Source organism: Durio zibethinus, chromosome 18 (assembly GCF_047325235.1).
Source record: "Durio zibethinus cultivar Kanyao isolate XHJ-2024 chromosome 18, ASM4732523v1, whole genome shotgun sequence".
NCBI classification, from domain to species: Eukaryota; Viridiplantae; Streptophyta; class Magnoliopsida; order Malvales; family Malvaceae; genus Durio; species Durio zibethinus.
The window spans coordinates 17,732,487-17,804,575 of NC_143179.1; the positions used below are offsets into that span (position 1 = coordinate 17,732,487).

The 72,089-nt window shown below is 32.1% G+C and overlaps 5 protein-coding genes across 7 annotated transcripts in view; 4 read left to right on the forward strand and 1 right to left on the reverse strand.

Moving 5' to 3' along the window:
• LOC111299797 (autophagy-related protein 13b-like) overlaps positions 1 to 868 on the forward strand; it is an 11,752-nt gene extending 10,884 nt beyond the window's left edge. Inside the window, exon 4 of the transcript XR_016329939.1 lies at positions 256 to 868. The gene's annotated coding sequence lies outside the window, so the exon portion shown is untranslated. The remainder of the gene's footprint in view (positions 1 to 255) is intronic.
• Positions 869 to 3,667: 2,799 nt separating this feature from the next.
• On the forward strand, positions 3,668 to 8,504 carry LOC149513797 (autophagy-related protein 13b-like). 3 transcript variants are annotated; one of them, XM_089747766.1, is made up of 3 exons: positions 3,668 to 3,949; positions 4,074 to 4,480; positions 7,892 to 8,504. In XM_089747766.1, the coding sequence occupies exons 2-3, from the start codon at positions 4,132 to 4,134 to the stop codon at positions 7,951 to 7,953; spliced, it is 411 nt and encodes a 136-aa protein (XP_089603892.1). In that variant the 5' UTR covers positions 3,668 to 3,949; positions 4,074 to 4,131; the 3' UTR covers positions 7,954 to 8,504. The 3 variants fall into 3 exon arrangements, with proteins under 3 accessions (XP_089603892.1, XP_089603893.1, XP_089603891.1); XM_089747767.1 differs by having other exon boundaries at positions 3,668 to 3,921; XM_089747765.1 differs by having other exon boundaries at positions 3,670 to 4,480.
• A 5,572-nt stretch (positions 8,505 to 14,076) lies between these two features.
• On the forward strand, positions 14,077 to 17,290 carry LOC111299798 (myrcene synthase, chloroplastic-like). Its single transcript, XM_022895248.2, has 7 exons — positions 14,077 to 14,277; positions 14,368 to 14,611; positions 14,707 to 15,082; positions 15,685 to 15,903; positions 16,296 to 16,434; positions 16,547 to 16,792; positions 16,876 to 17,290. Exons 1-7 carry the CDS (start codon positions 14,143 to 14,145, stop codon positions 17,164 to 17,166), a joined length of 1,650 nt encoding a protein of 549 aa, XP_022750983.2. The 5' UTR covers positions 14,077 to 14,142; the 3' UTR covers positions 17,167 to 17,290.
• A 32,763-nt stretch (positions 17,291 to 50,053) lies between these two features.
• Positions 50,054 to 50,917, reverse strand: LOC111300989 (G-type lectin S-receptor-like serine/threonine-protein kinase LECRK2). Its single transcript, XM_022896525.2, has one exon. The coding sequence runs from the start codon at positions 50,915 to 50,917 to the stop codon at positions 50,054 to 50,056; it is 864 nt and encodes a 287-aa protein (XP_022752260.2).
• A 19,525-nt stretch (positions 50,918 to 70,442) lies between these two features.
• Positions 70,443 to 72,089, forward strand: part of LOC111299796 ((-)-alpha-terpineol synthase-like) — a 3,343-nt gene continuing 1,696 nt past the window's right edge. Inside the window, exons 1-3 of the mRNA XM_022895243.2 lie at positions 70,443 to 70,703; positions 70,788 to 71,031; positions 71,125 to 71,503. Of these exons, the coding sequence (XP_022750978.2) occupies positions 70,569 to 70,703; positions 70,788 to 71,031; positions 71,125 to 71,503 (758 nt within the window). The 5' untranslated portion in view covers positions 70,443 to 70,568. The remainder of the gene's footprint in view (positions 70,704 to 70,787; positions 71,032 to 71,124; positions 71,504 to 72,089) is intronic.

A 72,089-nucleotide genomic window follows, 5' to 3' on the forward strand; every position in this document is an offset into this window, starting at 1 on the left:
GGTCCTTGATCGAAAATGAGTCATGAATTTCATCTCCAGAGCCACTATCAGTCATTTTAATATTATCTGAAATCGGAGAGAACGCCATATATCCTGTATCATGGTCATTTTTCAATCGGTTATCTTAATTGGCAAGGATTGATTTTGCTGCAAATGGCTAGATCTTTTTATTTTACCTCTGAAATAAATTTGCTGCCTAAAATTTTCTGAATTATTTGGATAAACTGAATTGACTTTGTTTTGCATGCCATTTAGAATCCGGTCTGATGATAGTAGTGGACATCTGTCTGATCCGAATGAGGCAGGATTGTTTATGAATCGAAAATCCCAAGATGCTGCAGTTGGTGCTCTTTTACGTATGCTGAAGAAAGCCCCTCCTCTTCGCCAAGATATCTGCAGTTTAATTAATTTTTCGGAAGCCTCCAGTCCAGAAATGTCGAACAGCAGCATTTATGAGCAAAACCAAATTTCTGGGGTTGTGAATGTTGAGCATGCTGCTTCTTCAAGTATTGCATCTTCCAGGTTTGTTGCATCAAAGACAACTGCTGATGCATTAGAGGAGCTTCCGGGTTATAAAGAGATGAAAAGCTTATTGCTTAGTGAAGGTGGTAAGTCTTACACATCTGCCAATAATGCCTCAGGAGCTGAACATTCCAGTAAAGGTGCATGAGAATTTTTAACTTCCGCAGTATTGGTATATTGCATATATATGTACAGCGCTATGGTTTGAGAGATTACTACATGCTATACAACTGAAGCCATTTTTGCTCTTCGGTAGTCACGTACGTTTAATAAACGAATGTACAAATGTTGTTTAAAATTATTTATTAAACTTAATAAATGAACAGAAATTAAACATATTTACTAACGGTTTAAAATTATTTATTAAACTTAATAAATGAACAAAAATTAAACATGTTTACCGAAAGCTCTGTTCACTTACACCGCTAATGGAGGTACATGCGAATTTACAGGCTACATATGTACATGGTAGTACAACATATCTCTATCTTTCGCTCACCATCTCTCTGTTGCTGTCGTGTCTATTATTTTCCTCTTTTCCTTTGTTTTTTCTCCTCCATGTGGGTCTAGTCTGGAAATGCAATTGCCTGATGATCAGAATTGAAGAGAAACGGATGCCATTGCCTGACCAGCAGAATTGAAAAGAAATCCCAGTGGGATGTTTTGATTTATTTTCGTTAAAAGGTAAACATCAACCTTTTCAATAAAGTTTGAATCTGTAAGTAAGCGTAAATATTCGGATAATCTTCAACAAACCAAAAAAATCTTTTTACATTTTGTTTTTTCTTTGTTACCTTTGTGATTTAACTTCGTTTGATGATCTCGGCTGGGGTTAATTTGGAAAGATTGGTTTATTATTGCCATTGACAACTTGGTTTCTCTCTTTAAACAATTATTTGGAACTAACAATAAGTTTACATACGTCTTTGGTAAAGGCATAAAGCACATAAGCATTAAAGAAATTCATCATATATACATAAAAAAGATACGAAAAATATCTTTCATTTGTTATGTTATTCAGATTCGAATGTTAGATATGTTATATGTACAATACAATAATATATTTTTTTCGATTAATTCTTTTTTATATTTGGATTGTCTAATCTCCATATCTACATTCATTGTATATATATCAAACACAAGTACTTTAAAAGAAACGAAGAATCCAACAGTTAACATAGTTCATTGACGCCTAGACCTTAACCTTCATATTGAGCCCCTAGTGCTTTTTAGTTTATCCTCTTCTATTCTTCTATGGTGCTTTTTAACTCCTCTTTTGATTGTCTCTGCCTTGGGCCCCAAAGGCTTTCAAAATTTTTGGCGGGGCCTTGGCCCCCACACGCTTCCACAACGGTCCGCCATGTAGTTTCAATAAGGGACTTTTCCAGAGGCAAGGAAAGAAAGAAACAGAACTAATGGCAGACGTCATATTTTACATTTTTTTATTATAATTTTTTATTTAAATTTAAGTTTATATATATGGAGAAGCTAGCCATTGACGCTTGTGGGGTTATAAAAGAACAAAATGTTCAAGATTTTTAATTTTCCTCTTGCCTTAAATTCTGAACTTTTGTATTTTATTTTTTTTTCTACTTAAAGAAAATATAAAATATTTTTACTATGTTTACTCTGCGTGCAGTGGCTGATTTTTTTTTTTCTTTTGTTTTCTCTCTTTTCATGGTTTTGTTATGTATAAAAAGTAAAACTAGTATGGTACAAAAGGCTATAAACAAAAATTAATGATAATAATTTGTAGCAACATCGTTTTGGCTGGTCGTTGTGCAAACAAGTCATCCATCCGAGTCTTAATTTCTGTGCAACGCGCTCTTTACTTTGATGTGAATGATCATCGCTGGAACAGTTACTCTCCAACACTTATTGTCATATTGTACTAATTGAAAGCAACTTTTCTTGCTGATAAGGGCTGCAGTCATTGTTTTACCCAATCGACACTCTGATGTCTGAAGGTTTGAGTTTTGGATTTTTCTACTGCACCCAAACGAATCCCACAACTTTTAAGTGGAGCCCACGTTCGCAGCCCTTAGCATGGATTTTTTTGAGTGGATAAGTTTAAACGTTGAAGCTTTATCTTGCTTCACCGTACTGGTCTTGACTGTGAACGAACTTTGGTTTAAAACTCACTGGTTAGCACATTTTCTGAACATTCGTTAATTGAAAGCGACTTTGCTTACCTCCCATGGTTCGTCCCTTAAGCTGTAAGGCAAAGAAGGATCGACGGGCATCTATATATTGCTTTTTAATTTGTGGACTTGATAGAAACTTTAGGCAAAATCAAGTGTTCTTGAGCTAAGCTACGTGCCAAAACCAGCCCCACAACGTGTACGTCAAGAGACATTAAATTTGATCCTTTGAACTTTAAAGTTCGCCGATGGGAAGGCAGGTGGAGCACATCACAGCTATTTCTAAGAAAAATCTGGTCATTGGTCTTTGGACTTATTGGTTATTAGTTGAACGTATGCTTCGGTTTTAATCGGTTGTGGTTTTGTAAAGTATTTTTTTTGTGAAATAAAATTATAAAATTTTTGAATCAATAATATCTATTAATTTAAGTGCGATGAATCTGTACAATTGATATTAACTGACGGAAAAAATATAATATTTTAAAAAAAAATAATACTTTGGTTTTCTTCTAATAACTTTTAAAAATTTTATTTTTTACCAATTAATATATTTAAATTATTCTAGTATTTTTTTTCATTCTGTTAAAAATAATTTTTAGCTTTTATTTTTAATAGGATTTAATTTTATATTTAGTAAAATTTATAAATATTGGAAAAATAAATTTTAATAAAATAGAAAAATAAAATAAAATCAGATAATTGACTCAAAATTATTCTTTTTATTATCATCCTTAAATGTATTTACTAAAAAAAATTTTTTTTATAATATGACGAAGGAAACTAAAGTACCATTTTACCTTTAATTCTAAATTGAAATTTTAAAATTAAGGAAAAAAAATTATGTTTTCGTCTCCTTTTAAAAAATTTTATAAATTTTATTTTCTTTTTAATAAGTATGTTTTGGTATGATTGTGAAGCTTAATAATTTTGAATTCATTATCTTGATTTGTAATTTTCTCATATTTTTATGCAAAGGGACCATGTCGAACATCTTTTTAAAAAAATTTAGGACTATCGTGAAACAATTTGAAAATTAAAAATAAAAAAGAAACCCAAATGAAAAGTTTGAGTGCTTTTATCCTTAGTTTGAGTGTGGGACATTTTCTCTTCTGAATGTTCTCTAAGAAAATCCTATAAATCATTTAACTGAAGTAGGGTCCTTGATCGAAAATGAGTCATGAATTTCATCTCCAGAGCCACTATCAGTCATTTTAATATTATCTGAAATCGGAGAGAACGCCATATATCCTGTATCATGGTCATTTTTCAATCGGTTATCTTAATTGGCAAGGATTGATTTTGCTGCAAATGGCTAGATCTTTTTATTTTACCTCTGAAATAAATTTGCTGCCTAAAATTTTCTGAATTATTTGGATAAACTGAATTGACTTTGTTTTGCATGCCATTTAGAATCCGGTCTGATGATAGTAGTGGACATCTGTCTGATCCGAATGAGGCAGGATTGTTTATGAATCGAAAATCCCAAGATGCTGCAGTTGGTGCTCTTTTACGTATGCTGAAGAAAGCCCCTCCTCTTCGCCAAGATATCTGCAGTTTAATTAATTTTTCGGAAGCCTCCAGTCCAGAAATGTCGAACAGCAGCATTTATGAGCAAAACCAAATTTCTGGGGTTGTGAATGTTGAGCATGCTGCTTCTTCAAGTATTGCATCTTCCAGGTTTGTTGCATCAAAGACAACTGCTGATGCATTAGAGGAGCTTCCGGGTTATAAAGAGATGAAAAGCTTATTGCTTAGTGAAGGTGGTAAGTCTTACACATCTGCCAATAATGCCTCAGGAGCTGAACATTCCAGTAAAGGTGCATGAGAATTTTTAACTTCCGCAGTATTGGTATATTGCATATATATGTACAGCGCTATGGTTTGAGAGATTACTACATGCTATACAACTGAAGCCATTTTTGCTCTTCGGTAGTCACGTACGTTTAATAAACGAATGTACAAATGTTGTTTAAAATTATTTATTAAACTTAATAAATGAACAGAAATTAAACATATTTACTAACGGTTTAAAATTATTTATTAAACTTAATAAATGAACAAAAATTAAACATGTTTACCGAAAGCTCTGTTCACTTACACCGCTAATGGAGGTACATGCGAATTTACAGGCTACATATGTACATGGTAGTACAACATATCTCTATCTTTCGCTCACCATCTCTCTGTTGCTGTCGTGTCTATTATTTTCCTCTTTTCCTTTGTTTTTTCTCCTCCATGTGGGTCTAGTCTGGAAATGCAATTGCCTGATGATCAGAATTGAAGAGAAACGGATGCCATTGCCTGACCAGCAGAATTGAAAAGAAATCCCAGTGGGATGTTTTGATTTATTTTCGTTAAAAGGTAAACATCAACCTTTTCAATAAAGTTTGAATCTGTAAGTAAGCGTAAATATTCGGATAATCTTCAACAAACCAAAAAAATCTTTTTACATTTTGTTTTTTCTTTGTTACCTTTGTGATTTAACTTCGTTTGATGATCTCGGCTGGGGTTAATTTGGAAAGATTGGTTTATTATTGCCATTGACAACTTGGTTTCTCTCTTTAAACAATTATTTGGAACTAACAATAAGTTTACATACGTCTTTGGTAAAGGCATAAAGCACATAAGCATTAAAGAAATTCATCATATATACATAAAAAAGATACGAAAAATATCTTTCATTTGTTATGTTATTCAGATTCGAATGTTAGATATGTTATATGTACAATACAATAATATATTTTTTTCGATTAATTCTTTTTTATATTTGGATTGTCTAATCTCCATATCTACATTCATTGTATATATATCAAACACAAGTACTTTAAAAGAAACGAAGAATCCAACAGTTAACATAGTTCATTGACGCCTAGACCTTAACCTTCATATTGAGCCCCTAGTGCTTTTTAGTTTATCCTCTTCTATTCTTCTATGGTGCTTTTTAACTCCTCTTTTGATTGTCTCTGCCTTGGGCCCCAAAGGCTTTCAAAATTTTTGGCGGGGCCTTGGCCCCCACACGCTTCCACAACGGTCCGCCATGTAGTTTCAATAAGGGACTTTTCCAGAGGCAAGGAAAGAAAGAAACAGAACTAATGGCAGACGTCATATTTTACATTTTTTTATTATAATTTTTTATTTAAATTTAAGTTTATATATATGGAGAAGCTAGCCATTGACGCTTGTGGGGTTATAAAAGAACAAAATGTTCAAGATTTTTAATTTTCCTCTTGCCTTAAATTCTGAACTTTTGTATTTTATTTTTTTTTCTACTTAAAGAAAATATAAAATATTTTTACTATGTTTACTCTGCGTGCAGTGGCTGATTTTTTTTTTTCTTTTGTTTTCTCTCTTTTCATGGTTTTGTTATGTATAAAAAGTAAAACTAGTATGGTACAAAAGGCTATAAACAAAAATTAATGATAATAATTTGTAGCAACATCGTTTTGGCTGGTCGTTGTGCAAACAAGTCATCCATCCGAGTCTTAATTTCTGTGCAACGCGCTCTTTACTTTGATGTGAATGATCATCGCTGGAACAGTTACTCTCCAACACTTATTGTCATATTGTACTAATTGAAAGCAACTTTTCTTGCTGATAAGGGCTGCAGTCATTGTTTTACCCAATCGACACTCTGATGTCTGAAGGTTTGAGTTTTGGATTTTTCTACTGCACCCAAACGAATCCCACAACTTTTAAGTGGAGCCCACGTTCGCAGCCCTTAGCATGGATTTTTTTGAGTGGATAAGTTTAAACGTTGAAGCTTTATCTTGCTTCACCGTACTGGTCTTGACTGTGAACGAACTTTGGTTTAAAACTCACTGGTTAGCACATTTTCTGAACATTCGTTAATTGAAAGCGACTTTGCTTACCTCCCATGGTTCGTCCCTTAAGCTGTAAGGCAAAGAAGGATCGACGGGCATCTATATATTGCTTTTTAATTTGTGGACTTGATAGAAACTTTAGGCAAAATCAAGTGTTCTTGAGCTAAGCTACGTGCCAAAACCAGCCCCACAACGTGTACGTCAAGAGACATTAAATTTGATCCTTTGAACTTTAAAGTTCGCCGATGGGAAGGCAGGTGGAGCACATCACAGCTATTTCTAAGAAAAATCTGGTCATTGGTCTTTGGACTTATTGGTTATTAGTTGAACGTATGCTTCGGTTTTAATCGGTTGTGGTTTTGTAAAGTATTTTTTTTGTGAAATAAAATTATAAAATTTTTGAATCAATAATATCTATTAATTTAAGTGCGATGAATCTGTACAATTGATATTAACTGACGGAAAAAATATAATATTTTAAAAAAAAATAATACTTTGGTTTTCTTCTAATAACTTTTAAAAATTTTATTTTTTACCAATTAATATATTTAAATTATTCTAGTATTTTTTTTCATTCTGTTAAAAATAATTTTTAGCTTTTATTTTTAATAGGATTTAATTTTATATTTAGTAAAATTTATAAATATTGGAAAAATAAATTTTAATAAAATAGAAAAATAAAATAAAATCAGATAATTGACTCAAAATTATTCTTTTTATTATCATCCTTAAATGTATTTACTAAAAAAAATTTTTTTTATAATATGACGAAGGAAACTAAAGTACCATTTTACCTTTAATTCTAAATTGAAATTTTAAAATTAAGGAAAAAAAATTATGTTTTCGTCTCCTTTTAAAAAATTTTATAAATTTTATTTTCTTTTTAATAAGTATGTTTTGGTATGATTGTGAAGCTTAATAATTTTGAATTCATTATCTTGATTTGTAATTTTCTCATATTTTTATGCAAAGGGACCATGTCGAACATCTTTTTAAAAAAATTTAGGACTATCGTGAAACAATTTGAAAATTAAAAATAAAAAAGAAACCCAAATGAAAAGTTTGAGTGCTTTTATCCTTAGTTTGAGTGTGGGACATTTTCTCTTCTGAATGTTCTCTAAGAAAATCCTATAAATCATTTAACTGAAGTAGGGTCCTTGATCGAAAATGAGTCATGAATTTCATCTCCAGAGCCACTATCAGTCATTTTAATATTATCTGAAATCGGAGAGAACGCCATATATCCTGTATCATGGTCATTTTTCAATCGGTTATCTTAATTGGCAAGGATTGATTTTGCTGCAAATGGCTAGATCTTTTTATTTTACCTCTGAAATAAATTTGCTGCCTAAAATTTTCTGAATTATTTGGATAAACTGAATTGACTTTGTTTTGCATGCCATTTAGAATCCGGTCTGATGATAGTAGTGGACATCTGTCTGATCCGAATGAGGCAGGATTGTTTATGAATCGAAAATCCCAAGATGCTGCAGTTGGTGCTCTTTTACGTATGCTGAAGAAAGCCCCTCCTCTTTGCCAAGATATCTGCAGTTTAATTAATTTTTCGGAAGCCTCCAGTCCAGAAATGTCGAACAGCAGCATTTATGAGCAAAACCAAATTTCTGGGGTTGTGAATGTTGAGCATGCTGCTTCTTCAAGTATTGCATCTTCCAGGTTTGTTGCATCAAAGACAACTGCTGATGCATTAGAGGAGCTTCGGGGTTATAAAGAGATGAAAAGCTTATTGCTTAGTGAAGGTGGTAAGTCTTACACATCTGCCAATAATGCCTCAGGAGCTGAACATTCCAGTAAAGGTGCATGAGAATTTTTAACTTCCGCAGTATTGGTATATTGCATATATATGTACAGCGCTATGGTTTGAGAGATTACTACATGCTATACAACTGAAGCCATTTTTGCTCTTCGGTAGTCACGTACGTTTAATAAACGAATGTACAAATGTTGTTTAAAATTATTTATTAAACTTAATAAATGAACAGAAATTAAACATATTTACTAACGGTTTAAAATTATTTATTAAACTTAATAAATGAACAAAAATTAAACATGTTTACCGAAAGCTCTGTTCACTTACACCGCTAATGGAGGTACATGCGAATTTACAGGCTACATATGTACATGGTAGTACAACATATCTCTATCTTTCGCTCACCATCTCTCTGTTGCTGTCGTGTCTATTATTTTCCTCTTTTCCTTTGTTTTTTCTCCTCCATGTGGGTCTAGTCTGGAAATGCAATTGCCTGATGATCAGAATTGAAGAGAAACGGATGCCATTGCCTGACCAGCAGAATTGAAAAGAAATCCCAGTGGGATGTTTTGATTTATTTTCGTTAAAAGGTAAACATCAACCTTTTCAATAAAGTTTGAATCTGTAAGTAAGCGTAAATATTCGGATAATCTTCAACAAACCAAAAAAATCTTTTTACATTTTGTTTTTTCTTTGTTACCTTTGTGATTTAACTTCGTTTGATGATCTCGGCTGGGGTTAATTTGGAAAGATTGGTTTATTATTGCCATTGACAACTTGGTTTCTCTCTTTAAACAATTATTTGGAACTAACAATAAGTTTACATACGTCTTTGGTAAAGGCATAAAGCACATAAGCATTAAAGAAATTCATCATATATACATAAAAAAGATACGAAAAATATCTTTCATTTGTTATGTTATTCAGATTCGAATGTTAGATATGTTATATGTACAATACAATAATATATTTTTTTCGATTAATTCTTTTTTATATTTGGATTGTCTAATCTCCATATCTACATTCATTGTATATATATCAAACACAAGTACTTTAAAAGAAACGAAGAATCCAACAGTTAACATAGTTCATTGACGCCTAGACCTTAACCTTCATATTGAGCCCCTAGTGCTTTTTAGTTTATCCTCTTCTATTCTTCTATGGTGCTTTTTAACTCCTCTTTTGATTGTCTCTGCCTTGGGCCCCAAAGGCTTTCAAAATTTTTGGCGGGGCCTTGGCCCCCACACGCTTCCACAACGGTCCGCCATGTAGTTTCAATAAGGGACTTTTCCAGAGGCAAGGAAAGAAAGAAACAGAACTAATGGCAGACGTCATATTTTACATTTTTTTATTATAATTTTTTATTTAAATTTAAGTTTATATATATGGAGAAGCTAGCCATTGACGCTTGTGGGGTTATAAAAGAACAAAATGTTCAAGATTTTTAATTTTCCTCTTGCCTTAAATTCTGAACTTTTGTATTTTATTTTTTTTTCTACTTAAAGAAAATATAAAATATTTTTACTATGTTTACTCTGCGTGCAGTGGCTGATTTTTTTTTTTCTTTTGTTTTCTCTCTTTTCATGGTTTTGTTATGTATAAAAAGTAAAACTAGTATGGTACAAAAGGCTATAAACAAAAATTAATGATAATAATTTGTAGCAACATCGTTTTGGCTGGTCGTTGTGCAAACAAGTCATCCATCCGAGTCTTAATTTCTGTGCAACGCGCTCTTTACTTTGATGTGAATGATCATCGCTGGAACAGTTACTCTCCAACACTTATTGTCATATTGTACTAATTGAAAGCAACTTTTCTTGCTGATAAGGGCTGCAGTCATTGTTTTACCCAATCGACACTCTGATGTCTGAAGGTTTGAGTTTTGGATTTTTCTACTGCACCCAAACGAATCCCACAACTTTTAAGTGGAGCCCACGTTCGCAGCCCTTAGCATGGATTTTTTTGAGTGGATAAGTTTAAACGTTGAAGCTTTATCTTGCTTCACCGTACTGGTCTTGACTGTGAACGAACTTTGGTTTAAAACTCACTGGTTAGCACATTTTCTGAACATTCGTTAATTGAAAGCGACTTTGCTTACCTCCCATGGTTCGTCCCTTAAGCTGTAAGGCAAAGAAGGATCGACGGGCATCTATATATTGCTTTTTAATTTGTGGACTTGATAGAAACTTTAGGCAAAATCAAGTGTTCTTGAGCTAAGCTACGTGCCAAAACCAGCCCCACAACGTGTACGTCAAGAGACATTAAATTTGATCCTTTGAACTTTAAAGTTCGCCGATGGGAAGGCAGGTGGAGCACATCACAGCTATTTCTAAGAAAAATCTGGTCATTGGTCTTTGGACTTATTGGTTATTAGTTGAACGTATGCTTCGGTTTTGATAGTTGCGTTTAGCTTTGCATAAACGTAGTCCTTCGTAAACGACGGCAAAGGGACTGGGTAGTCATAAGGATTTTTCTTTAATGAAGCACCTTCAATTTGATGGTACTCTCTTAATTGAAACATTAGCCGGATGGGTTTTGGCTTTGTGCATGCAATTAAATTAACATATAAAGACTTTGTCTTTGAAGCAACTTAAGTAATACTAAATTTAATTTGTAGGGTTTCAATGTGAGACATTTTATAAATTGGTTGTGGTATATAAGAAAAAATTTAAATTTATATTTATAAAATATTTTTTGAAATAAAATTATAAAATTTTTGAGTCAATAATATTTATTAATTTAAGTGCGATGTACAATTAATATCAAGCAATTATAAACCGATAAAAAAATGTTATACAATAAAAATTACTTCTAAATCGTTGTAAATGAGACCCAATATTATACTATGTGAGTATCACTTTTAAAATTTTTATTTTTAGTATGACTTTAATTTTATGTTTAGTATAATCCTAATTTTTTATATACTATATTAAACTTGAAAAAAACATTAAACTTTAATAAGCAAATTTATAACACTCAATCTTATTCTAAAATATTTTAAAATTTTATTATGATATATATATAAATCTAAATTTTAAAAATTTTTAATCAAAATAAATAATATTTCGCATACATGTATAACGTAATAACTGTAAGAAACGAGATATCATTTTCCAATTGAAGGCTCTAAGTAATCTTGCTTTTTCCCGTTTGGACGTTAACTTTTTGAGGTTTAGGATGCTGATTAATATTTTTTAGAGAGAGAAAAAAAAGAAATTGTACTCCCTTTGTCTTAATTTATTTATACCTCAATTTGGTTCTTTTAACCGAAATTGATCGAACTTTTTACCTTCAATTATTAAATTATTAGATTGATTAATTAAAAATTTAAAAAGGTTTTAAATTCTTTTCTCAAGTACATAAGGATTTTGAATTGCATTAATATGAGAAAGTTTTCTCCAATATCCTATATTTTATCTTATTTATCATAAAATTCAACAACAAGAGATCAATTAAACTTCAAGTTTCAACAGTTGCTTGAATTTTATACTCGTGATTTTTTTATAGTCATTTTGCAAAATAGAGATATACAAAATTATGTTTATTTGACCAAACAAGTTAAACAAGGAGAACCCAAATGAGAGTAGGAGAAAAATGTGGGTAGAAAATACAGTTTTTAACCTTTAATTTGCATCATTTTATAAAACTTTGACGTGCATTATCACTCTCTTTTAGCAGTCGAAAGTGTATTCAACCGGACTTTGCTGCTCAATTACTTTTTATTGGATTCTTATCTTAAATTTTTAAAGGACTTGGAAGTTAAAATATTGAAAATCGAGTGAATGGTGCAAATTCTAAGGGCAGATTGGTTTTCTAGAAAATTAGATTTAGGGTCTATTTGGATATTGATAAGATTAATTTTTGTGAAATTAAAAATAATAATAAATAAAATATTAATTAATGTAACAATAAAATTAAAATCAATGTTGAAACATAACCTAACCTATGCCAGGCTGTAGTGGACCATCCCTAGATGGGTCCAATTGAACTCTGATTGAATTGGTCAAACTACAACTGAATCAGTCCAATATGTATCAGCGCCTAAATAGTTTGAGGAACTGCGAAATTGGACTGACCATTATTAAACTATTGACTAGTTTTGACCAATTTTTTGGGTAATATTTTTATTTTTTTTTTACTTTGTTAAGTTATTTATTTGTTTATCTATACACTTTTAAGTTTTTAAAAGTAAATATATAATTTAAAAAATGTTGAAAAATCTTTGAAACAAATCCTTCGACAATGAAATATTAAGGAAATGCAAGTATTTCTTAAAAATCTTTAAGTGAAGATATTTTTCTAAAATGCTACTAAAGTATTGAAATATTTAAAAAGCTATTCAATACAAAAAAATTTTGTTTACTTATTTTTTATATTGTTAAAATTGAAAACAAAAATAATGAATGAGTTTTTTAAGTAATAAAATTACATATAATAATGCATGAATATTATTGGCATTAATTAATTAAAAAATATGAGCCTCCAAAGATGGTTTTTTAAAAAAATTTGAGTTGTGATTCCTGAGAAATTCATAAGTGAAAAAAATTTCTCTTAATGTTATTAGTATATTAGAATGTTTCAAGATATTTTCAACAAGTTTCCAATTTATTTTTCAAATAAAAAATGAAATAGCATTTTTTATTTAAAGAAAAAGAATTAAAAAGAGAAAATTTTTTGAACGAAATTAAACAAATCAAAATTATGATAAAAAATGGTTAAAAAGTTATTTTTAAATATCAAAATTAAAATCTTTTTTTGTCAATATTAAAGGATAAAACATAATTATTCTGTAACATTTTAAAAAAGTCGTCGTGGGATGTTAATTTTTTTCACATATAATCGTATTTTCGAATCTAAATTATTTTGACAGATACAAAAATTATCTTTTTAATAAATTTTAATTAATTTTAAATTTTACTAAAAAGATAAGTTTTTTTAAAAGATTAATCACATTTAACCAAAAAAATTTAGTGATAACTCATTGTTTTTTTCAATTCATATAGCGGTTCTCAAAAATAAAATAACTAATTAAATATGTAAAGAAAAAATAGAAATAAAAATAAAAATAAATAAAAATGAAAGAAACTGACGCACGGTAGGTTTATATATAGTAAGTCAAACTTACCCTGATTAATATATAGGATATATATAGATAGATATAATCGCAATTAAAGACTTTGAAGCATCTGATAGTGAAGGGTTGCCTGAAGGCTTTTCATTTCTGTGCCTACGATCTGGACTTAAACTTTTAAAATATCTAACAAAATTGGATCATGAAGAGACATATTATAATTTGGGAAGACTGTGAAGAAGAAATGCTGCACTAAATCTCTTGGGCCATCTGCCTCATTTGTTCAATACATAATCTGTCTTCGTGGTGGATTTGTATTTGGTTAGATTCCTTGGCAGAATGGGCTCTTTGACAGTTGCAGATTTTAAGAAGAAAATCACGGCTCATTGTTATGTAATAAGTTGAATGAGCTACCAAACACCTTCGTCGCCATTTTTTACTCGACCAAGTCTTTTATTTTTACTCAAGTAAATTCTCCAAAATGCACGATTGTAAGAAGCTTAGCTAACTTGCTACATCGGCTCACCACAGACTTCTTTGAACTTGGTCGATTGTTTTGAACAATTCATTATTCTTGGAATTCAAACTAAACGTCACTTAATGTGATTTTTTTAGCACTTAATCATGTTCTGAACGTACTTTAAAATCATTGGATCTAAATATCGAACCAAATACAAGTTGATTAATAGTCCTTTCTCGGATAGGTAGTTGTTGGTCACGTCGATGATCTATATATTGGTATGTTGTGTCACGAATTATATCTCAAGTGATAACAAAAAATTAACCCAACTTCTATAGTTCCAAACTAAAGCTTTCTTCATGGCTCTTCAATCCTCCAAAATTTTGGTTGCTACCGCCAAAGTTTTAGATCAAAAAATTGTTAGGCGATCTGCTAATTACCATCCTACAATTTGGAAGGACGATTATATTCAGTCGCTCAAGAGTGATTACATGGTATGTAGAATGGTAATTACCAACATATATATATATATATATATATTTTGAGCATGACAGGTAGCTAACAGAGTTGCTTATCGTCGATAGGGAGAATCATATGGTGAACGAGCAGTGAAACTGGTGGGAGAAGTGAAAATGATGCTTGACAAAGTGATGGATCCTTTGGAGCAACTCGAGCTAGTCGATGCGTTGCAGAGACTCGGATTATCTCATCACTTTGAGAATGAAACCAAGAGGATTTTGGAGTATGTAACGGCTGACCATACCAATTTATATGCTACATCACTTGAATTTAGGCTCCTAAGGCAGCATGGGTATAAAGGAACTCCAGGTAAAAGTCCAAGTAGTAATTAATTTTGTGTAAATATAAAATAAAAAAATTGGAGAAATATTGATAATTACAGTTGAAAATTTTATTACATACAGAGGTTTTCTCCCATTTCATGGACGAGATAGGGAACTTGAAGGCAGGTTATTGTGAGGATTGGAAAGGGCTGCTGAGCTTGTATGAAGCTTCATACCTTTTGTTTGAGGGTGAAAGCATATTGGAGAAGGCAAGAGATTGTGCAGCAAAACAACTCAAAGAATTTCTGAAGCAGAACAAGGATGTATATAGTGTGTCGATGCTAGTGGATCATGCTTTGGAACTTCCATTGCATTGGAGAGTACCAAGGTTGGAAACCAGATGGTTCATAGACGTGTACCAAAAAAGAGACAGAAATCAGAGTCTTCTGGACCTTGCTAAATTGGACTTCAATATGTTGCAAGCTGTTCACCAGGATGATCTAAGACATGCTTCCAAGTAAGTTCGTTCAAATTTAAATTATATATATTTTTTATATTCGGCCAATAGGAAAAATCCTGAGCTACGCTAAAGATATTATAAATATATCAGCAGATTTCATGTCTTTTTTTAAGTACATGTAAGGCTAAACCCCCCCCCCCCCCCCCCAAAAAAAAAAAAAGAAATAATAAACTTAAATAAAGTGAATATTTAAACATTCTATCATGGCTATGTCCTAATTCCAATATAATACTTACAAGTTTTACTTTTTATATGTTTAAATAACTTTTTTACAGAAAAAACCATGGAACATCAAAATTATAACATTTTTGAAAATTTAATATAAAATTACTAAAATCATAGCATTTTTTAGTTTTGTTTCTTTTGTCTAGTAAAAAAAAAAAAAGAACATTCAATTTTAGACATAATTAAACAATAATGGAATACTGTTAAATGTCATTTACAACAGAAAAAAAAAGACATAAATAGGAGTTGATATATATCAAAAGCTATACAAAAACTCCCTTAATTAATTAATTATTTGATTGATTGATTAATCTATTCTATTTATAGTTTTGAATTAATTTTACAGAAAACGATTTTCTTAAACTTCTGTGAAGGTGGTGGAAAGATCTGTGTCTTGGGGAAAAGTTGACGTTTGCCAGAGACAGGTTGGTGGAGTGCTTTTTTTGGGCTATGGGCGTGGCAACTGATCTTCACTTTGGTAATTGTAGAAGAATTCTCGCTAAGGTTGGTGTACTAATAACAATTATAGATGATATTTATGATGTGTATGGTACCATGGATGAATTACTGCTCTTCACCGAGGCTGTTGAGAGGTTCGTATGGTTCTATAACTCTCTACTTTGTATAAAAGATGACCAGAGAATCAGTGATCTATTTTTTAATTTAAAAGCTAGGTTTCATAATATTTTTTAGTTACTTTATAACTCAAATCATTGAAAATTTAAGCTTAATTTAGTTCATCCCTTACATTTATATTTAGCATTAAAATTTCAAACAATTGTATTAATATTTTCAAAATATTTTTAATTAAAATTAAATTAAAAATTTTTTACCGAATCTAAAAGAATCCTATTTATAGGACCCAGATTTGATTAGATCAAACCCATAGCTCAACCAGTGAACACCTCTACCCTTATTCCCAACAAAGCAAAGCCTTATGTAATTTTTTTTTTTCTGTATGAAATTTTAATCTTTATGATTCCAGATGGGACACAAATACAATGGAGTTGTTTCCTGAATATATGAAGCTATGTTTCCTTGCTCTTTTCAACTTCGTAAACGAAACAGCCTTCGCCATTCTCAAGGAGCAAAGATTCGATACCTTACCTCTCATGAAGAAAATGGTACTGAAACCCTTCTATTATATATATAGTTTTGAATTACTTTTATTTCATGATCTTTTCCTTCTAGATTTCGATTTTGTTATTGATCATGATTTCTATCATAAATGTACAGTGGGCAGACCAATGCAAAGCTAACTTATTGGAGGCCAAGTGGTATTATAATGGATATACACCAACTTTAGAAGAGTATCTTGAAAATGGACTGATTTCCATTGCCTTTCCTGTAATACTTTTTCATGCTTATTTGGCTACAAATTCAATAAGAAAGGAGTGCATGGAATGCTTCGAAGAGTGTTCCAACCTAATCAAGTTTTCATCTGTGATAGCACGTCTTGCGGATGATCTTGGAACATCATCGGTATGAAATATACAAGCATCATTGCTTGCTGTGAATTGAAATATATTTATGTAATGCTTTACCCTTTGGATTTTTTTGATTAGGATGAGTTGAAAAGAGGCGATGTTCCTAAATCAATCCAATGTTACATGCACGAAACTGGAGCTTCGGATGAAGAAGCCCGTCAGCACATACGGGCGTTGATTGATGCATGGTGGAAAAGGCTAAACGAAGAGCGATTTGCTCATTCTCCTTTTTCTCAGACGTTTATTCAATTTGCATTGAATGTGCCAAGGACGACTCAATGCATGTACCAGCATGGTGATGGCTATGGGATTGGAGATCGTGAGACTAAGGATCGTGTATTAGCATTAATCGCTTTTCCTATTCCATAGAACAAAATAATTGGAGGCTAGGTGATATAGCAATCCTTTTGTAGTAACTGTCATAACGTCTAGATCCGAGGATCTATCGCTAGACATTGACTTAAGGGAGTCATCACCAATTTTTTTTTATCTAGGTGCGATTGGCCATCTAAAGAATCTGTCCCTTCAGGGAACACCTAAGTTTAAGGGTCCCTAAAAGAATAGGTTCGGGTCTACAAACCAGAACAGGGTTCGGGAGTTCGATTACGTGTGAGGAAGGTTATAGCACCCTCACAACGCCCATCAAAAGATGGTACCAGCTTAAATTTGTATTATCCAAAAAGCCTTAAAATGTTACCAAGTAATTAATTATTGAAAATTATTCTCAATTGACTCTAATACTTTTAGCAGAAAATTAAAAAAATTCTCTCACCTCAGGAGTATACAAGAAAAACTACTGTTTTACTTGCAGAGGCTCCGTCGTCGGATTAATTAAGAAAAAATCAAAATCAAAATCAAAATAGAAAGGAAGGAAAGGATGATTGTTCTTGTGTAGAAAAAATTGATACTTTCAACTTTTCTCCAAAAATTATTTTTTTGAAATTTATTTTTCAGGAAAATTGATACTTTAACTTTTTTCTAAAAATCTTTTTTTTGAAAATTTCGATTTTCAAGGAAAATTGATACTTTCAACTTTTTCCTAAAAATCTTTTTTTTGAAAATTTCGATTTTCAAGGAAAATTGATACTTTCGACTTTTTCCCAAAAATATTTTTTTTTGAAAATTTATTTCTAAGGAAAATTGATACTTTCAAATTTTTTGAAAATTTGCATTGAATGTGCCAAGGACGACTCAATGCATGTACCAGCATGGTGATGGCTATGGGATTGGAGATCGTGAGACTAAGGATCGTGTATTAGCATTAATCGTTTTTCCTATTCCATAGAACAAAATAATTGGAGGCTAGGTGATATAGCAATCCTTTTGTAGTAACTGTCATAACGTCTAGATCCGAGGATCTATCGCTAGACATTGACTTAAGGGAGTCGCCACCAATCTTTTTTTATCTAGGTGCGATTGGTCACCTAAAGAATCTGTCCCTTCAGGGAACACCTAAGTTTAAGGGTCCCTAAAAAAATAGGTTCGGGTCTATAAACCAGAACAGGGTTCGGGAGTTCGATTACGTGTGAGGAAGGTTATAGCACCCTCACAACGCCCATCAAAAGATGGTACCAGCTTAAATTTGTATTATCCAAAAAGCCTTAAAATGTTACCAAGTAATTAATTATTGAAAATTATTCTCAATTGACTCTAATACTTTTAGCAGAAAATTGAGAAAATTCTCTCACCTCAGGAGTATATAAGAAAAACTATTGTTTTACTTGCAGAGGCTCCATCGTCGGATTAATTAAGAAAAAATCAAAATCAAAATCAAAATCAAAATAGAAAGGAAGGAAAAGATGATTGTTCTTGTGTAGGGAAAATTGATACTTTCAACTTTTCTCCAAAAATTATTTTTTTGAAATTTATTTTTCAGAAAAATTGATACTTTAAACTTTTCCCTAAAAATCTTTTTTTTTTGAAAATTTCGATTTTCAAGGAAAATTGATACTTTCAACTTTTTCCCAAAAATATTTTTTTTTGAAAATTTATTTCTAAGGAAAATTGATACTTTCAACTTTTCCTCAAAAATATATTTTTTTGAAACTTTGATTCCCAAGGAAAATTGATACTTTCAACTTTTCCTCAAAAATCTTTTTTTTTGAAAATTTATTTTTAAGGAAAATTGATACTTTCAACTTTTTCCCAAAAATATTTTTTGGAAATTTATTTTTCTTTTAAGGAAAATTGATACTTTCAACTTTTCCCTAAAAATATTTTTTTTGGAATTTTTGATTTTTATTTAAAGAAAATAGAATAATAAAATAAAAATAAAAATAAAATAAAATAAAAAAGAAAGAAAAGTAATAAAATAAAATAAAATAAAGATAAAAAGAATATTAAATAAACATAATCTAATAAATTAATTAATTAATTTAAAAAAAAAAAACTTGGAGCGGCTCGGCTATCGGCTCGGTTCGGCTCCGCTCAAGGCAGGGAAACGGCTCGAGGGGAGCGGCTTGGCAGCTTGGCAGCTTGGCTCGGCTCGGAGGGAGCCTGGCACGCGCGGGTCAGGAAGCGGGTCGACGCTCGGGTCAGGTCGGGTTTCGGCAAAACGTGCGGATCCTCTGATTAACTTAAAGCCAAAACGACGTCGTTTTGGGAGGATATAAAATGCAGTTCCCTTCGTTTTTCGACAGAACCCTTCTCCTCTCTCTCTCTCTCTTCTTCTTTTTTCCTCTCCCTTCTCTCTAAAAACTGAAGAACACTGGTGAAATTTTCGTCGGATTCTGGAAAAAGTCATCGAAATCTGGAAATTTTATCGAAAGTTGGTCGGAATATCACCGGTTTCTGAGATTCTTCGTCGAAAACTGGGTTGGTCGTCGAAAACTTTAAGGTTGGCCTGAATTTTCATCGAAAAATTCAACCATCGCAGGAAAAGTCATCGGAATCTGAAAATTTCCCAAAAATTTTCAGAAAATTTTTTCGCCAAAAATTTTTAAAAATTTTTTCTCACTCCCAGAACCCTCCTAAACTTTTCTTAGCTTCCTATATGCCTCATTTTCTCTCAAACCAGTAGCTTTGCTTACTGTTTTCTCTCTGTTTTTCATCTGTTCCAGGAGGTGCTTTTTATAGGGGTTGATCAAGAGTTCCTGATCAATCCCAATTCCTCCTTGGACGGAGATTCAATCTTTGAATCCAATTGGACTCTTCTGATTGAATTCCCCTCTACAGTGGGATTCTTCAACTTTTAATCTTAGCCCTCCAAAATAAAATCAAAATAAAAAAAATACTAGATAATTAGAAAAGATAAATCAAAAGATATTATATATAAAAAAAATAAAAAATAATATCTGATAATCGAAAAAAAATCAGATAAAATTGACAGATAATTTAAAAAATACTAATAACAAATAAAATAAGATAAACCCAAAAATCTATTACAAAAAAAATAATAATATAATAATAAATATATAACTATATAAATAAAATACATATAAATCTAATCTAATAAATAAATAAATATATACATATATTAATACATAATAATAATAATAAATAATAAAATATGTAAAATACAAAAGAAAGAGAAAAAAAATAATACAGGATAAAATTGGATTGGGCCTTACCCATTTGGGCCAGGCCCAATTGATCTGAGCCTGGACCTAATTGAGTGTCTACAGCTGCCCCTCTTTGCACATTTTCTGTGAAACAGAAATTGCGCAAAGACGTAGACACCCAATTAAGACTCAACTTAACATTGTCATTTTTTTTTTGTTGTTTTTTTTTTTTTTTGCCAAAGCTCCTCTAAACAGAGGCTCAACGACTTTGAGAAACATAAATTGCTCCTCTAAACAGAGGCACCACGACTTTGAAAAGTAAATTACTCCTCTAAATAGAGGCACCACGACTTTGAAAGGTAAATTGCTCCTCTAAATAGAGGTACCACGACTTTGAAAAGTAAATTGCTCCTCTAAACAGAGACACCACGACTTTGGGAAAGTAAATTGTTCCTCTAAACAGAGGCACCATAACTTTGAAAAGTAAATTGCTCCTCTAAACAATTGCTCCTCTAAACAGAGGCACCACGACTTTGGGAAAGTAAATTGCTTCTCTAAACAGAGGCACCACGACTTTGAAAAGTAAATTGCTCCTTGACAATCATGTCCAAAGGAGTTTGAAGGTTGTGTTTGGAGGAATTTCAGGAGATTATGCCCAAAGGTCTTATAAATCAACCCTGATACCAAAAGACATCCTATTTCAAGGATTAGGAACTTACCTGACAAGTTTCTTCTCAAACTTGTAAAATATCTTCATATGTGTCTTCTTCATGTGAGATGTTGGAACACCCCTGCTTCTTGAATTTATACACTATATTTTCCTGAAAGTAGTGTATGCTATGTAAATGCATATGAATTTCAATGCATGCTATGCAAATGTTTGGTCAATTAATTCCTGTTCAATGTATGGTACTCAAGTTTCTCAAGCTTTTTTCTTAGGCATCAAGTCCTTCTATTCTTTAGAGATCCAATTACACTGTTCTTCTAAGATTGAACCAGTGTAGCTCTCAATTGTGTCTTTCACTCAAAAAATCTCTTCCCAGATTCAATGTCCTAATCAGGAGCTGAACATCTCGATTCTGCCTTTTTCACTTTTGACTTATTAAATGTAATGTAAAGATCTTTTTATGTTGTTATTCATTCATCAATCATTATTTCAAACTAAAAAAGTAAGAATGCATTTGCATATTTCTCTCATGGTGGGTTGCTAAGAAGAAAAGAATATGAATGGTTGGGAAACAAGCATCGAAAAAAGGCACAAAGAATGAGATAAAATATTTTTTATTAGTAAAATGTTGGCAAACTTTGGCCAAGAGAGAACTATAATGATAGGTATGGGAATAAAGCCCAAAATGATCAATCAGATAATCACGATAACACCTCTCAAAGTCTTTTTTGAAAACCCAACCCTCTGATGTATTTAACAACTTGGAACTCTTCCGAATTTGTTAGCTTCCATATCAGCGAACTTTTAAATTTGATGCTGTATTCTCCTTATCTAAGCCGCCTTTTCAGGTTTTCAACTTAGACAAATCCCCTATGACTCAAACCGTCCTTTTGGGATTTTCGTCTTGAGTCTTCCTTTTTCACTTTTTCTTTTTTCATTTTTTTTATTTTTTTCAAGCATAGTATTTCTTCACAGCATCAGAATTTATAGGATGGGGTAAATCATTTCCATCAATTTCAGTTAGTATCAGTGCTCCACCCGAAAAAGCCCGTTTCACCACATAAGGCCCTTCCCAATTCGGAGTCCATTTTCCTCTACTATCGTGTTGGATTGGAAGAATTCTTTTCAAGACCAACTCTCTTTCCCGAAAACAACGGGGTCAAATCTTCTTATCATGAGCCCTCATCATTCTCCTTTGATATAGCTGACCATGGCACAGTGCAGTCAATCTCTTCTCTTTTATGAAATTTAACTACTCATAACGTTCTCGAATCCATTCAGTTTCTTTCAACTCAACTTCTTTTAAGACTCTCAAAGAGGGGATCTCTACTTCTACTAGTAGTACAGCCTCCATCCCATAAACCAACAAAAATGGGGTTGCCCCAGTAGAGGTACGAACTGACGTTCGATATACATGCAATGTGAATGACAACTTCTTATGCCAATCTTTGTAAGTCTCGGTCGTTTTTTCCAAAATCCTTTTTATGTTCTTATTGGCTGCCTCAACTGCCCCATTCATTTTCGGACGGTATGGTATCGAGTTATGATGCTTGATCTTGTATTGAGCACATATTTCTTGCATCATCTTACTATTTAAATTCTTGACATTGTCTGACATGATTCTCTCTGAAAGTCTATATCTACAGATGATCTCTTTCTTTATGAACTTGCAAACCACGGAGCGTGTCACATTTGCATACGATGCTGCCTCTACCCATTTTGTGAAGTAATCTATCATCACAAAAATGAATCTGTGCCTGTTAGAAGCCTTTGGGCTGATTGGACCAATGACATCCATGCCCCACATTGAAAATGGCCATGGTGGTGCCATAACATGTAAAGCAGATGGCGGAGCACGAATCCTATCAGCATATATCTGGCATTTATAACATTTACAAGCATAATCAATGCAATCATTCTCTATAGTCAACCAGTAATATCCCGCTCTCATAATCTGTCTTGCCATCATATGTCCACTAGTATGTGCCCCACATATTCCATCATGCACCTCTTCAATGATTTTTTTCGCTTCAGTCTCATTTACACACCTTAATAGTACTTGATCCTTGCTTCTTTTGTAAAAGATATCCCCATCCAAAAAAAAGCTCATAGTCAATCTTCGGATGACCCTTTTATCATTTTCTGTTACGTGAACTGGATATTGTTGCTCTTTGACATACTGTAAGATGTCATAATACCATGGTTTTCCATCTTCTTCCCTCTTTACATTAGAACAATACGCTGGTATATCCTTAACATCTAACTTGATAGGTTTAATGTCGATATTATCATTAATTCAAATCATTACAGCCAGAGTAGCCAATGCATCAGCAATCACATTTTCTTCCTGGGGTAAGTGATCAAACTGGACATCTTCAAATTGTTTCGTCAACTCTAGAATATACTTATGATATGGAATGAGTTTTGAGTCGCTCGTCTCCCATTCTCCTTTCAATTGATATATGACTAGAGCTAAGTCTCCAAACACTTTCAGTACTTTCACTCTTCTATCTATAGCAGCTTGCAGGCCCATGACACATGCCTCATAGTCAGCGATATTATTTGTGCAATTAAAATTTAACCTCGTCGTTACAGTGTAGTATTGTTCTTCTGGAGAAATCAGAATTGCCCCAAGGCATTAGCAGCTCCATCAAAGTACATTATTCAACATTTATCTCCATGCTCCCTTTCTTTCAGTTGGGAAATAGTCATCAAGTCTTCATCAGGGAATTCTAACTTTATCGGCTCATACTCTTCAGCAGCATGATCTGTAAAAAATTCTGCTATAACACATCTTTTTATTGTTTTTTGGCTCACATATATAATATCATATTCTGAGAGCATTACTTGCCATCTAGCGATTCTTCCAAACAAAGAAGGCTTCTCGAAGATATACTTAATTGGATCCAATTTTGCTATAAGCCACGTAGTGTGATAGAGCATATACTGTCTGAGTCTTTTGGCAGTCCATGCTAATGCACAACACATTTTCTCCAATGAAGAATACTTGGATTCATACTCCGTGAACTTTTTACTCAGATAGTAAATAGCTCTCTCCTTTCGACTAGCCTCATCTTGCTACCCCAACACACATCCCATTGAATTTTCACATACAGTTAAGTATAAGATTAAAGGTTTCCCTGGAACAGGTGGTGCCAATACTGGAGGGTTTGATAAATATTGCTTAATTTTATCAAATACCTCTTGACATTCTTCATTCCATTTCTCAGGATTATTCTTACGGAGAAGCTTAAAGATGGGATCACATTTGTAAGTAAGCTGAGAGATGAACCGGGAAATGTAGTTCAATCTCCTCAGAAAACCTCGAACTTCTTTTGGTGTGCTGGGAGGTGACAAATTCTGGATGGCCCGTATCTTATCGGAATCGACTTCAATTCCTCTTTCACTGACCACAAAGCCTAGCAACTTTCCTGACTTTACCCCAAAGGTGCACTTGGCTGAGTTTAATTTGAGCTGAAACTTTTTTAACCTCTCAAATAACTTTCTAAGGCTGGTGACATGATCTTCGTCCCCATAAGACTTTGCAATCATATCATCTACATACACTTCAATCTCTTTGTACATCATATCATGGAAGAGTGTTACCATGGCCCTTTGATATGTTGCCCCAGCATTTTTTAACCCAAAAGGCATGACTTTGTAGCAGAAGGTTCCCCACATGGTCACAAAAGTAGTATTTTCCATATCATCTGTAGCCATCTTTATCTGATTATATCCTGAGAAATCATCCATAAAAGAGAAAATCGAATACTTAGCTGTGTTATCTACCAGTGTGTCAATATGAGGTAAAAAAAAGTTATCCTTTGGGCTAGCCTTATTCAAATCCCAATAGTCCACACACATTCGTACTTTTCTATCTTTTTTAGGAATCGAGACTATATTGGCTACCCATTCTGGATACTTAGCCACTTGTAGAAAACTTGCATCAAATTGTTTCTTCACCTTCTCTTTAATCTTTAGCAACATTTCAGGCTTCATTCGTCTCAGTTTTTGTTGAACTGGCTTACATTCTGGCTTTAGGGGTAATCTGTGCTCTACGATCTCTGTGCTCAGTTCTGGCATATCCTGGTAAGACCAAGCGAATATATCTACAAATTCTCGAAGTAGGTCTACCAATCGTTGCCTATCTCCCGACGAAAGTGAAGTACCTATTCTGACCTCTTTCTTATTTTTTTCATCTTCCAGATGCACTAAGTCCATTACCTCTTGATGAGGCTCAATTGGCTTATTTTCTTGCTCAATCATCCTCATTAGGTCTGGAGGCATAACATATTCTTCAGAATTCTCTTCATTATCAAGTTCATCAGTATTAATTGAATTCTCAAAGCTAACCTCTTGATTGTTATCATGATTATCTCCATATTCATTTAAAGACCTGAAATTGAATGAAATGGGATATGTTGGCAAGATGTGCTTGGAAAGATGGAAATAATGAAGGCATAAGAAGAAATGAATGAAAATGCATCATTTTTATTTTTTATTAAAAATAATAAATGATGAATGGCCCAAACAAAAAAAGATCACCCCATAGCCTTGGGCAAAAGCTATTGAGATGTTACAATTATATTGGGTCAAAATCAAAAGTCAAAGGCATTTTGATGGCACTCCAATTGTTCAACTCATAATCTGGTGGACAAAGGCGAACCCACTCCTCTTGATTAACCCTCACTTCATCTTCAACAGCATTAATGGCTAACTGGGCAAAATCATCTTCCACACTTTTCCTTGCATCTGGGTTCATGAATCCTCCAGGTCTGAAGGTTTCATATAAATGTGGGATAAACATCAGTCTTGGTGTCTTTCTTGATGGCCTCCTTTTGACTTCCCACTCTGCCATCTTATAGCCTAGGCCCACCCTGTCGCTATTGTCCGTTATTATCGGAGGTTCTTTAATTCCTTGTAAATTTTTGCCTAGCCCAAGTCCTGGATACCAGCTTTTGTTGATGATTTGGCTCACCACTATCTTTGAAAAAGGTTGACTTTGAAATCTTTCACCTACAGTATTGACCAATTCAAAAGATCGATAGGAGCATTCTAATGTTTCTTCAGTAGCCTCTACATATGGAGTGTTCAATGGTTGAGTCACCAGCATGTCTTCCTCTCCAACTACTACTACCAATTGACCTTCTACATTGAACTTGATCTTTTGATGTAAAGTAGAGGGCACAGCTCCTGCCATGTGAATCCATGGTCTTTCTAATAAACAGCTATAGGATGGAGAGATGTCCATCACTTGAAATTTTACATTGAAGGTGCATGGCCCAATTTGTAAGGGCATCTCAATATCTCTCAGAACTTCTTTTCTGGTCCCATCAAAGGCTCTCACAATCATTTGACTATCCCGCATATGAGAATAATCGATGGGTAGCCTTGCCAAAGTTGACATAGGCATGACATTGATGGCAGAACCATTATCGATAATGACTTTAGCTATGATATGGCTTTTGCACTTGACTGTGATATGCAGAGCCTTAGCATTTCTCTTTTCCTCTAAAAAAATCTCATCATCACTGAATGAAATATGATTTGGCATGACTAAGTTTTCAGCCAGGTGATTCACATATTCAACAGACACGTTATGTGCCACGTATGCCTGATTCAACACTTTCAGCAAGGCATTTCGGTGTGGCTCTGAGTTCAGCAACAGTGATAACAATGAGATTCGAGTTGGCATTTTATTCAACTGTTCCACAACTGAATATTCGCTATGTTTTACCAGCTTCAGGAATTCACAAACCTTCCTTTCTGATACTGGCTTTGGCTGATCTTTTTCAGGCTTTATCTCTGGATTATTTCATCTTTCTCCTTCTTTAACCTTCTTTCTTCTAGCCTTCTCTAGCATTTCTGGGGTGTAACATCTCCCACTTCGAGTAATGCCTCCTACACTAGTAATATTGGAAGCATCAATTTTGGAGACCTCTTCTTTTTGCCTCTACACTACAGTGTCACATCCATATCTTCAGGGCATAGCTTTATCATCTTTGTATGGAAAAGGAGTCAGGACTTTAAAAGTTACCTACCTAGGGAGGAGCTTGTCTATGACTGATTTTGGTTTGTTTTCACATCGAATTATCACTGGTTTGGGAAACAGCTTTTCAGGCCTATCAGTCATGTACACCTCAGCATTCTTCAAGCCTTCTTTTTCTTCGTAGACCTCCATCTGATGTGAATCCAAGAGTTTTTGCACCTCTCGGTGAAACTGCTTATAGGTCTCAATGGAGTGGCCTCTTACCCCACTATGATACTTACAACTAGTACCAGCTATATATGCTCCATGATAGCTATGTGGACTTACCAGTTGTATCATGTCTACTTTTCGTAAGACATCCAATAATTGATCGAGAGGTGTCTTAATATCTACCACTTTCTTCTTCACATGGCACTCCCATTCTTCACCTATAGTATTCGCATTATGATTTGGCAAAGGATTGCCACTAACATTTGGTGCAGTTATCCCTCCAGTGTCAAAGCAAATCATCCCATCCTTGATCAACCGTTGCACTTTGTATTTTAGGGTAGTGTAATTTTTGATAGAGTGACCAACAATCCCATAATGGTAGTCACAGTGGGCGGTGTGATCATACCACTTGGGGTAAGGTGGCTTGAGGGGTTTCAATTTACTTGGAGCAATCAAATGATTATTGTAGAGCTTCTTGTATAATTTCGTATAGGTCATGGGAATAAGGTCAAAAATAGGTCTTTCACGAGTGGTTCATTGCTCCCGTGAGCCACCAGCAGGGTTAGTTGGGCAAATTTATGGTCTTGGGGTAGGTTGAATGTTAGAACTGTACATGGTGTTTTGGGGTCTATGAGAGGTTTGATAGGTTTGGGGGTATGGTGGTTGTGTAAATGGTTGGTATGGGTGAAAAGAAGTGTTATTTACAGTGGGGTGATAGGACAGATATTCTGGTGGGGGGTAGGGCGAATAACCCCTAAGTTGCTGTCTATCAAAGCTCACAGCCTGAGCTTCAGTTTCTTTTTTCTTCGGGATTCTTTTGCTAGATGCTTCATTCCCTTCTAGCTTGCCATTCTTGATGGCGCTCTCAATGATTTCTCCCGAGATTACCATATCGACAAAATTCTTTGCTGCATTTCCTATCATCTTTTCATAATAGGGAGGTTTTAAAGTGCTAACAAATAGCACTATAGTTTCTTTTTTGATTAGGGGAGGTTATACCTGAGAAGCAACATCCCTCCACCTCTGGGCATACTCTTTAAAGGACTCGTTTGACTTTTTCTCTAAATTCTGTAAAGACAAACGATCTGGGGCCAAATCGATGATATGTTGATACTGACTGATAAAGTCATGTGCCATATCGCTCCAAGAGCGAATGTGAGTCTTGTCCAGCTGAACATACCATCTGGTCGTAGAGCCAGTAAGACTGTCCTGGAAAACATGCATCAAGAGTTTCTCATCATGAGCATGAGCTGCCATCTTCCTGCAATACATGGTGATGTGGGTTTTGGGGTATTTTGTACTGTCATATTTTTCAAATTTCGGTACTTTGAACTTATGGGGGATAACCACATCGGGAACTAGGCAGAGCCCAGCAACATCAACTGACCCATAGAAGCTAAATCCTTCCACAGCCCTTAGCCTTTGCTCTAGCATGCTAATCTTGAAACTTTCATCAGCTTCCACCCTTATCTTTTCCTTTTCCTTTTCTTTTAAATCATCTAGATCAGGAATTGATTCTGCTGTCTTTTTAGTGAAGACAGGATTTATATAGCTATTATACTGCCCTGGGTTGAAAGCTGATGGCATTCCAGGATATGTTGGATATGCGAAGTGTTGTGGTGGGACCTCTTGAGCAGACTGAGCTTGAGGTGGGCTAAAACCTGGAGGGTACAGAGGGTCAGCTATTTCTTGTAATGGGGGAATTTGCTGGCTTGTACTTTTTTCAACTCCTTTTCTTTTATTCATGTTATTAAGAGCCTCCAGAATCTTGCTCAGCTCACTTTCAATCTTCTCCTGAGCTTTTTCTATTTTTTCAAATCTATGGAAACTTTCTTCCTCCATTTGCCTTGCTTTGAATCTTGTGTTGTATGGATGAGCAGGGTTTTCGCTAGATGGAGCTATCCTAGAACCTTAAGTACCATATCTTAGAATTAGTAAATTTACATGATCATCACATGGTTATTTTGTTAAGTGTAATGAATAAGAATGCAAGGAATGAAAAATGCATGTATGCAAAGAACATTTGCCTTAAAACAGTATTCAACTAAAAAATTTCATTTATTCTAAAAAAACTTTGGTCTACATTGAGTTTATCATCCTAGCATTATAGCCATAAAATTGTTTGATCTGTTCATACTGGGCTTTGGCTTCTTTTATGAAGTTCAAGAGACGCTGTCCATGTTCTCCTACTGGGGCCACCACTTGTCTTAATGCCTCTGTCTCTTCCACCATCTCTCTTGCCTTACACACATCTTTATGAATTTGGCTTGTTAAGTGCTCAATGTATTTATGTCTTCCTAGGTTCTCTCTTTTACCACACCAGACTTGGTATGATAATTCTCTATGTTCTCTAACCAATGCAACGATGTGGTCTCCTTGTTCTTCCAACCTTTGACTTAGCCCGCTCAAATAACTATTTAGCATGTTAATCTCTGCCTGTGCTTCAGTACTTTCTTCTTCCAACTTGGCATACTCTTGTTTCAGTCTTGTATTTTCCTCAGTCATCTCGACAATGGTTATCTCTTTGGCTCTTTCTCTCACACATAGCCTCTTATGCTCCTGGTGTAACTTTGCTAGATCTTTAGTAGCTGTATCACGTTCTCTAGCAGTCTTGTGAACTTTAACTTCATAATTTTTGGCTCTACCTTTCCACTGGGCTTTTTCTTCTTGAAGTTCTTGAATCTCTTTCTTTAACTTGATCTTTTCAAACTCAAATTCTTTTGTTGCCAGCTTTAACTCTGATGGTATCTCTTCAAGCTTTTCTTCTGTCGGTGGTTGAGAGACTTTATAAGTGAATACCATTTTTTGTCTTCTTTTTGTTCTCCAAACCAAGTAACATGGAGTGACTTTTTCAGTGAATGGTCCAAGACTCACTCTTTGGGGATTTTTCCATGCTTTGATCATCCCATTCATCCTCTGAAATGCTTTAGGCTCACTGTAAGAGAAATCTAACTGATGAAGCCCATAAATCATAGGAATAAACTGTTCTCCCCCCAATTGTCTCCTCACTAGGAGCGGTGCATAATTCGTCACTCCCCATAAACCCAGAAGTGGAACCACTGTACTATCTCCACATTGGTATAACATAGGCTTTCGATTCATCCATGAGGCTAACCATCTTACCCTGGCACCTTCCAACTTTTACAAGAAAGTTATCCATTCTTGTTTAGACTTTTGCTTTGACCATCCACTTTCACAGAACTCTTTGATCGAAAAGCGATTACGGATATAAATCTTCGAGAAAGCACCATTTCCTTGTTTAAAATGGCTTTTCATCCACACGTACAATAGCTGTATGCATCCTATGAAGCGTTCTCCATTCCGACGACAATAACTCAAAGATCTGATAGTCTCTGCTAATATTATCGTTTAAAGATTACAGCCATTGATCACACTTTCAAAGAAATCAACCACCGCTATCTCAATATGTCCCAAAATTTTTGAGAAGATCACCAGTCCGTATATTGCCAAGGTAAATATGTCTAACCCCCATTCTTCATTGGCATGTTGCATCAAAAACTCATGAAAAAACTTCCAAGGTAGGCAAACCTGTTCCTATTTTTTCTTTGTATGAGAATCCACAACTTCCTTGTCTATCCCCATGAGTTGAGCCAGACTTTTACGAAATCCTGACTTATGCTTTTTGACATATATCTTGTCAGGAGTCTTGAGATGTAAACCTACCAAGATCGAATATTCTTCGATGGTGAGAGTCATATCAACTTCATTAAAGATGAAACACTTGTATGCAGGATCCCAGAATTGTGTTGCAGCTCTGATTAGTTGATAATCAACAGTCATTGCTAGAAGGTGTGCTATATGCCCATGCTTCTGACAAAACAGCTCTTGTTTTGACGGACTCATCTTCTTTCAGATGTCAACCAAATCTTTTAAATTGTTCTGTTTGAGGAGGATAGATGTTTCTTGAGACAGAGTAAACTTATACCCAATTGGCAAGCAATCTGCTATCTTCAGTTGGGTCTTTTCTGACAGGGCCCTTACTTCATTAGGTGTCCCACAGGGTGCTAATACTGATGAAAAACAAACAAGGCGTTCATTGGTGTCCATGAAAAAAATTTGTTGAAGATCATTTTTCAGGCAAATGTTCTTTATGTAACTTTATGATATGCACATGAACCAATGCAAAAGAAAAAAAAGGTTAGTATACCCAAAAAAAAAATAAATAATTAAATAAATTTAAACATCACACAAAGTAAAAAGGATGAATCCTATGCTTTTGGTCAATTCTAGCAGGGAAGAGTGATGGCTCTATCTATGGGTTAGGCACTCTTAAGGTTCACTATATGTGGTTTTAAGGGTCAAAGTCTAAAGGTCCTCAAATTGTTCCTTACATCCTTGTCCATCACAGACTAGTAAGGCACTCTAATCCTCACCCATTATAGGCTACAAGTGAAAAAGGTTCAATTTGAGTGGGAGTATTTCGCTAGCCACTACGGAGGCATTAGACCTCACGAAAGCAATAGGTACTTTACTCCCTCCTAGAGGGACAGAGCTCGGGTGTAGAGCTCATGTTATGCACATGTACATGAATGACATAATTAACAAAGTAAATAAACATGAATAAACAATAATACAAATATATACAAAAAGGTTCAATTTTATTAGGCTTTTGGATAACACAAATTATTTGCTGGCCTGACTCTCAAAGTCCCCAGTGGAGTCGCCAAGCTGTCATAACGTCTAGATCCGGGGATCTATCGCTAGACATTGACTTAAGGGAGTCGCCACCAATCTTTTTTTTATCTAGGTGCGATTGGCCACCTAAAGAATCTGCCCTTTCAGGGAACACCTAAGTTTAAGGGTCCCTAAAAGAATAAGTTCGGGTCTACAAACTAGAACAGGGTTCGGGAGTTCGGTTACGTGTGAGGAAGGTTATAGCACCCTCACAACGCCCATCAAAAGATGGTACCAGCTTAAATTTGTATTATCCAAAAAGCCTTAAAATGTTACCAAGTAATTAATTATTGAAAATTCTTCTCAATTGACTCTAATACTTTTAGCAAAAAATTAAAAAAATTCTCTCACCTCAAGAGTATACAAGAAAAACTACTATTTTACTTGTAGAGGCTCCGTCGTCGGATTAATTAAGGAAAAATGAAAATCAAAATCAAAATAGAAAGGAAGGAAATGATGATTGTTCTTGTGTAGGGAAAATTGATACTTTCAACTTTTCTCCAAAAATTATTTTTTTGAAATTTATTTTTCAGGAAAATTGATACTTTCAACTTTTTCCCAAAAATAATTTTTTTTGAAAATTTATTTCTAAGGGAAATTGATACTTTCAACTTTTCCTCAAAAATATTTTTTTTTGAAACTTTGATTCCCAAGAAAAATTGATACTTTCAACTTTTCCTCAAAAATCTTTTTTTTTGAAAATTTATTTTTAAGGAAAATTGATACTTTCAACTTTTCCCTAAAAATATATTTTTTGAAAATTTCGATTTTCAAGGAAAATTGATACTTTTAACTTTTCCCCAAAAATATTTTTTGGAAATTTATTTTTCTTTTAAGGAAAATTGATACTTTCAACTTTTCCTCAAAAATCCTTTTTGAAATTTATTTTTAAGGAAAATTGATACTTTCAACTTTTCCCTAAAAATATTTTTTTTGGAATTTTTTATTTTTATTTAAAGAAAATAAAATAATAAAAAAATAAATAAAAATAAAATAAAATAAAAAAGAAAGAAAAGTAATAAAATAAAATAAAATAAAGATAAAAAGAATATTAAATAAACCTAATCTAATAAATAATTAATTAAATTAGAAAAAAAAAAAACCTGGAGCGGTTCGGCTATCGGCTCGGTTCGGCTCCGCTTAAGGCAGGGAAACGGCTCGAGGGGAGCGGCTTGGCAGCTTGGCTCGGCTTGGCTCGGCTCGGAGGGGGGCTGGCACGCGCGGGTCAGGAAGCAGGTCGACGCTCGGGTCGGGTCGAGTTTCGGTAAAACGCGTGGATCCTCTGATTAACTTAAAGTCAAAACAACGTCGTTTTGGGAGGGTATAAAAGGCAGTTCCCTTCATTTTTTGGTAGAACCCTTCTCCTCTCTCTCTCTCTCTCTTCTTCCTTTTTCCTCTCCCTTCTCTCTAAAAACTGAAGAACACCGGTGGAATTTTCACCGAATTCTGGAAAAAGTAATCGGAATCTGGAAATTTTATCGAAAGTTGGTCGGAATATCATCGGTTTCTGGGATTCTTCGTCGAAAATTGGGTTGGTCGTCGAAAACTTCAAGGTTGGCCGGAATTTTCGTCGAAAAATTCAACCATCGCCGGAAAAGTCACCGGAATCTGGAAATTTCCCAAAAATTTCCAGAAAATTTTTTCGCCAAAAATTTCAAAAAAAATTTTCTCACTCCCAGAACCCTCCTAAACTTTTCTTAGCTTCCTATATGCCTCATTTTCTCTCAAACTAGTAGCTTTGCTTACTATTTTCTCTCTGTTTTTCATCTGTTCCAGGAGGTACTTTTTATAGGGGTTGATCAGGAGTTCCTGATCAATCCCAATTCCTCCTTGGACAGAGATTCAATCTTTGAATCCAATTGGACTCTTCTGATTGAATTCCCCTCCACAGTGGGATTCTTTAACTTTTAATCTTAGCCCTCCAAAATAAAATCAAAATAAAAAAAATACTAGATAATTAGAAAAGATAAATCAAAAGATATTATATATAAAAAAAATAAAAAATAATATCTGATAATCGGGAAAAAATCTGATAAAATTGACAGATAATTTAAAAAATACTAATAACAAATAAAATAAGATAAACCCAAAAATATATTACAAAATAATAATAATAATAATATAATAATAAATATATAACTATATAAATAAAATACATATAAATCTAATCTAATAAATAAATAAATATATATATATTAATGCATAATAATAATAAATAATAATAAAATATATAAAATACAAAAGAAAGAGAAAAAAATAATAATACAGGATAAAATTGGATTGGGGCTTACCCATTTGGGCCAGGCCCAATTGATCTGGGCCTGGACCTAATTGGGTGTCTACAGTAACTTTTGTCAGTGAAGTTCCAATTGTTGAGCCTCTATAAATATAAATTCAAATAATTGATAAGTTTCCTGCTCTTAGCAGGTTTATCGATAATAAAATTTCTATCTCTATCCATATCAATTAGCTTTGTGATAATTTTGTTACGCTAGTCACTTAATTCCTTAAACTCATTACATAAATGTGATTTGAGGTTTTTTCATTAGTTTATCTTTTTTAGATCAGATATAAACTTGTCTATGAATCAAGCTTAATATCTGGTCTGCGAGAATGGCACGACTTGAGGTTGGACTTTAAACAAAAACTTTTAAGTTTGTGTCTAGAGCAACTTGAAATATTATTTTATTTTATTAATAATAATTAGTCTACATAGATTTTAATAAACGACTTATATGAAATCTTGTATAAAATTTTAAAAGCATCAATCAAATATGTTTTTATCTGGTTTTATTCATAAACACTTTGAGTTAGATACTAAACGATTTTTTTTTTTATTATCTCCTACAACATATACAATTAAGTCACCCACTCCTAAGATCTCCGGATTACCTCGAGAAGCACCATGCGTGTTTAACTTAACCACCTCACCAAACTTCTCTCTTAAGTATCGTTCACTTTCTTACATAAGGCATCATGAATTTCTGAGGCTGTTTGAATTATAAGAAGCATATCGATTCAAATTTTTCAGTGCAACACTAATCAATCAAATTTTAATGTATGAGATTTATTAAAAAATTTTATAAAACTCACACTTTAAGATAGTGAATCTCCTAGTTAATTATATCACTTTAGTAGAAATAATTGTAAGTGAATTTCTCCCATTTGAATAATGTTGAAGATCGTCACAAATTACAATCTTATCAAATTGCTTGAAATAGGTCATATTTAATATGAATATAACTGGTCCAATCGTTTAAATCATATTAATCATGCATGTTGCTCCTTATAACTTTGATTCATCTAACTTGTTTAAATATTCTTTTAAATGTAAACATAAGAGTAATGATTAATTTATAGTAGTGTAAGTCTTGCACTTGTTTTTATTATTGGATCAAAATTAAATCTTTGACTAATTTAGATTAAAATAATATTTTTAATTTTAACCATTTTGATCCAATAAAAAAAAAAGGTGTAACACTCGCACTTGTATATATGCATCTCTCCTCTCTATATATATATAAGCCATTTCAACCTTATATAAAAATTATTTTTGAAAACTTAATTATAAGGAAAATTAGTAAAATTATCAGGTTAAAAAAGTTATTAGAGATCGGGCTCCCCCTCAATCCAAGCAGAGCTATGTAGGGTTCACTAGAGGCTTGAACCCCTATTAAGGTAAAACAAATATTGAAATCATGTGTATCTTAGATAAAATTTAAAGAATTCTTTATTAGAATTGAACCAAATTGTTGGTTGTGTCATAACGTCTAGATCCGGGGATCTATCGTTAGACATTGACTTTAGGGGAGTCGCCACCAATCTTTTTTTATCTAGGTGCGATTGGCCACCTAAAGAATCTGTTCTTTCAGGGGACACTTAAGCTTAAGGGTCCCTAAAAGAATAGGTTCAGGTCTGCTAACCAGAACAGGGTTCGGGAGTTCGATTATGTGTGAGAAAGGTTATAGCACCATCACAACGCCGATCAAAAGATGGTACCAACTTAAATTTGTGTTATCCAAAAGCCTTAAAATTTCACCAAGTAATTAATTATTGAAAATTTTTCTCAATTGACTCTAATACTTTTAGCAGAAAATTGAGAAAATTTTCTCACCTCAAGAGTATGCAAGAAAAACTACTGTTTCACTTGCAGAGGCTCCGTCGTCGGATTAGTTAAAGAAAAATCATAATAAAAAATCAAAATAGAAAGGAATGAAAGAATGATTTTTTTTTTGTGTGGGGAAAATTGATACTTTCAACTTTTCCCCAAAAATGATTTTTTTTGAAAATTTACTTTTAAGGAAAATTGATACTTTCAACTTTTCCCTAAAAATATTTTTTTTGAAATTTATTTTTAAGGAAAATTGATACTTTCAACTTTTCCCAAAAATATTTTTTTGGAAATTTATTTCTAAGGAAAATTGATACTTTCAACTTTTCCTCAAAAACCCTTTTTGAAATTTATTTTTAAGGAAAATTGATACTTTCAACTTTTCCCTAAAAATATTTTTTTTTGGAATTTCTGATTTTTATTAAAAGAAAATAGAATAATAAAAAAAATGAAAGTGAAAATAAATAAAAATAAAAAAACAAAATAAAAATAAAATAAAGATAAAAAAATATTAAATAAACCTAATCTAATAAATAAATAAAATAAAAAAACAAATAAACAATTAAATGAAAAAAAAAAAACCTGGAGCGGCTCGGATCAAGGCTCTGCTCGGCTCGGCTCAAGGAAGATAAACGGCTCGGGGGAGCGGCTTGGAAGCTCGACTCAGCTCGGCTCAGCTTGGAGGAGGGGCAGCACGCGCGGGTCAGGAAAGCGGGTCGACGCTCGGGTCGGGTCGGGTTCGGCAAAACGCGCGGATCCTCTAGTTAACTTAAAGCCAAAACGACGTCGTTTTGGGAGGGTATAAAAGGCAATCCCCTTCATTTTTTGACAGAATGCTCCTCCCCTCTCTCTCTCTTCTTCTCTTTTCCTCTCTCTTCTCTCTAAAAGCTGAAGAACACCGGTGTCGAATTCTGAAAAATATCGCCGGAATCTGAAAATTTCGTCGGAAGTTGGTCGGAATATCACCGGTTTCTGGGAATCTTCGTCGAAAACTGGGCAGGTTGCCGGAAACTTCAATGTTCGTCGGAATTATAGCCGAAAAATTCAAATTTTGCCAAAATTTTCGTCGAAATCTGGAAATTTCCCAAAAATTTCCAGAAAAATTTTTCGCAAAAAATTTCTAAAAATTTTTTCTCACTCCCAGAACACTCCTAAACTTTTCCTAGCTTCCTATACGCCTCTTTTTCTCTCAAATCAGTAGCTTTGCTTACTGTTTTCCGTGTGTTTCATTCTGTTTCAGGAGGTGCCTTTTATAGGGGTTGATCAGGAGTTCCTGATCAATCCCAATTCCTTCTTGGACGGGGATTCAATCTTTGAATCCAATTGGACTCTTCTGATTGAGTTCCCCTCCATAGTGGGATTCTTCATCTTTTAATCCCAACCATCCAAAAGAGAAAAGAAAGAAAAGAAAGAAAAAAAATAATAATAGTAAAAAAAATCAGATACGGATCAAGAAAAGAGAGAAAAAAAAAGATTATTAACAGATAATTAGGGACACAATAAGATAAACCAACCAAAAAAAAATATTACAAGAAAAAAAAAAGAAAATAATTATAATATAATAATATAAATATAATACATATAAATATTAACAGAGAAAAAAAAATAAATAAAGATATACATATATTAATATATAATAATAATAATGAATAATAAAATATGTAAAATACAAAAGAAGAAAAAAGAAAAAAAAATAATACAGGATAAAATTGAATTGGGCCTTGCCCATTTGGGTCAGGCCCAATTGATATGGGCCTGGACCCAATTGGGTGTCTACAGGTTGGATTGATCAAATTTATGATCCGACACCTAGATCAGTTTAGTTTTATTATTAGAAAAATTTTTTAACTAATCCAGTTCAAACCACATTGAATCAATAATATAATTAATAAATCACTACATGAAAATAGAGATTTAGTGGTTGTTTTTTAGAGGCATTTTTAAATAAATGGCATAAAGTTTTGTATTTTTATAAGGTTAGTAGCATTTTTTTTATAAAATCTCACTAAATTCTTATATAATGGGATTTAGATTTAAAAACGTCACTAAAAATATATTTTTAGTGGCATTGGTTGACCTAAACGCTACTATATACTTTCACTTTTATAAATTTGGCTACGTTTATATAAACGTCGCTAAAAACAAATCTATAAACTAAAAAAAAACTCAAAGAGCATTTGGTTTCGGGGAATCCAAATATTTTTCATCAGTATCTTACTGTTAGGTATTTGATTCCCACTTATGATTTAGGTTAATCTGATTTCAGAGAAAACTGACAGATTTTTAACATTACCCAAAGTCCTGAAATTAGAAACCCACCTCTTCTTATGGTAGTCTAGGATCCGAGGGGAGAAGTAGCGTTATTTTCAAATTTGACCTGACTAAAAAATTATGAAATAGTCGTTTCTATTTTGAAAAGCATATCTGGTAATGAATGCAAGTTAGTTGTTGGTTTCTAGTAGTAAAAAATTTGGTTTATATATGGCATTTCGCATAAAAAATGCCTTTAATAATCCCTTATAAAAAAATTTGAATGGGGTTATTAAAAGCATTTCTAGCTAAAAATACATTAAATAATCCCTTTCAATTTTTATGAGAGGATTATTCAAAATATTTTTTAGGGTTATTGAAGGCGTTTCTGGCCAAAACGCCTTGAATAATGCCCTTCAATTTTTATTAAAGGGGATTATTCAAGGTGTTTTTGATCAAAAACACATTTAATAGCCCCATTCAATTTTTTGTAAAAGATTATTCAAGGCATTTTTTGGCAAAAAATACCTTGAATAATTTCAAAAAAAAATGGAAGGGATTATTAAAAGCATTTTGGGCCAAAAATGCCTTGAATAATCCCTTCTAATTTTTTAATTGGAGGGGATTCTTCAAGGCATTTTTTACCATAAATGCCTTGAGTAATCCCAAAAAAAAATTGGAGGGGATTATTGAAAGTGTTTTTGGCAAAAAAATGCATTGAATAATCACAATTTCCCGCTGCTAAATTTCTCTTAAATTTCAAATTCGAGAGACCTACTTTCTACTTTCCTTTCCCCTATTCATTTCTTCCATTTATGCTCATTTTGGGTAGCTTTCTTCTCATTTTTGGCCTAAGTTTCAATCATTTTGTGGTCAATTTTTATCTTTTTCCTTTCATTTTTGCAAATTACAAGTTAGCTTTCTTGCGTTTTAGGTCCAATCCTTAAACTTTCTGTTTGATTTGTTCGGTCAAATCCTTAAACTTCATGTCTGATTTATTGCATTTTTGTCACCACTGAAGTTCCATTGGTAAGCTCTATTTCAATATTGGCAATTTTCAATGTTTGGCCATTTGATTTATTGCGTTCTTGCCACCGTTCAAGCTCCACTGGTAAGCTCCATTTTAATATTGGCAATTTTCAATATTTGGCTATTCTTTTTCTTTTTTACCAATTTATTTTGTTATTGCAGTTTTGAGTTTGATTTTATTTTGTTGGTGAGAAAAATTCAAGATAGAACATAAAGTGAAACAAATAGGGTTTTTCTCTAAAAAACTTAAAATTGAACATTGAATTTAGTTACAAACACGAATGAAATTTTAGGTTTAATTTTTTTTTTCAATAGAATATTTTTGAAATTATTAAAAAATTGTTACTTGTTAATATGAATTTGTTAATTCATTCAATATATCTGTAGACACTCATATATGTCTAGAGTCTATTGCATCAATTTTTATTATTTTTGCCATTACTATTACATTACTATACTCTTAGTATATTACTACAATACTATTATTATAATATTATAGTATTATATTATATTATTATTATTATAGTATGTTGATGTTATATTACTTTTATTATATTAGTATTATATTATATTATAATATATTATTATATTATAATAGGTTATCATATTATGGTTATTATTATTATTATTATTATTATATTCGATATTATTATTATTTTATTTTTTTATCAGATTTTCTTTCCTTTTTCCTGATCGGGGCTAAACAAATTATGGAAATCAAAATCAAATTAGTTAGTCAAAGGTTTTTAATGCAGAATCATGTTTGGATAACGGTTGAATTCAATGGTGATTAAATCCATGAACAAAATCATGCTTGTGTAGAATATAATTCCAGGATTCAAGCCTGAGATTGATTCTATTCGTTTCCTAAAATTTGTTATAAGGGGGCCTATAAATTAAACAAGAAATCAAAGGAATGATAGAGAAAAATAAGTGAAAAGCTGAGGTTATTATTTTGGAAATAATTTTTAGGCAATAGGGTTTTCTTGAAAAATTTGGTTTTCTAAGACTTGGATTCTTGGGAGTTCTGGGTTTCATCTAAAGTTTCTAGGTTTAGATTTGGGATTCTAAGATTAGGTTTAGATTTTTTGAGGGATTTTGGAGAATTTGGGAAAAATCAATTTTTGTCTAGAAACTTTTAGAATTTTAGAAAAATATATAAATTTTTCAATGAAGTTTTTAGTGGGAGTTTGAAGTTTTCGTTAAGATTCCGACAAGATTCCAAAAACCAACGAAGTTTCTAGATTTTGGTTAAATTTGTGTGTAGGTTTTTAGAGAGAAAATAGAGTTTTTAGGTTAGAGAGAGTATGGGTAGAAGGTTTATGAAGCTAAACGTAAAGGCTTGGCTTTTGCACTGGTCCAAAATGACAACATTCTGAACACTTTAGATCTGCGCGTCTACCTAGTAACCCGCATAAAGATCTGTGAACAAACCTGACTCATTTTGCAGTTTGTTTTTCATTTTCATTTTATTTTATTTATTTTCTTAAGTTTTTATTTTATTTTCAGTAATTTTTTTATTTAATTTTACTAGTTTTCAAAAAAAAAAAAAAAAACCTTTTTTGGAAAATTAAAGAAGCAAAGAATAAAAAAATCTTTTCGAAAAGGAAAAAAAAGCTAAATAAAAAAAAAATCTTTTCAAATAAGTTTAAAAAACAAAGAAATAAATCTAAAAATGAAATCTTTTTCAAATAAATTTAAGGAATCCACCAAACTATTGAAAATTTTCATAAATTAGTTTTTTTTCAAAAAAATAATAGAATAATTTTTTCCCTCTAAATTATTGAAGGATTATTTTTAAATTAAGTCCTACCACACTATTGGGAGACTTAAAGAAACTCACAAAATTTTTATAAATCTTTGTATGATAAAATCTCGCCATGCTATTGAAATATCTGTTTCAAAGTAAGTCCTACCAAACTATTGAAAGATTTTACTAATTTTTCTGAAACAAAATAAATTAAAAAATCTAATGATGAAGCCTCTTCAGAGTGGGACACTAGTCACTATGAATACTCTTGATATGAGAAAATTATCTTAAATTGCTATCAAACTATTGGGACAATTTTAAGGCTAATTCTTGATGTTAAATAATTTGGTAAATTACAAATATGATCAAAGCTTGGATAATCTGAAATGAAACTGGTACCATTGTTTGGATGAGCATTGTGGGGGTGCTATAACCTTTTCCACGCTTAACTGTACTCCCAAACCTAAAATTTGGTTTCGTAGATTCAATCAGGTGGCCAATCACACCTAAACAAAAAGGATTGGTAGTGACTTCTCTAATCCATGTCTAGTGGTAGGTCCACAGATTTATACGTTATGACAATTTGACGACTCCACTGGAGAACATCGAGAGTCAAGTCAGTCAATGATTGCTTATTATCAAAGCCTTACTTAATAAATTTGAGATTATTTTTTATCTTTCCTATTTATTTCTTTTCATTGCTTATACTTGCTTAATTATTTATTTATTTCTTTTCATTGCTTATGCTTGCTTAGTTAATTAATTACTTATTTATTTATTTATTATATTTGTCATTCATTTGCATGTGCATAATATAAGCTTGCCACCTAAGCTCTACCTTTAAAAGGGAGTGAAATACTTATACCATTGTGAGATTTTATCTTCGTATGGGCCTGTGAAACACTTTCACTCAAATTAAACCCTTTCTGCTAGTAGCCTATGCTTGTTGAGGATCAAGGTGCCTTACTAGTCTGTGATGGTAATGATGTAAGGAACAATTTGAAAACCTTTTAGAGTTAACCCAAATCGCATATAGTTAACCTTAAGAGCCCAATCATAGGTGAAGCTTTAACCTTTCACCCTTCATAGTCAATCCAAACTTCAAAGTAATGCTATTATCTTACTTGTTAAATGGTGCTTATTCTATGCTTTTTTTTTATTATTGAAGTGACTAACTAATTTACTTATCTTATTTTATTTCTTTTTTTCTTGTGCATATTCATAAACATACTTATAGCTTGCATAGTATTTTACCCTAAAAGCCATTTCAACAAAAGCTCTCATAGACTCCACAGAATGTCAGGTTTGTGCCTCATCTATACTTTTCAGATGTGACTCACCTATAAATGTGAAGTTAGAATCAAAGAAGAGGTAGCAAGAAGAAATAGATTGCTTACTACTTGGCTATATTTCCATACTATCAAAGGAAGTTCAGTTGCTCCTAAAATAAAATGATTAGAAAAGCCTATCAGACATATGGAACAGCATGACTCCTTCAAGGTAAGAAGCTTTTTGTCAAAAGTTTATGCATATTGCATATATCTTATCAATAGATGCTGATAACACACTTATTAAGGTGATGGTATAATTTTAAAATCCTTCCTACCTTTGCTTCATCTTTAATGAGGTTGATTTGGTGCTAATGATAGAGGAGTATTTAATTTTAGTGGGTATACATCTATTATATCTAGACAAAATATATGTGAAGAAACACAAATAAAAAAATCGTACTAAATTAGACCAGATTTTTGAGGGTCGAGGTAAAATTTTTTGGTAAACTACAAAATAAAAGTAAAGCTTAGACTTAGAAAGATAATAAAACCAACAATTTTAAAACAAAAATCGAGCTAAAATGATAATTACTACTTAGAGGGACTACAACCTTATAGAACCTTCTGGTCATATTAGCACTTTCTCGTTAAGAGTGTACTCTAAACTCATACAAATTTTTTTTAATAGGGTCTTAAAGCTTAGGCCTTAAGATTTTCTAAAGAAGAAAAGGCTTCGATCATTTGTTTATTGTTAGAAGGGGAGTTGTTATAGTGACCTCCTTATGCACTGTCATTTTTTGCTTATCTTGGGCATGGCATAAACCTAAGTTGATAAACTCGACTGCGTGTTGGGAGAGGAATTTATTAGCTTATACCTCCCTTAAAAGAGAACACTAAGCTAAAACAATTACTTTTTATTACCTTTTTTGGGTCTGGACTTGTGTGTATATAAATGAAAATTAAAATCCTTAGATGGTCAGGAAGTCATCTCTATAAAGATGAGCTAAGAGTTAGAAAAAATCAATAAAGTCAAAGACCTTATGAGGTTACGTTACATCTATCCTACTATTTAGACTTGTTTACCATTTTAAGAAAGGTCAGCTTGTACGCATCTATAACCAATTTTTTTGTTCGGGTATAGTCCATTATTTTATCTCGATTTATGAGGTCAAATGTAGAGAAAGTAATGGGCAAATCAAGAAAATTCTCAAACTTATTTATGATCTTTCATACTTTGAACTCACTTTCTTTATTAATTTTTTCATTCTGGATGCAGAGGTAGAGCAGCTTTCAGTTCTTTATTGAGCTTGGACAGTTTATAAAATTTTTTTTATTAAGGTGAGCTATTACATAAAACCACTTCTTATCGTTAGGTGCCTCTTAGTGAAGAAGAACTCCCTAAATAGAAGGAGGGTATGAAGAATATCTAAGTGTTGGCAAAAAATTATGATTGTTACTATGTACCGAAATGAATTAGGGGTGAGCTGGTTAAGTGGTAAATTATAAAAAAAAATTTCAATAAACAAAACATGAAAAGGGAACCTCAAATCGACCATTATCGAGTTTTAATATACCAAAAGCTGACGAGCTTCTAGCTTATTAGTATTCAATTTAAGGTGTTTAACATTAATAAACTATACCCTTTTTTAAAAAAGTGAAAGTCAACTCATAGAAAATGGATGTGATTAGTAGAACACATATTAAAGCAGCCATCGAGGTTAGCCTTGCCCTTTAAGTTCTTCATGACATCTTTATGGATAATGCCTAAAGATCAGAGAGTATATATGGGGACCTTAACTAGCTCATCTGGTTTCAAAAAAGACTCTCATTCACCTTCATCTTCTTCGGTTGGGTTATTTTCTCTTATCTGCTCTTTTTTCAAACCCTCTTGTCATTAAAGTCTTTATTGTTAGAAAACTTAAACCATTGAGTAAGAATAAGATTCTAAGTTGGAATAGTGGTAGAGATCACTACAATATTAGAAGAATACGAGGGATGAAAAGACTTCTAAAATAAAGAAAAGACATTAATGAGAGTTGATTGCGATGGAAAGAAAGAAAGAATATGAGCATTGATAATAGATTGAGGAGTAGAAGAGTTAGAAAGATGATGAGGCTAAACCTCAAAAGAAGAAATAGCCAAGGAAGAATGAATGTCATTTGAAAAAGTTGGTCCGATCTAAAAGATTAAAAAAAAAAGATTCTTTAATTCAAAATCATTTTAAGCACACAACTCGTCCACATTGAGGAGCTATTCTCTTTGAGCTTGAGCACTATCTCCAGCCCCTTTTTACTCTTTCTTAAACATTGGGTTCAGCCAGTAAGCCATTTTATTATAGTTTTAACTAGCAATGACTAATGGGACTAGGTCATCATCATCGTGCTTGAGCCTCCCTAGGCGCTACCCTATAACTACCTTTACCTTGGAACTAACGCTTGTAGACATGATGAAAGGATACGTACCGAAGTGAGAAGGGAGAGTAATTGGAAAGAAAGAAAAACTTTAAGATTGGAAGCAGCTTGAAAGCTTTTAGGTTAGAAGATTAAGGTCGGATCAAGAGTGAAAAAATAAAATAATGAAAAATAAAAGTCCCAATAACCCTTTATATAGTCGCATCTCATATCAGATTAATAGTCCAAATGATGCCACATGTTAGAATATCATTAGAGAATGTCTTTTCACCTTTACCACTTTGGATTTTACTACTTAAAAACCTTTTTCCTTATTAAATGTGATCTTACGCATTTGAATTGGCCAGATTGGTCAAAGAGTCTAGGTTGAACCTGTTGGGTGAACCAATTCCCATATCAGCCCCAGATAGACAATGATCAAATTCTAGAAAATACTAAGTTTCACCTCAAGGTGAACAAACCTGGCCGGCTCGTCTAAATGCTCTTTCATCTTCACCTCGGACAACCCAAATCAAAGTCACTTCAGTAATCCCTGAGTAGATCATATACCAACCTAAAGTACATGTATAAAATTAGACTAATGCCAGGTTAGCATAAGCCAAAACCCGTCTAGATCGAGTCAAACAACAAATGTAGACCTCTAACACTTATCCATCATGTTAGCCGCATAAATATTCGACCTTAGTGATAAAAGGTCAGATCCCAGGCAATTTTTCAAAGCCCATATTTTTAGAGTTTGAGTTCACAAACATATGTAAAAAAAAAGGCTAATCACACTCTAAACAATCTAATACTTGGACTATTTGGCGAGGGGACCGAATGTCAAGGGCATTTAGTGGTCAAAAGGGTATTGTAATTTTTTTCCCTTATTAGAGATTCTCAACAAACAACTAGGGGCATTTTGGACATTTGGGCCAACTTAACATATCAGACTGACTTGACATATTTAGTACCATATTAGTTTGGTCATGTCACTATTGCTCCCTATGGGCCCCTCGCCTTTTGCCTATAAATATGGACATCCAAAGTACTATCATTTCATTCTATATCTTGCTCCAATTTCCTATCTTTCTTGCTTTCTCTCTTTTTGACCTTCTTTATATCATTCTTTGGCTTACGTGTTAGAGTGCAAATGTAGAGAACATTCATTGCCTTTGCTTCTAACTTTTCTTTTCTTTTTTTTATCTTTTTAGAGATACCTTTAAGTTGAAGCTTGGCACAAACAATGGTATTGAAGGAAGTTTTAGGCTAGGAATTTTTAAAGGAGAGGGAGCCTAGGACAATGTGAGAGACAGTTGAAAATAGAGGTTTTTGAAATGATGGAATGTGGGGATTTTTTGGTTAGAGTGAAAACTTTCGTGCTAGGTTTAGGAAATCTACAAACTTTTGGAAAAATCTAATCTTGTTGGTTGAAAAAAAGGATCAAGGGGAGTTTCTTGTTGTTTTTTGGAAGCCAACCAACATCGATGAGTGGCAGTCGACAATGACTAAAGGTGGAAAAGGTGGCAGCCAGTGGCAGCAAATTATAGGAATCTGGGATTAGGTAGCTAATGTTCTTGGATTTTGAGAGTGTTGGAAGCTTTTTTTAAAGGAAATGTTTGCAATGAAATAAGAAAAAACATATCTTTTATAAAAAAAAATGAAACGATTAATGAGCTGGATTGGACCTAAGGTTTACGCACCCAACTTGTGCTAGGCTGCAACTGGCCATCCTTGGATTGGTCCAATCAAACTGTGACTAAATTGGTCAAATATGTCTCATCACCTAAATAGTCTGAGGAACCATTGAATTGGACCAAACCATTATTAAACTATTGACCAATTTTGATCAACTTTTTTGGATAATTTTTTTATTTGTATACTTTATTAAGTTATTTATTTGTTTATCTATGCACTTTTAAATTTTAAAAATAAATATATATTTTAAAAATCTTCAAAAAAAATCATTCGATGATGAAATATTAAGGAAATATGAGTAGTGATTCCTTAAAAATCTTTAAGTGATGATATTTTTCTAAAATGCTATTAAAGTACTGGAATATTTAGGAAGATATTCAATACAAAATATTTCATTTACTTATTTTTTATATTGTTAAAATTAAAAAAAAATAACGAATGAGTTTTTTTAGGAATAAAATTACATATAATAATGCATGAATATTATTGACATTAATTAATTAAAAAATACGATCATTCGAAAATGGTATTTTAAGGAAATCCTAGTGGTGATTTCTAAGAAATCTATAGGTGAAAAAATTTCTCCTAATGTTACCAATGTCTTTGAATGTTTCAAGAAATTTTCAATAACAAGTTTCCAATTTATTTTTCAAATAAAAAAGGAAATAATATTTTTTATTTAAAGTAAAAGAATTAAAAAGAGAAAATTTTTTGAAGGAAATTAAACAAATCAAAATTATGATAAAAAAGGTTAAAAATAATTTTTAAATATCAAAATTAAAACTTTTTTTTATCACTATTAAAGGATAACACATGATTACTCTATAATGTTTTAAAAAGGTCAATGTGGCATATTAATTTTTCTCCACATATAATCGTATTTTCAAATTTAAATTATTTTGACAAACATAAAAATTATATTTTTAATAAATTTTAATTAATTTTAAATTTTATTAAAAATATAAAAATTTTTAAGTGGTCAATCACATTTGACCAAAATAAATAATAACCACTTATATTTTTCAATTCGAATGGCGGTTCTCAAAAATAAAATAACTAATTAAATATGTAAAGAAAAAATAGAATTTAAATAAAAAATAAAAAATAAAATAAAAACGAAGGAAACTGACGCACGGCAGGTCTTATATCCATTAAGTAAAACTTACACTGATTAATATCTAGGATATATATAGATAGATATAATCGCAATTAAAGACTTTGAAGGCTTGAAATGCTGCCCTAAATTTCTTGGCCCATCTGCCTCATTTGTTTAATACATACTCTGTGTTCGTGGTGGATTTGGATTTGGTTAGATTCCTCGGCAGAATGGGCTCTTTGACGGTTGCAGATTTTAAGAAGAAAATCATGTCTCATTGTTATGTAATAAGTTGAATGAGCCACCAACCACCTTCGTCGCCATTTTTTACTGGACCAGGTCATTCTTTTTTACTCAAGTAGATTCTCGAAATTGCACGATTGTAGGAAGCTTAGCTACCTTGCTACACCAGCTCACCACAGACTTCTTTGAACTTGGTCGATTGTTTTGAACAATACATTATTCTTGGAATTCAAACAAAAATGGTTGGAATTCAAACTAAACTTCAATTAAAGTGATTTTTTAGCTCTTAATCATGTTCTGTACGTACTTTAAATTCACTGGATCTAAAATATCTAACCAAATACAAGTTGATTAATGGTCCTTTTTCGGATAGGTAGTTGTTGGTCATGTCAATGGTCTATATAGTAGTATATATTGGCATGTTGTGTCACGAATTATATCTCAAGTGATAACAAAAAATTAACCCAACTTCTATAGCTCCAAACTAAAGCTTTCTTCATGGCTCTTCAATCCTCCAAAATTTTGGTTACTACCTCCAAAGTTTTAGATCAAAAAATTGTTAGGCGATCTGCTAATTACCATCCTACAATTTGGAAGGACGATTATGTTCAGTCGCTCAAGAGTGATTATATGGTATGCAGAATGCTAATTACCAATGTGTGTGTGTGTATATATATATATATATATATATATATATATATATTTGAGCATGACAGGTAGCTAATAGAGTTGCTTATCGTCGATGTATAGGGCGAATCATATGGTGAACGAGCAGTGAAACTGGTGGGAGAAGTGAAAATGATGCTTGACAAGTGGTGGATCCTTTGGAGCAACTCTAGCTAGTCGATGCGGTAAAGAGACTCGGATTATCTCATTACTTTGAGAATGAAACCAAGAGGATTTTGGAGTGTGTAACGGCTGATCATACCAATTTATATGCTACATCACTTGAATTTAGACTCGTAAGGCTGAATGGGTATAAAGTAACTTCAGGTAAAGGTCCAAGTAGTCCAAATAGGCTCCTATAATACTTTTTCAAGCTTATTTGGCTACAAATTCAATAAGAAAGGAGTGCTTGGAATGCTTCGAAGAGTGTTCCAACCTAATCAAGTTTTCATCTGTGATTGGACGACTTGCGGATGATCTTGGAACATCATCGGTATGAAATATACATGCATCATTGCTGTTGTGAATTGAAATATATTTATGTAATGCTTTACCCTTTGTATTTTCTTGATTAGGATAAGTTAAAACGAGGCGATGTTCCTAAATCAATCCAGTGTTACGTACACGAACTGGATGAAGAAGCCCGTCAGCACATAGGGGCATCGATTGACGCATGGTGGAAAAGGCTAAACGAAGAGCGATTTGCTCATTCTCATTTTTCTCAGACGTTTATTCAAATCGCATTGAACGTGCCAAGGATGTTTCAATGCATGTACCAGCATGGTGATGGCCATGGGGCTGGAGATCGTGAGACCGAGGATCGTGTATTAGCATAAATCGTTTTTCCTATTCCATAAGAGTATTCAGACCAAAATAATTGGAGGTGAGGTGATATAGCAATCCTTTTGTAGTAACTTTTTTCAGTTAAATTTCCAAATCTTGAGCCTCTATAAATATAAATTCAAATAATTGATAAGTTTGCTGCTCTTAGCGGGTTTATAGGTAACAAAATTTCTCTCTCTATCCATCTCAATTAGCTTTGTAATAATTTTGCTACGCTAGTCTCTTAATTCCTTGAACATGTGATTTGGGTTTTTTTATTAGTTTATCTTTTCTAGATCAGATATAAACATGTCCATGAATCGGGCTTAATATTTGGTCCGCAAGTAAAGTTTTTATTTATTAATGTTAATTTGGTTTCTAGTCTAATTATATTTTCAGCCATAATTTTACATTATATTAAAGAGCAATATATTAAATTCCCGCAAATAAAAATATTTCTTAGCCAATTCCTTTATTATTATTTTTATTATATCCCTAATTAAGTGTAATAATTCAATTTATCAAATTACTTAAAAAATTGTTAGAATAAAAACATATAATAATTACCATACACATTGCTTCCTACCTTCAAGAATTTCGTGATACACATTGTAAACAATTTGTTCAACCCATACTCTTTTCAGTCTTCAATCAATTAATTAGGATACACACTAGCTACGGAATTTTTTTCAATGGACGAAAATCTTAAACTAACTCTTTTGATAAAAAAAATATATATGCGCTTATTATTTCGTACAAACACTATACCAAAAAGAAAAATGGCTACAGATTTTGTTTTTTAGCGACAAGAGAATTTTTAATTTTATCTAATATATTTTTTCTTGGAACTGATTTAAATGAATTTATTTTCAAGGCCGCATAGACCTAGGCGCACACCTGTCTGAAGAAGAATTATATATAACTGATCGGTTGCCATCCTGATTTAATTTATAAGAATAGATTCGGAAGATACCATCCGGATCAATTTTCATCAGATAGATTGTTTCCTTGGTATCATATTCTCCTATAAATGTATCCTTTATGTTGACTCCTGCCGAATTGAGTAAGTACAGACGGCCATCATTGTCGAGATTCAAGCTCACATTGTCTCCTTTACCAAATGTATTAGATGCCCAATACGCAGACCATTCTGTCCATGTATAATTTGCCACCGGGTATTGTATAAGGTTCCCATTGGTCTGCATATTAAGACAAAAGAATCCTTTCGACTGATCAGTATCTGAGACGCTAGAGTATAGCTCTGTCCCAGCTAAGAGCTTTTGTCCTTGAAGAACGGTAGTGGTAGGGTATTTAAAGCTCTCCCAGATTTTTTCTTGGTCTGAATTGTATAGAACAAAATTGCCAGAATCAAGCATCGAAGCTGTGGCAACTTTTTCGGTAGAATCAGTAATGGATATATCTCGTGTTGATCTCAGAATGAGCCTTCCATCAGTTGTAAGAATATTTTTAGCGCTGCTTGGAACAGGAGGATCATCTCGGCTGGCCGTCCAAACCACAGTCTTCTGTTGAACTCCAGCAAGAAAAATTCTAACAGCATACCCCTTATCTTGCTGATAAAATCCAAAGGCATATAGGCCAGAAGGGGATAGCCATACGGGTTGGCCTGTGGGTGTTAGAGACGAGCCTAGACTTATATTGGAATGCTTTGGTTGAGCTACGGCAGTTGAAATGATGGAGGTAGACAGAAGAAAAAGTAATAAAATGGCAGCCATAGCCAAAGAGTATAGATTCAATTCCTTTCTCCGGTTTTATGAACTTAAGAGTTATAAAATTGTTAGATTTATGCTTGAAAAGTTTCCGATAGCCAAGAGATGGGTCTGAAATGTCTTCCCATTATTTTGCCATTCAAAACGGTAAGGCCTTAATATTATTGTCTTCGTCAAGAGACTTATGCATGCACGATTTCTCGTCCTCCCGAGCACCAATTCAAAGTCTGGGGATATTTAGCGAAGTTTCTGCAAAGATTTTTCCATTGCAACTATTCAAAGGGTTTTCGTTTATTACAATTAACAAGGTGGCCCTAAAACGCGTTTTAATACATACATAGCAATTCTTCAAGAATCTTATTTCATTTCTCCCTTACCCCTACGACGTTATCTTATTCAAAAAAATTTAAACTTATGTATTCGTAAAGTCGAGATTTTATATTCATAGAGCAAGTCTAATAAGCAACTCATGATAATTTGATTTAAGGTAAATTATTTAAAAAAAAAAAAACCCTGTGGTCACAGGCCAAATAATTTTGATCCTTGAAAATATAAAAAGTGCCACGTTATTATTCCCTGAGATTTCTTTCATTAATTTCCAAATCAACACTATTACAAAAACGTATATGACATTATCATTGATATATATGACATTGATGGAGGTAAGTGTAACAAGAAATTCAAAGAATAAAGGATAATAAAGCAAGTTTATTAATATCATATCGTATAATATTTTAATTTTTTTTTAAAAGTATATGTTAATATCAATTGTTTCGATATATTATTTTAGATTTTTTCATTTAATACAAATATATTTATAAATAGACATTAATTTGTACATAATAATACTATTAATAATAGGCAAAATAAATATAAAACACTTTAAAAAACTAAATAAATAAGTTTAAAAGCACAACAAAAAATATCATTAATTTATCATGATATTTTTAAACATTTAATCTGATCATATGATATTTATATAAATAATTGTTCATGTAAAATTAAGATAAAAGTAAAGAGATGAAAAAGAAATTAATTTTAACTTTACGATTCTTAAACTTTAAGGAGAGAGCACAATTACTTTCTTGAAAAAAATTAAAATACTTATAATTATTTGTTTGAAAAAAATAAAGTGTAAAAGAAAACAAGTTATTGTAAAAAATAAAGAAATCCAAATTTTAAGGGTTCTTTTACTCATTAATTTTATTTTTATTATGTTATAAAAAGTCAAACAACAAAAAAAGTTAAAAATTATAAAACATATTTTACATTCAAATACTAGCTGAAACAAGTTATTCTATCAAAGTTCACCCCAATCAACTGAAACAAACAAAAATAACCTGTTTATCCAATATAAATTCGATAAAAAAACTCTACTCTTAATTATATTGTATTTTAATATAACTGAAGCATGTTAACCGAGATGACCAATACTAAAATGAAATTTACATCAATGTAACGAAAAAAAAAAAAAAGAAAGGGAAATTGATAAATGATTTTGACTTTAAAATAACGAAGAAAAAAAAGAACCTCAAAAGGGGTTAGTGTAACTTTTTATTTTTTAAGCCACGGAGCATATTTTATTATTTGTCTTTAACCGTACGGTGAAATTTTACATCCAAGTTATAATTTAAAAAGAAAAACAAAAGATGTTACAAATGTCAAGAGAAAATAAAATACACTTCTATTGTTTAATTAAGGGGTTTCTTTGGAACTCAGGGTTTTGCACGAGGAGTTTTCATAGTCTTGTCAGTATGCAGGTGTTCTTAGTTTCAGTATATTAGAGTAGTAATAAGCTATTTTAAGAACTCCGTGGTTAAGATCTCATGAAGTTATGATAATTGCAGACGAGTTAGAAAGCAAATGGTCAAAGCTAAAGCTAATTTAAGAAGAAAAAGAGGGCATTGAATTTGAGGGGCTAGAAGAGGAATTGAATCCATTGGAGGTCTTTCAGTTAGTGGGGAAGCTACTAACAACAAGATGTTCAATAGGGAAACAATGATCAATACATTCCAGATGATATGAAAGTTGGCCTGAGAGATGACAATGATGGTGTTGGAACCAGACTTATTCATCTTTAAGTTTGGGTCAAAGAGTGATAAGAAGAGAGTCCTCGAAGAGTCGTCAAGGTCGTTTGAAAAGAACCTTTTAGTTTTTAGAAAGTATAATGGTGATCTAAAGCCAACAGATTGCTCTTTTGATAGAGCAAAGTTCTGGATTATGGTGTATGTGTTGGCATTGAAAATGCTGACCAAAAATATGGCAAAAAGGGTAGGAATGAAATTGGGAGTATTGAAAGGTGTGGACCATTACTGTTTGTTTTCTATGGGTGGAATCTTCTTAAGAATATGAGTGGAAATAGATATCACAAAGCCTTTGAGAAGGTGTGTTTTTATTGTAGGGAAGAACAAAGAAGATGGCTTATAGAGGCAATTAAGGTATGAGCTTCTCCCAAATTTTTCCTATGTATGTAGGAAACTGTGCTATACTGAATTGGATTGTGGAATGGAAGCAGAGTTAGAAAGAGAAAGAGAGGACAAGCAGTATGTGTAATGGATGCGAGCTTCACCAATAAAAAGAGGATGCTTGGCTTATATGACCAGAAACCAATACCCAACACGTAAACAGTACAATGAAGAGAAAGAAAGGCCTAGCATGCCCACGAACAAATATGGAAGTGGGAGGAACAATTGTCACGCCCCAAATCTAAAGATTTAGGATGTAACAATGCCGTGTACTCATGAGACAAGTCCCACGAGCATGCAAGGTAATAGATATTATACTAATCAAACTCCAAAATATCATATTAATTTAAAATCAAACTCCAAAGGGTATTCAAAATTTATAGTTTACAAACCAAAGTCTCTGAAATTCATGTGTTACATTTGATCAAAAAATACAACAATATTTTAATTTTATTATATCAAGGTACTTATATTACGAGCTATATGATGACAAAAGATAGATGAAGTCTTGCAACATAATATTTTGTTAAAACTAAGCCTTGAAGATGCAAATATAGAAATATGAAAAGTAAAAAATAAATTAAAAGAATGAATATGATAACTCAGCAAGTAACCAATGTCTTTTCAATTGGATTAGGCATGTCACAAAATATTTAGGCCAAAATATAACTAAAAGATTAAAAAATATTTTGGCTAATCTTGACTTCGCAAACATATTTTCACAAAACATATTCTCAAAACCAGATTCTCAAATCATAAAATAGAATCAAATATCACAAAATTATAAATTTTATTAGTTTTCTGTAACATACTATGACCACACTTAACTCATGTGATATAGGATAGAATAAAAAATTTTCTTCTAGTGCAATAGGACAAACGTATGTTAGAAATAACTAGGTCGTTACACTAACAATCATAATTAATCCATTAGTACAATGAGACAGAACAAAAATCACAATAACCTTTTTAGTGTAATGGGACATAATTATGTCACTGATGGTACGATGACCAAAAATCACTATTTTCAATAGGTGGCACAGTTTGAAACCAATATCAATATCACAAAATACATGTTGACATAGCTAACAATTAATCCTCATTGGCAAGCTCAGAACATAGTCATATTAGGAGACAAAAAATCAAAATATATTTTCAGATTACCTAACATACACAAATTGAATATTTATAAATTTTCTCAAAACATAATCCATACAAAGTAAAATCTATAATCATTCCATAATGATTAGTTTGTCCTTAGCTAAATCCATGTCTCCTTACTAACTTTCCAAAGCCATCAAACCAAGCCTTCAATGATTGTTTTAAACCATGAAGAGACTTTTTCAATTTGCATACCTTCATGTCATTGTTTTCCTTTCAAAATCATGAGACAAATCCATATAAACTTCTTCATCTAGCTCCCCATTAAGAAAGGCATTCTTGACATCCGTTTGGTGTAATGGCCAATTAAGATTAGTAGTTAGTGAAAGTAGTACCCTTGTAGTATTCAATTTAGCAATTGGAGCAAAGGTTTCAGTGTAGTCTACTTTAAAAGTTTGAGTAAATCCCTTTGCAACTAAGTGGGTCTTGTGTCTATCTATTCCACCATCTGAACTATACTTAATAGTAAACATCCATTTACATCCAATTGGTGTTTTTCCTCTAGGTAACTCCATAACATCTCAAGTCTCATTCCTTTTCAATACTGTCATCTTTTTAAGTATAATAGCTTACCATTCTAAGATTTTTAGAACTTCATGAATATTTTGTAAAATTTTAGTTACCTTAATCTTTTTTTATCATAGCATGAAATGTAGTAGGCAAATGACTGTATGATAAATAATTGGACAAAAGGTGTTGAGTGTAGGATCTTACACCTTTTTTAAGTGCTATACGTTTATCTAGACCATTAGGTGGAGTATTCACTGGTAATGGTGTGGTAGGAACAATCTTTTCTGATTCAAAATTTACTTGTGAATCGGTATTCAGTGGTGATAATGTTATAGGCTTAGCATTTTCTAATTCAGAATTTACTTAAGGATCAAATTCTTGATAATATGGCCAGGACACAAAAATTTATATTTCTTGAAGCTATGGTTTACATCATGAATAAACGCAGATCTCTGTTGTTTATTAAGGATTAACCATAGATGAATCTATCCCTATTTCTAACTTAGCATATGTTGGTGACACAATAGGAATAGTAGATGTTATAAGAATTGGAATGGAATATTCTTAAAGCCTATCTTCACCTAGTATCTCCCCATGAAGAATTAGTTTTGGGTAAAAGGGTTGATTTTCAAAGAATGTGACATCTAATGAGACAAATATTTGTTTCATGGATGAACAATAGCACTTATACCTTTTTTTAATAGAAGAGTACCTAATAAAAATATATTTTATAGCTCTAAGTTCTAGTTTTCCACAAGATGGACTTTTGTTGTTAACAAAATATGTGCAACCAAAGACTTTTAGGGATAAAGAGGTAAAAATCATAATTCACAAATATGATTAAGGTAACATGTTCAATGGTGTGTTGAAATTGGGAACTCTAATAGAAAGTTTATTGATAAAGTTTGAGGCTATTCAAATAACATCTTTCAAAAAACACTTGGGAACTTATTGGTAAACATGATAGATGAACAACTTTAATAGATGGCTATTTTTACGTTTTATAATCCATTTTGTTGGAAGGTATTAACGTAAAAACTTGGGTGAAAATTTTCATTTTCTTTTAAATAATCACCGAGAATTGAATTAAAGTATTGTCTGTGTGAAAATTTTAGATTAAGCTTGAAATTGTGTTTGAATCATTTTTTGAAATTGTTGAAAAATTGCTTAGCAACTGACTTATTTTTTAATAAGTAAACTCAATAAGCTCTGTATGATCATCTGTAAATGTCATGAATCACCTAGTTCTAATTATGTTATTTTCCCATAAAGGTCCTCAAATATCATTATGAACTAAAGAAAAATATTTAGAAATCTATACGGATGACTAGGATAAGGAACATGAGTGTGTTTGGCAAGTTGATAAGTTTCACAACAAAAAGAATAGACATCTTTATTCTTAAAAAAAGAAGGAAAAAGAAATTTTAGATATAGAAAACTAAGATATCCTAATCTATTGTGCCATAACATAATTTCACTAAAAACAGAAATAGATTCACCACTTAGAGCCAAACCTTGTTTATTCACTTGTTAAGGATTTTCAAAGTCGTACAAGCCTTCATGCTCCTTAATACTGTCAATTATCCTCCTTGAAAGTAAATTCTTAAACAAATAATATAAAATATAGAACTTAGCCATACAATTCAAGTCATTTGTCAATTTACTAATGGATACTAAATTAGGAACATGCAAAACTGAAAATAGTGTCATATTAAAAACTTTAATGTTTCTTTCTCCAGTAATAGAGGATAGTGATCTATTAGCAATATGAATCTTAAGGCTTTTAGAATATGGATTATATGTTGAAAACAATTCATGGCGTCTAGTTATATGCTTAGATAACCGAAAATCTATAATCCAAGATTTTTAGAATATGATTTTGAACTCAAAGCAGAGAGATAATTATCTTTTTGTGTAATTGTGCATTTTGGAGTGAATGCAATAATTGGTTCAGAAGTCACTTTTGATCTACTCTTTTGAGGGGTATCAGTTATGGTTGTTTTGGCCATTAGAAAAGAATAAATAAAAGTAAACATTGCTGATACCATGAAAACAAAGAAAAAAATAATGTTCTCTGAGTGTTATTTTATTAAAAGGAATATGAAAATATATAAAAGAATTGATATGTATAAAGAAACCCATAGAATCAGGGCACAATCATCAATACATAAAAACAAATAAAAGACAAGAAATATAAATCCTAACAAATCAGGAAATTAATCTTGATTTAATACATAATCTATCAACAAAAATTTTATTAGAAGTAATTCATTTAAGATCACTTGATAAAATAAACATAATTCCTTTACTATTTAAGTTTAAAATTATAACTAGAATCTAAACACTATTAATTAAGTCCTTAAATATATAAAAAAAATTTATATTTTTTTTAGAAAATAAATGTCAAAGCACTCAAGATTCAAAACTATTTGGGTATGTTTCATTCCTCTCTTTTTTATTAAAAATAATTTCTAACTTTATTTTTAATAGGATTTAAAGTTTTATTTTTTTTATCAAAATTTGTAAATATTAGGGAAATAAAATTTAATAAAATAAAATAAAAAAAATTAGAATTAGAATTAGGTATCTAGAATTATTATTCCTTGCTATCATAACAAAATATATTTATTAAAAGAAACAAAATTTTATATTTATTACAAAGGAAAATAATGTATCATTTTTGTCTCTTTTTCAAGTTTAATTTTTAAAATCAAGGAAAAAATGATACTTTTATTTTCTTCTAATAACTTTTATAAATTTTATTTTTTACCAATTAATATATTTAAATTATTCTAATGTTTTGTTTCTTTCTTTTTTGTTAAAAATAATTTTTAGATTTATTTTTAATTGGATTTAATTTTATATACTAAAATTTATAAATATTGGAAAAATAAATTTTAATAAACTAAAAAAATAAATTAAAATATGATAATTGACTCAAAATTATTCTTTTTATTACATACTAAAATGTATTTACTAAAAAAATAAAAATTTTATAATCATTATGAAAGAAACTAAAGTATCATTCTACCTTTAATTTTAAGTTGAATTTTTAAAATTAAGGAAACCATTGTGTTCTCATTTCCTTTTTAAAAAATTTATAAATTTTATTTCCTTTTAAATAAATAGATTTTGGTAAGATTATAAAGAGTAAGAATTCTGAATTCATTATCTTAATTTTTAATTTCCTCTTATTTTTATGCAAAGGGACCATTTCGACATCTTTTTAAAAAGATTTAGGACTATCATGAAGTAATTTGAAAATTAAAAATCAAAATGAAACCCAAATGAAAAGTTTGAGGCTACAAATGTGCTTTATCCTTAGTTTGAGTGTGGGACATTTTCTCTTCTGAATGTTCTCTAAGAAAATCCTTTAAATCATTTAACTGAAGTAAGGTCCTTAATCGAAAATGATCCATGAATTTCATCTCCAGAGCCACTATTGGTCATTTTAATATTATCTGAAATTGAAGAGAACACCATATATCCTGTATCATGGTCATTTTTCAAAAGGTTATCTTAATTGTCACGGATGGATTTTGCTGCAATGGTTAGATCTTCTTGTTTTACCCCTGGAATTTGCTGCTTAAAATTTTCTGAATTATTTGGATAAACTGAATTGGCCTGTTTTGCATGCTATGTAGACACGGGTCTTATGATAGTAGAGGACATCTGTCTGATCCAAATGAGGCAGGATTGTTTATGAATCGAAAATCCCAAGATGCTGAAGTTGGTGCTCTTGTACGTATGCTGAAGAAAGCCCCTCCTCTTCGTCAAGATATCGCCAGTTTGTGGAGCAACAGCATTCATGAGCAAAGCCAAATCTCTGGGGTTGTGAATTTTGAACATGCTGCTCCTTCAAGTATTGCATCTTCTAGATTTGTTGCATCAAAGACAACTGCTGATGCATTAGAGGAGCTTCGGGGTTATAAAGAGATGAAAAACTTAGTGAAGGTGGCAAGTCTTACACATCTGCCAATAATGCCTCAGGAGCTGAACATTCCAGCTAAGGCACATGAGAATTTTGAACTTCTGCAATATTGGTATATTTGAACATTATGTGCAGCGCTATGGTTTGAGAGATTACTACATGCTGTACGACTGAAGCCATTTTTGCCCTTATGTATCCATATACGTATATACGATACATGTTTTTTTTATAAGATTTATGCGACAACAGTAGGGTTATCTGTTGGCCTGGAAAACTTTGTAAAAAGCACCCTTTTTTTTTTTATCTTTTTCTCTTATCCAACATAAATGTATATAATTTCTATATGTTGGCTTAGGGGTAAATGCAGATTTGCAGGCGACATATGTTCATGGTAGTACAACATATCTCTATCTTTCGCTCACCAGCTCTCCGTTGCTGTCGTCTCTATTATTTTCCTCTTTTCCTTTGGTTTTTCTCCTCCATGTAGAATTTCAGCGGTGGGTCTAGACTGGAAATGCAATTGCCTGATGATCAGAATTGAAAAGAAACCGATGTCATAGCCTGACCAGCCGAATTGAAAAGAAATCTCAGTGGGATGTTTTTATTTATTTTCGTTAAAAGGTAAAATATCATGTAAAGTTTGAATCTGCAAGTGAGCATAAATATTCGGATAATCTTCAACAGACAAAAAAAATCTTTCCACATTTTGTTTTTTCTTTGTTACCTTCGTGGTTTAACGCTGTTTGGTGATTTCGCTTGGGGTTAATTTGGAAAGGTTGGTTTATTGCCATTGCCAACTTGGTTTCTCTATTTAAACAATTATTTGAAGAACTAACAATAAGTTCACATACGTCTTTGGTAAAGGCATAAAGCACACAACAAGCATTAAAGAAATTCATGATACATACATAAAAAGGATAAGGAAAATAGACTTAGGCAGCTCTTACAATGGAAAATGTTTATTAAATGAGTTTTCATACATTCCCCGTCCAAGTTACCAAGTAGCTAAAAAAAATTCATAAAATTTTTGAAAAACCAGCATAAACAAATGTTTTAAGAAGTAAAAACAAAAAATTCTGGAAATTTTCTTTACATTTAAGGTTTTTGAAACCCAACACCAAAATTGTACCATCATTAACTTTTGCAAAGATTTTGTTTAATCTTTAGAAGGAAAGATGCAACAAATGATACTTAAATATAAATATATCGTAGACTATTGTCATACTTAAATACAAATATATCGTAGACTATTATCATACTTAAATATAAATATATCGTAGACTATTGTCATACTTAAATACAAATACACAATCAGCAATGCATTTAATAGTGGATCTTGATATTTTATTTTGAAAAGACCAATTAAAATTATATATTTTTTCATTTGTTATGTTACTCAAACTTGAAAATGAATGTTAGATATGCTGTGTCTAATGTAATAATGCATTTTTTTCAAAGTTTTATATATATATATATATATCTGAACTATCTAACCACCTTATCTACATTTATGGTATATATGTCAAACATAATTACTTTAAGAAAAATTAAGAATCCAACAATTAACATAGTTCATTTTAGATTTTATTAAAGTAAAGAAAAAAAAGAAAGATCATAGAGAAGTACAATTAGGTAAAAAGAAAAACAATATATTTACACTTTTGATACTAGAATGAAAGCTTTTTTTTTATTAATTTACACAAATGTGACTTAATATCTATTATTTTGAAGAATTTGTGAATAATAAATATGGATATAATAAATAGACAAACAATGATATGATTTAATTCTTATTAAATTGTAATATAAATTTAAAATAAAATAAAAAATAACAAATAACAAATTTAATGTGAGAGTCAATTAAATTAAAATTTAATTTGTATATATAAAATAATTATAATATATAATATATATTAAAAGGTTGGAAAATACTAAGAGCAATTGCTTATGCAATTGGTCTCAAATAGTTGCTCAGATAAAAAAACCACGCCAAAATTTAAGTCTCAAATGGCCAAATCAATTAGTCGATCAGTATGCATTTGGCCTCCACACGCTTCCACAACGGTCCGTCATTGAATGCATTTGCTATATTGTGCAACCATGTTGTTTCAACAAGAGACTTATCCAGAAAGAAAGAAAAAAAGAAAAAGAAACAGAACTGATGACAGACGTCAAAATTTACATTTTCTTTTTATTTCAAATTTTTATTTAAATTTAAGTTTACATGCATTGAGAACTAGCCATTGACGCTTGTCGTGTTATAGAAGAACAAATAGTTCAAGATTTTTAATTTTCCTCTTGCCTTAAATTGTGTACTGTTGTATTTCAATTTTTTTTTCTACTTAAAGAAAATATAAAATATTTTTTCTATGTTTGCTCTGCGTGCAGTAGCTGATTTTTTTTTTTCTTTTGTTTTCTCTCTTTTCATGGCTTTGTTATGTATAAAATGTAAAAACTAGTATCGTACATGAGGCTGCAAACAAAACTTAATGATAATAATTTGTAACTAACATCGTTTTGGTTGGTTCTTGTGCAAACAAGTCATCCTTCCGAGTCTTAATTTCTATTCAGCGTGCTCTTTACTTTGATTTGAATGATCATCGCTGGAACAGTTACTCTCCAACACTTATTGTCATATTGTACTAATTGAAAGCAACTTTTCTTGCCGATAAGGGCTGAAGTCATTGTTTTTACCCAATGGACACTCTGATGTCATGTCTGAAGGTTTGAGTTTTGGATTTTTCTAGTACACCCAAACCAATCCCACAACGTTGAAGTGGAGCCCACGCTGTCAGCCCTTAGCATGTGTTTTTTTTGAGTGGATACGTTTAAACGTTGAAGCTTTTTCTTGCTTCACTGTACTGGTATTGACTTTAAGCAAAACTCACTGGTTAGCACATTTTCTGCACATTCATTTATTGAAAGCGACTTTACTTACCTCCCATGGCTCGTCCCTTCAAGCTGTAAGGCAAAGAAGGATTGTAGGGCATCTAGATATTGCTTTTTAATTTGTGGACTCGACAGAAAACTTCAGGCAAAATCAAGTCGAGCTAAGCTACGTACCAAAACCAGCCCCACAACGTGTACGCGAAGGGACATTAAATTTGATCCTTTGAACTTTAATGTTCGCCGATGGGAAGGCAGGTGGGCACGTCACAGCTATTTCTAAGAAAAATGTGGTCATGGGTCTTTGGACTTGTTGGGTATTAGTTGAACGTATCCTTCGGTTTTGATAGTTGCGTTTAGCATTGCATAAACGTAGTCCTTGGTAAACGACGGGAAGGGACTAGGTAGTCATAAGGATTTTCCTTTAACGAAGCACCTGCAATTTGATGGTACTCTCTTATATTAATTGAAAGACTAATCGGATGGGCTTTGGTTTCGTGCATGTGTCACGAATTTAAGTGAAAATCTTGAATTTTAAATCATATATAATAAGAGAATTATTAGAGTATAAAAAAGTTTATATCATTTTTATTTTATGAGATGTTTTTTGTAAGATAAAATCATGAGGTTAAATGGATCAGAACGAATAATATCTCACAAAAGTATGAACCATGATGATAAACTGATCTGAGACATCGAAATGATGAATATTCGAATCTCGAAATCATACGAATTCAAAATTTAAATATCGATCCGTGACATATACACTTAAGTTGACATATAAAGACTGACTTTGAAGCAACTTAAGTAATATTAGATTTAATTTGTAGCGTTTCAATGTGAGATTTTTTATAAATCGGTTGTGTTATCTATATAAGTAAAATTTTGAATTTATATTTGTAAAGTATTTTTTTTATGAAATAAATTATAAAATTTTTTACTCAATAATATTTATTAATTTAAGTGCGATGAATATGTACAATTGATATTAATCGACAGAAAAAATGTAATATTGTAAAAAAAAAATGATACTTTTGTTTTCTTCTAATAACTTTTAAAAATTTTATTTTTTACCATTTAATATATTTAAATTATTCTAGTATTTTTTTTCATTTTGTTAAAAATAATTTTTAGCTTTTATTTTTAATAGGATTTAATTTTATATTTAGTAAAATTTATAAATATTGGAAAATAAATTTTAATAAAATAGAAAAAGAAAATAAAATCAGATAATTGACTCAAAATTATTCTTTTTCTTATCATCCTTAAATGTATTTACTAAAATTTTTTTTTTATAATTATGACGAAAGAAACTAAAGTACCACTTTACCTTTAATTCTAAATTGAATTTTTAAAATTAAAGAAAAAAATTATGTTTTCGTTTCCTTTTAAAAAATTTTTTAAATTTTATTTTCTTTTTAATAAATATGTTTTGGTATGATTGTAAAGCTTAATAATTTTGAATTCATTATCTTGATTTGTAATTTTCTCATATTTTTATGCAAAGGGACCATATCGAACATCTTTTTAAAAAAATTTAGGACTATCATGAAACAATTTGAAAATTAAAAATAAAAAAGAAACCCAAATGAAAAGTTTGAGTCTGCAAATGTGCTTTTATCCTTAGTTTGAGTGTGGGACATTTTCTCTTCTGAATGTTCTCTAAGAAAATCCTATAAATCATTTAACTGAAGTAGGGTCCTTGATCGAAAATGAGTCATGAATTTCATCTCCAGAGCCATTATCAGTCATTTTAATATTATCTGAAATTGGAGAGAACACCATATATCCTGTATCATGGTCATTTTTCAATCGGTTATCTTAATTGGCACGGATTGATTTTGCTGCAAATGGCTAGATCTTTTTATTTTACCTCTGAAATAAATTTGCTGCTTAAAATTTTCTGAATTATTTGGATAAACTGAATTGACTTTGTTTTGCATGCCATTTAGAATCCGGTCTGATGATAGTAGTGGACATCTGTCTGATCCGAATGAGGCAGGATTGTTTATGAATCGAAAATCCCAAGATGCTGCAGTTGGTTCTCTTTTACGTATGCTGAAGAAAGCCCCTCCTCGTCGCCAAGATATCTACAGTTTAATTAATTTTTCGGAAGCCTCCAGTCCAGAAATGTGGAACAGCAGCATTTATGAGCAAAAGCAAATTTCTGGGGTTGTGAATGTTGAGCATGCTGCTTCTTCAAGTATTGCATCTTCCAGGTTTGTTGCATCAAAGACAACTGCTGATGCATTAGAGGAGCTTCGGGGTTATAAAGAGATGAAAAACTTATTGCTTAGTGAAGGTGGTAAGTCTTACACATCTGCCAATAATGCCTCAGGAGCTGAACATTCCAGTAAAGGTACATGAGAATTTTTAACTTCTGCAGTATTGTTATATTGCACATTATGTACAGCGCTATGGTTTGAGAGATTACTACATGCTATACAACTGAAGCCATTTTTGCTCTTAGGTAGTCACGTACGTTTAATAAACGAATGTACAAATGTTGTTTAAAATTATTTATTAAACTTAATAAATGAACATAAATGAAGAAATTAAACATATTTACTAACGGTTTAAAATTATTTATTAAATTTAATAAATGAACAAAAATTAAACATGTTTACCGAAAGCTCTGTTCACTTACACCACTAATGGAGGCACATGCGAATTTACAGGCTACATATGTACATGGTAGTACAACATATCTCTATCTTTCGCTCACCATCTCTCTGTTGCTGTCGTGTCTATTATTTTCCTCCTTTCCTTTGTTTTTTCTCCTCCATGTGGGTCTAGTCTGGAAATGCAATTGCCTGATGATCAGAATTGAAGAGAAACGGATGCCATTGCCTGACCAGCAGAATTGAAAAGAAATCTCAGCGGGATGTTTTGATTTATTTTCGTTAAAAGGTAAATATCAACCTTTTCAATAAAGTTTGAATCTGTAAGTAAGCGTAAATATTCGGATAATCTTCAACAAACCAAAAAAATCTTTTTACATTTTGTTTTTTCTTTGTTTCCTTTGTGATTTAACGCCGTTTGATTATGTCGGTTGGGGTTAATTTGGAAAGATTGGTTTATTATTGCCATTGACAACTTGGTTTCTCTCTTTAAACAATTATTTGGAACTAACAATAAGTTTACATTCGTCTTTGATAAAGGCATAAAGCACATAAGCATTAAAGAAATTCATCATACATACATAAAAAGGATATGAAAAATGTCTTTCATTTGTTATGTTATTCAGATTCGAATGTTAGATATGTTATATGTACAATATAATAATGTATTTTTTTCAATTAATTTTTTTTTATATTTGGATTGTCTAACCTCCATATCTACATTCATTGTATATATGTCAAACACAAGTACTTTAAAAGAAATGAAGAATCCAACAATTAACATAGTTCATTGACGCCTAGACCTTAACCTTCATATTGAGCCCCTAGTGCTTTTTAGTTTATCCTCTTCTATTCTTCTATGGTGCTTTTTAACTCCTCTTTTGATTGTCTCTGCCTTGGGCCCCAAAGGCTTTCAAAATTTTTGGCGGGGCCTTGGGCCCCACACGCTTCCACAACGGTTCGCCATGTAGTTTCAATTAGTGACTTATCCGGAAGAAAGGAAAGAAAAAAACAGAACTAATGACAGACGTCAAATTTTACATTTTTTTTATTATAATTTTTTATTTAAATTTAAGTTTATATATATTGAGAAGCTAGCCATTGACGCTTGTGGGGTTATAAAAGAACAAAATGTTCAAGATTTTTAATTTTCCTCTTGCCTTAAATTCTGAACTTTTGTATTTTATTTTTTTCTCTACTTAAAGAAAATATAAAATATTTTTACTATGTTTACTCTGCGTACAGTGGCTGATTTTTTTTTGCTTTTGTTTTCTCTGTTTTCATGGTTTTGTTATGTATAAAAAGTAAAACTAGTATGGTACAAAAGGCTATAAACAAAAATTAATGATAATAATTTGTAGCAACATCGTTTTGGCTGGTTGTTGTGCAAACAAGTCATCCATCCAAGTCTTAATTTCTGTGCAACGCGCTCTTTACTTTGATGTGAATGATCATCGCTGGAACAGTTACTCTTCAACATATTGCCATTTTGTGCTTAATTGAAAGCAACTTTAATTGCTGTTGAGGGCTGAAGGCATTGTTTTGCCCAATCGACACTCTGATGTCTGCAGTGTTGAGTTTTGGATTTTTCTAGTACACTCAAACGAATCCCACAACTTTTAAGTGGAGCCCACGTTCGCAGCCCTTAGCATGGATTTTTTTGAGTGGATACGTTTAAACGTTGAAGCTTAATCTTGCTTCACCGTACTGGTCTTGACTTTGAACGAACTTTGCTTTAAAACTCACTGGTTAGCACATTTTCTGAACATTCGTTAATTGAAAGCGACTTTGCTTACCTCCCATGGTTCGTCCCTTAAGCTGTAAGGCAAAGAAGGATCGACGGGCATCTATATATTGCTTTTTAATTTGTGGATTTGATAGAAACTTTAGGCAAAATCAAGTCTTCTTGAGCTAAGCTACGTGCCAAAACCAGCCCCACAACGTGTACGTCAAGAGACATTAAATTTGATCCTTTGAACTTTAAAGTTCGCTGATGGGAAGGCAGGTGGAGCACATCACAGCTATTTCTAAGAAAAATCTGGTCATTGGTCTTTGGACTTATTGGTTATTAGTTGAACGTATGCTTCGGTTTTGATAGTTGCTTTTAGCTTTGCATAAACGTAGTCCTTCGTAAACGACGGAGAAGGGACTAGGTAGTCATAAGGATTTTCTTTAATGAAGCACCTTCAATTTGATGGTACTCTCTTACATTAATTGAAAGATTAGCCGGATGGGTTTTGGCTTTGTGCATGCAATTAAATTAACATATAAAGACTTTGTCTTTGAAGCAACTTAAGTAATACTAGATTTAATTTGTAGGGTTTCAATGTGAGGCATTTTATAAATCGGTTGTGGTATATAAGTAAAAATTTAAATTTAAATTTATAAAGTATTTTTTTGAAATAAAATTATAAAATTTTTGAGTCAATAATATCTATTAATTTAGATGTGATGAATATGTACAATTAATATCAGGCAATTATAAACTGATAAAAAAATGTTATACAATAAAAATTACTTTTAAATCGCAATAAATGAGACCTAATATTATACTATGTGAGTACCACTTTTAAAATTTTCATTTTTAGTATGACTTTAATTTTTAAAATTTTTATTTCTAGTATGACTTTAATTTTATGTTTAGTATGATCCTAATTTTTTATATACTATATTAAACTTGATAAAAACATTAAACTTTAATAAGCAAATTTATAACACGCAATCTTATTCTAAAATATTTTAAAATTTTATTATGATATATATATAAATCTAAATTTAAAGATTTTAAATTTTTTTAATCAAAATAAATAATATTTCGCATACATATATAACGTAATAACTGTAAGGAACGAGATATCATTTTCCAGCTGAAGGCTCTAAGTAATCTTGCTTTTCTCCCGTTTTGACGTTAACTTTTTGAGGTTTAGGGTACTGATTAATATTTTTTAGTGAGAGAAAAAAAAAGAAATAGTACTCCCTTTGTCTTAATTTATTTATACCTCAATTTGGTTCTTTTAACCGAAATTGATTGAACTTTTTACCTTCAATTATTAAATTATTAGATTGATTAATTAAAAATTTAAAAAGGTTTTAAATTCTTTTCTCAAGTACATAAGGATTTTGAATTGCATTAATATAAGAAAGTTTTCTCCAATATCCTATATTTTATCTTATTTATCATCAAATTCAACAACAAGAGATCAATTAAAATTCAAGTTTCAACAGTTGCTTGAATTTTATACTCGTGATTTTTTTATAGTCAATATTTTGCAAAATATAGATATACAAAATTATGTTTATTTGACCAAACAAGTTAAACAAGGAGAACCAAAATGAGAGTAGGAGAAAAATGTAGGTAGAAAATACAGTTTTTAACCTTTAATTTGCATCATCTTATAAAACTTTGACGTGCAGTATCACTCTCTTTTAGCAGTTGAAAGTGTATTCAACCGGACTTTGCTGCTCAATTACTTTTTATTGGATTCTTATCTTAAATTTTTAAAGGACTTGGAAGTTAAAATATTGAAAATCGAGTGAATGGTGCAGATTCTAAAGGCAGATTGGTTTTCTAGAAAATTAGATTTAGGGTCTATTTGGATACTGGTAAGATTAATTTTGGTGAGATTGAAAATAATAATAAATAAAATATTAATTACTGTAACAATAAGATTAAAATCAATGTTGAGACATATGTTTGAACACAAAAATAATAATGACAGTGAGGTGAATTGGATTGAAAAGAAAAAAAAATTATTAAAGCCATTCAAATTAAAATGTCATTACAGGGGTTTAGGTTTTTAGTGGCATTTTTCTTTTATATTTAACAGCGCTTATAAACGTCACTAAAAGATTTACGAGATTTGTCAAAAGTGATAGTCAGAGTGTCAGCTATACACATGTTACAAAAAATAGCGACATTTACGAAAAAATACTTAAATATTAGTGACATTTATATCTGAAACGCTATTATTTTAGCGGCATTTCTATTTTTGAGATGCCGCTAATTAATGGTATTTTTATAAAAAAAAACGTCATTGCTTTGATTGCATTTGTAACATGGCCAGCTCACCAAAACACTTTTTCATCTTCACCTTGAACAACCCAAAGCGAAGTCATTTCGACAATCTTTGAGCAGATCATATACCAACCTAAAGCATACTTGCAAGATTACTAATGCCAAGTCGGCATAAGCTATGACCTGTCCAGATTAAGTCGAACAACAAAGATAGACCTCTAACACTTATCCATCACGTCAGCCTTATTGACATTGGACCTTAGTGATAAGAGGTCAAATCCCAAGCAATCTTTCAAAGCCTATATTTGTAGAGATTGAGTTCACAAACATATGCAAAAATAAACTAATCACACATTCAATAATCTAATACTCAAACTATTTGATAAAGAGATCAAATATTATAGGCATTTAGTGGTAAAAAAAGCATTGTAGTATTTTTTTCCCTTATTAAAAGTTGTCAACAAATAACTAGAGGTATTTTGGACATTCAAGCTAACCTAACATGTCAGATTAACTTGACATATTTAGTATTACATCTGTTCAACCATGTCACTAATATCCCCCATGGGTCCTTCACGTTTTGCCTATAAATATGAACATCAAAATACTATCATTCCATTCTATATGTTGCTATAATTCCTTATTTTTCTTATTTTTTTTCTTTTTGACTTTCTTTATATTAATTTTTAACTTGAACATCGAAGTGTAAATATAAAAAAACTCATTGTTTTTGCATCTAACTACTCTTTTCCTTTCTTATCTTTTTAGAGATACCCTCAAGTTGGATTCTGGTTGTTTTTTGGGAGCCAACCAAGATCGGCAAGTGGCAGTCAGTGATAGCTAAAGGCAAAAGAGGTGGCGGCCAATGGCGGCAAACTATAGGAATCTAGGATTAGGTGGTTGATGTTCTTGGATTTTGGATTTTGAGAGTGTTGGTAGCTTTTTTTTAGAAAAAATGTTTGAAGTGAAATAAAAAAAAGACTTACCTTTTATAGAAAAAAATCAGACGATTGATGAGTTGGAATAGACTCGAGGTCTACGTCACGGGTCGAGACTTAAGCTCCGAATCCGCGCGGCTCCGGGACCCGGGCATTCACCCTTCCGGCGTCCCAGATCAGCCTTCCGCCACGGTTCACACTCTTGTGAGGTATTGTCCGCTCTGGCCCCCCTGGCCTCACGATTTTATCCTACAAAAGGCGCCTCACAAGACGGAGGTGGTGTGAATTTTTTTATACCCCAGGGACCCTCCTATTATGTTCGATGTGGAATTCAGGACTCATCCTTAGGTCCGTGACATTCTCTCGCACCCAACCTCGTGACGCCCTCGTCATGGAGGCCAGTCACCCTGCCTACCTCCCTCGAGGTGCTCCGCGTGGATCAAACGGTTTAAGGCTGGCTCTGATACCACTTGTCACGGGTCGAGACTTAAGCTCCGAACTCGCGCGGCTCCGGGACCCGGACATTCACCCTTCCGGCGTCCCAGATCAGCCTTCCGCCACGGTTTACACCCTTGTGAGGTATTGTCCGCTCTGGTCCCCCCTGGCCTCACGGTTTTGTCCTACAAAAGGCGCCTCACAAGGCGGTGGTGGTATGAACCTTTTTATACCTCAGGGACCCTCCTATTATGTTCGATGTGAGATTCAGGACTCATCTTTAGGTCCGTGACATACGCACCTAACCTATGCTAGGCTGTAGTGGACCATCCCTAGATGGGTCCAATTGAACTGTGATTGAATTGGTCAAACTACAACCGAATCCGTCCAATATATATCAGCGCCTAAATAGTCTGAGGAACTGCGAAATTGGACTGATCATTATCAAACTATTGCCTAGTTTTGACCAATTTTTTGGATAATATTTTTAGCACTTAATCATGTTCTGAACGTACTTTAAATTCATTGGATCTAAATATCGAACCAAATACAAGTTGATTAATAGTCCTTTCTGGGATAGATAGTTGTTGGTCACGTCGATGATCTATATATTGGTATGTTGTGTCACGAATTATATCTCAAGTGATAACAAAAAATTAACCCAACTTCTATAGTTCCAAACTAAAGCTTTCTTCATGGCTCTTCAATCCTCCAAAATTTTGGTTGCTACCGCCAAAGTTTTAGATCAAAAAATTGTTAGGCGATCTGCTAATTACCATCCTACAATTTGGAAGGACGATTATATTCAGTCGCTCAAGAGTGATTACATGGTATGCAGAATGGTAATTACCAACATATATATATATATATTTTGAGCATGACAGGTAGCTAACAGAGTTGCTTATCGTCGATAGGGAGAATCGTATGGTGAACGAGCAGTGAAACTGGTGGGAGAAGTGAAAATGATGCTTGACAAAGTGATGGATCCTTTGGAGCAACTCGAGCTGGTCGATGCGTTGCAGAGACTCGGATTATCTCATCACTTTGAGAATGAAACCAAGAGGATTTTGGAGTATGTAACGGCTGACCATACCAATTTGTATGCTACATCACTTGAATTTAGGCTCCTAAGGCAGCATGGGTATAAAGTAACTCCAGGTAAAAGTCCAAGTAGTAATTAATTGTGTAAATGTAAAATAAAAAAATTGGAGAAATATTGATAATTACAGTTGAAAATTTTATTACATGCAGAGGTTTTCTCCCATTTCATGGACGAGATAGGGAACTTGAAGGCAGGTTATTGTGAGGATTGGAAAGGGCTGCTGAGCTTGTATGAAGCTTCATACCTTTTGTTTGAGGGTGAGAGCATATTGGAGAAGGCAAGAGATTGTGCAGCAAAACAACTCAAAGAATATCTGAAGCAGAACAAGGATGTATATAATGTGTCGATGCTAGTGGATCATGCTTTGGAACTTCCATTGCATTGGAGACTACCAAGGTTGGAAACCAGATGGTTCATAGAAGTGTACCAAAAAAGAGAGGACAGACATCAGAGTCTTCTGGACCTTGCTAAATTGGACTTCAATATGTTGCAAGCTGTTCACCAGGATGATCTAAGACATGCTTCCAAGTAAGTTCGTTCAAATTTAAATTATATATTTTTTTTTATATTCGGCCAATAGGAAAAATCCTGAGCTACGCTACAAAGATATTATAAATATATCGATATTATAAATATATCAGCAGATTTCATGTCTTTTTTTAAGTACATGTAAGGCTAACACCCCCCCCCCAAAAAAAAAAACAAAAAAAGAAATAATAAACTTAAATAAAGTGAATATTTATACATTCTATCATGTCTATGTCCTAATTCCAATATAATACTTACAAGTTTTACTTTTTATATGTTTAAATAACTTTTTTACAGAAAAAACCATGGAACATCAAAATTATAACATTTTCGAAATTTTAATATAAAACTACTAAAATCATAGCATTTTTTAGTTTTGTTTCTTTTGTCCAGTAAAAAAAAAGAAAAAAGAACATTCAATTTTAGACATAATTAAACAATGATGGAATACTGTTAAATGTCATTTACAACAGAAAAAAAAAGACATAAATAGGAGTTGATATATATCAAAAGCTATATAAAAACTCCCTTAATTAATTAATTAATTAATTAATTAATTAATTGATTGATTGATTAATCTATTCTA

Bases quoted from the DNA above. Each gene is read 5' to 3' on its own strand.
- LOC111300989 (XM_022896525.2), bottom strand. From the start codon at position 50,917: ATGGCTGCCATTTTATTACTTTTTCTTCTGTCTACCTCCATCATTTCA.
- LOC149513797 (XM_089747765.1), top strand. From the start codon at position 4,063: ATGCCATTTAGAATCCGGTCTGATGATAGTAGTGGACATCTGTCTGAT. The intron at 4,481-7,891 runs GTGCATGAGAAT...CATGCCATTTAG, and splicing joins AGCTGAACATTCCAGTAAAG to AATCCGGTCTGATGATAGTA.
- LOC111299798 (XM_022895248.2), top strand. From the start codon at position 14,143: ATGGCTCTTCAATCCTCCAAAATTTTGGTTGCTACCGCCAAAGTTTTA. The intron at 14,612-14,706 runs GTAAAAGTCCAA...TATTACATACAG, and splicing joins TGGGTATAAAGGAACTCCAG to AGGTTTTCTCCCATTTCATG. The intron at 15,083-15,684 runs GTAAGTTCGTTC...ACTTCTGTGAAG, and splicing joins GATCTAAGACATGCTTCCAA to GTGGTGGAAAGATCTGTGTC.